At 52.0% G+C, this 68735-nt stretch overlaps 4 protein-coding genes across 6 annotated transcripts; 2 read left to right on the forward strand and 2 right to left on the reverse strand.

Annotated features, from left to right (window-relative positions):
- Positions 1–10506: 10506 nt before the first annotated feature.
- Positions 10507–26249, reverse strand: GUK1 (guanylate kinase 1). Of its 2 annotated transcripts, XM_082330358.1 has the most exons (9): positions 26166–26239; positions 22851–23808; positions 19863–19976; positions 18033–18074; positions 16747–16843; positions 13149–13287; positions 11465–11549; positions 11070–11155; positions 10507–10638 (listed from the first exon to the last, which is right to left on the reverse strand). In XM_082330358.1, exons 3-9 carry the CDS (start codon positions 19972–19974, stop codon positions 10603–10605), a joined length of 597 nt encoding a protein of 198 aa, XP_082186484.1. In that variant the 5' UTR covers positions 19975–19976; positions 22851–23808; positions 26166–26239; the 3' UTR covers positions 10507–10602. The 2 variants fall into 2 exon arrangements, with proteins under 2 accessions (XP_082186484.1, XP_082186483.1); XM_082330357.1 differs by lacking the exon at positions 22851–23808 and having other exon boundaries at positions 26166–26249.
- Positions 26250–26290: 41 nt separating this feature from the next.
- Positions 26291–27722, forward strand: MRPL55 (mitochondrial ribosomal protein L55). 2 transcript variants are annotated; one of them, XM_082310806.1, is made up of 4 exons: positions 26291–26323; positions 27051–27149; positions 27291–27474; positions 27541–27722. In XM_082310806.1, exons 2-4 carry the CDS (start codon positions 27124–27126, stop codon positions 27682–27684), a joined length of 354 nt encoding a protein of 117 aa, XP_082166932.1. In that variant the 5' UTR covers positions 26291–26323; positions 27051–27123; the 3' UTR covers positions 27685–27722. The 2 variants fall into 2 exon arrangements, with proteins under 2 accessions (XP_082166932.1, XP_082166931.1); XM_082310805.1 differs by having other exon boundaries at positions 26304–26369.
- Positions 27723–27877: 155 nt separating this feature from the next.
- On the forward strand, positions 27878–31255 carry LOC309597844 (multiple myeloma tumor-associated protein 2 homolog). The gene is made up of 9 exons (XM_082327805.1): positions 27878–27906; positions 28388–28529; positions 28666–28819; positions 28905–28950; positions 29066–29148; positions 29288–29360; positions 29683–29762; positions 30083–30223; positions 30435–31255. The coding sequence occupies exons 2-9, from the start codon at positions 28436–28438 to the stop codon at positions 30691–30693; spliced, it is 930 nt and encodes a 309-aa protein (XP_082183931.1). The 5' UTR covers positions 27878–27906; positions 28388–28435; the 3' UTR covers positions 30694–31255.
- A 3445-nt stretch (positions 31256–34700) lies between these two features.
- Positions 34701–48743, reverse strand: ARF1 (ARF GTPase 1). Its single transcript, XM_082322905.1, has 5 exons — positions 48616–48743; positions 38589–38768; positions 37786–37896; positions 36985–37109; positions 34701–35934 (listed from the first exon to the last, which is right to left on the reverse strand). The coding sequence occupies exons 2-5, from the start codon at positions 38734–38736 to the stop codon at positions 35773–35775; spliced, it is 546 nt and encodes a 181-aa protein (XP_082179031.1). The 5' UTR covers positions 38737–38768; positions 48616–48743; the 3' UTR covers positions 34701–35772.
- Positions 48744–68735: the final 19992 nt, after the last annotated feature.

Consider the following 68735-nt stretch of genomic DNA (forward strand, 5'->3'; position numbering starts at 1 on the left):
CCAGCTGCAAAACCGCATCTCCTGCTGGGGTGAGCTCCTACGGGCACTGGTCTCTGCCCACGCCTGGTCTTTAAAGACCAGCTCGTGATGCATGAGCGTGTGCCACCTAAGCTGATGCTCCAAAAGCAAGCAGGCTGCAGACCCTAAACTTTGCCGTACGAGCAGAAGTCTCAGAAACGTAACCCAAGGGAGCAAGAGCAGGACTAGCAGGAAAACCAGACCCTGAAGCATCTTCCTCTCCCCACCTCTGGTGAGATGGGGAGGAGGTTCGGGATGGGGACTGGCCAGAAGGTCCCAGTGCACATAGCATTTTCCCCAATGGAAACCCCTAAAACACCGATGGTTTAATCCCAAACTCCCTGAAGATGGATTTGCAGTGCCCCGTGCCACGGGGGACGATTTACGGCGACAAAGCGTGCACAAACTGACGCCAAATAGGGATGTTTTGTCTCTTACCACGGGCGGGAAAGGCAATACACGAACGTTAGGTCGCGGCAAACATGTTCCCCACCCGAGTGATGGGGAAAGGACGGAAAATGAAGAGCAGGGGCGAGCAGGGTGGGAGCAGAGGTGGATGGAAGCAGAAGGAGGGGGTTTGCGAAGTGCTGGGAATCGGCCAAGCTAAAACCATCTGGCAAAATATCAGCATAAAGTGGAAGGGAGGGAAAAAAAAACAAAGCAAAAAGTAACATACGGAGAAGCGCGGGGCTCGGTCCTTTGCAAAAGCGTCCCATCCTTCCCCGCCGTGGCGCGCGGAGCCGCAGGCAGAGCTCCCCAGCCGTTGCTTTTCCTCCCCTCCCACCCCTTCGAACCCAGCTCCCTTCCCGCTGCACCGGCCCGGAGGCGATGACGTGGAGACCTCCACCGGGGAAGCTTCCCGAGACACGAGAGCTCCTCCGCGTCTGAAGCCGCAAACCCATCGCTCCCCGGGATGCCAAGGATTTCTTTCCCTTCCTTTCATATTTTTTTTTTTCATTTCCTTATAAGCACCCAAAAAAAAGTCCAGGAAAAAACGAGAGTGTGGCGATGCTTTCAGGAGCCAAGAGCAATGCTTAGGGAAAAAATCAAATAATTCAAATAGTCTGAGGGTTTAGGGCTAATAATAGCGAAGAGAGAGCTCCTTGGAGCAGGAGAGGGGAGGCAGAAAGCAGAGGTGCTGCCGCGGGATAAGAAACGCTTCCTTCTTGTTTGGGTTTTCTTTTCCTTTCTGTTCAAACAGGGGTAAAGCAGAAAGGAAAGACGGCTGCAAACGCGACCTGTCCTTACAGCTACCGTGATATACTGCAGCAGCAGCAAAAACCTCTTTTTCCCCCCGCTGATTTTTACGTCAAAGCAAACAGCACTCAGTGCTCAAATTTTACATTTTTAGTATTTTACGGTGGCCGGGAGCTCCCTGCCAGCCCCGTCCCAGACCATCTTCATCCCTTTGCTGCCTTCCCAGCCCCGTTTTGCAGGGCAGGGGGGTGGCTGGAAGCATCGCCCTGCTCTGCGGGTAACAGCTGGAAGGGAAAACAGCTGGAAGGGGACAGAGAGGACATTTCCTTCCTCCTCCAGCCCCTCCTGCTCTCAGCCAGAGGGTTTTGCCCCCCGTGCAGGGCTCCGGTCAAGGAGGGGGGTGATGATACCCCGCGCTCAAACACAACAAGAAGGGATTAAATAATTGCTGCCGTCCGGCAGCTGCGACCTTTGGCGCGTTATCATCTGTTCCTTCGCCTTGCCAGCTCGCATGATTTTATGGCTGATCTCACAATAATTGATGTTTTCCTTAAAGGCCCCATGCTGCGAGGCGAGACGGGGCTTTCAGGGGTTCAAACCAGCAAGGTTTTGCTCGCTGCAATTAAAGAACCCCCACCTAAAACGTAGCAGTCCTGGTATGGAGATGGCTCTAAACCTTTAAAATCTGGTGATTCTTCAATCTCTTAATCCTCCAGGGACCCAGTGCGCGTCCCTCAGCATTTCTTAAATAACACCCGCCATGTGAAACTACTCAAAATAACTTGTTTTTCATGGTTTTAAAGAGAAGGGATGTCCTTGCTCCCCAGCACAGCTGGGATGGGGCAGCCAAGTTTTCATCCTCTTATTTCATTTCTCAAGTGTGTTTCTTCTCTCCAGCTGCTTTCGGGGAGGAATGAGCTGGGAAACAGCCTGGCTGACCGCGCAAGGGGGATGCCTTCCCAGAAGGGGTTTTCAAGAAGAAATCCACTTGCAGGATGCTCCGGGGATGGAGAAGGAGGGAGAAGGGAGGCATCGCCACAGCGCTTGCTCCTGCAGCTGCTGCTGCCCTGGACACGGTCGCAAGCTGAACCTTCAGCCCAGATTTGAGCTTTTTGAGCAGATTTGGGGTGAGGAAAACGCCCTCACCAGAAAGTGTTTAGGGAGATCCTTTTGTAGGCACCCGGCTTGAAAAACAACCTTAAATATGCTTCTAAAAAATCTCAGCCTCGCTCTGTTTCAGACCCGGAGCAAAGTCTCATTCAGCCTTGGTTAAAACAGTTTCAAGCAAAACCCTGGATCTAAATTTTAAGGGATTGCCCAGACCCTGAGTGGAGTTGGATTGCTGCAGCTTAGGCACGTATTTAATACAAATTGTCTTACTTCTTTTTATGCCTATAAAATGTTTTGTATGGCTCTCAATGTTGACTTTACATATAATGTGATATATAAAAAATATACTACATATAATATATACAATATAATACATACAAAATATATTACAGGGATCAATGAAAGTCTGACGTGGCCCCCCGGGATGAAGAACAGAGCATCCTTTTGTCCCCAAATCCACGTTTTTCCCCAATCAGCGATACCCCCAGAGTCGCGTATCGGTAAGGAGGCGCTTAGACGAGCCGTACCTTTCACAGCCAGGAAAAAAAGGTGTGTCTGAGCTGCAGGTCCTCACCGCATAACCGGAGACCTTCGGGGGGGAAAAGCCCTGCAGCACGACCGGCCTCAGCCCTGCAACAAAGCCAAGGAGGAGGCGATTATTCCCGAGCATCTCTCTGCCAGGCACAATACGGCAGCGTTGCAGCACCCACGCTCAATGCGGTCATTGTCCCCTCCGGAGCCGCGGCTCCTGCGTGCGGTGGCACAGGGTGAAGCTTCTGCTCCTCTGCAAGCTCCCAAAGGCTTCATCCTACCACTGGAGAGGAGCAGGAGCCTTTTGTTTTCCTCCTAGGACAAGATAACAGACCGAGGATTGGGGAGATCTCAGTTTTGCCTTGCCAACACCGTTACGCTATTGCCTGGTGTGAGCTTCCTATGAGAGAGGAAGGAAATAGGATCTTAGATAAAATACATCAGGGGTACAAAAGCGATGGGAAGACTGGTTTGGGAACGGGTGTTAACAGCTCACTGATAACACAGAAGGATGCTCTGGGTGGTATTTTGTGGGGATCCTTCCAGGGACTTTGCATCTGGAGAGGATGCGGCGGTGGCCACCAGGATGGTCACTGCTGGAGGATGGGACGTGTGAGGAGAGGCTGAGCTGGGTCTGATCAGGCTTGAGAAAAGGAGGGAAAACCTTGTTGATAAATGCAGCTATTAAACAGGAAGGTGGAGAGAAAACAGAGCCAAACTCTTCTCAGAGGCACCCAGGGACCAGAGAGGCAGCAAGCTTGCTGCAGCCAAGATGCTAAGGCATGAAGGAAGACCCTGCCCATCTTTAGAAACACCAGGAGCTGCTGCAAGACCACCGGTGAAACTTCTTCCCTATGACCTCGGTGGATAGGACAAGGGCAATCAGGTTGGATTTCAGCAATAAAACCAGCAAAGCACCCAGAGGTGCTACCACAGCGGTGCCGTCTGCTTTATTTTTGCTCCTGGTGTTTGCAGGTTAGGGGTCGGTCCTAAAGCCGATGGAGCGAAGCTGCGGTGTGATGGCCCCAAGGAGCAGCAGCATCCATGCTTTGGAGGGCAGACGGGGTGAAAAAACTGGTGCATTCAAAAAAATATATATTTATATATACAGAGGCAAATTAAAGGTGGAAAAGCTGCTGTGATGGAGCTGGGCTGCTCGCCGGGGATGCTGGCAGGGCAGGGTGCGCAGGCAGCGCTCGGGAGCCCGGGGCCGGGAGGAGGGCGCAGAAGGGACGTTCAGCCCAGGTTTGAAGCCACGAGGATGCCTGTGCTGGCCGAGATGACGGTAGGCGTTACGGCTCGCTGGCCTCTGCAGGTCAAGCTACCATAATAATTAGCAATCAGACACCGAATCGATGAAACATGTGAGCTCATCCTCCTCGCTCAGGGAAACAGCCTGACAAGCGCTCTCACCCCACGGATGCCGGCCGTGGCTCCCCAGGGAAGGCCATCACCCCACAGGTGTGGCCAGTGACACCAGTGTGCCCTCTCCACCCCAATCTGGGTGTTGTTTTCTCTCTCCGGTCCACGCTGCCGTGTCCGGGAGGCATCCGTGGGACCACCACCACGAGCAGGGATGCAGCTCGAGTATCCTGCGCTTCCAACCAGGAAAAATTATAAAGCTTCCCCTTTTTTCCTCATCCTATACCCAGTATATCCAGGTCAGCACGCTGCCGATGGTAACAGGAGGGACTGGAGCATTGCACTTGGCTTTTTGGAGAGTTTTCCCAGCAGGGCTCAGTCCCCATCACCTCTGTGCTGGCTTTGCATTAGGGAGCCAGGGACACGCACCACGTGGACGCGCACCACGTAGGCGCTTTGCTGTCCGTCAGCGAGACTTGCTTGATAGCGAACAGGAGAAGAAACGCCGGTGCTTCAAGGGAATACCTGCAACTTAATGCTGGACTGAGGACGTGGCCACCACGGGGCTGATGGCAGGGGGACAGCTGCCCTGTCCTTCCCTGCGCCTGTTGGCGCCGGCTCCCAGGGGTCTCCTCCCCGTGTGGGTTCACTAAAATAATCCCCTCTATGGGGCAGTGAAATAAAATATATAAATTCTTTGAGCTCAACCTGGGTACCGGCATTTTGCCTTTTCTGCCTCCCTTCTTTTTATCACCTCCTCGCATCTCTGGCAGCCGGGATGGGGAAAGTAAAAGCCAGGAAAACATCCTGTTCCTCCCTCCTTTTGTGCCTGGGGAGAGAGAAATCAGGCGTCAGGAGGGGGACGTATCCCCGATTTCACAAGCGTCCGGTTGTACCAGTTGCCAGCCGCACGCAATCTGAATTGCAGATGGCTTCTGGCTATTTACGGGGCTGGAGCCACATCCTGGACAAGCGGAGTCACAGCTGCTATTGTTGGAAAAAGCTGAGCCTGTACTGGATTCCCCATTTTTTTTGCCCGTTTTTGGAGCCCGGGAGCCGGGCTGAGCTGGAGAAATGGGGAGCGCACTGTTGATGCCGGTGTTTCGCCCCGGCCGCTGCTCCTCGCGGTGCGTGCCACCCCGTCCGGAGCCGGTCGGGTTTATGGATCGGCATCCCACGCTCTCCAGGGATGACACAGTTGTGCATCCAGTCGATGAGGCTGACCCAAATACAGCACCCAGCAAGGCGGGCACATCCCAGCTCCCGGTCCAGCTCTTATCCTCGTGGAGCCGACGGAGCTGGAGACGGCATGACTCCTGCAAGCACCCTGGAGCATCACAAACCGACAGCATGCTCCCCAAGACGCTATGCTAGAGAGAAAACTCAATCCTCCCCCACGACTTGCTTTCCAGCAGCAGCACAATCAGGAAAAATGAGCCCCGAAGGAGCAATGTCTTGGCCGAGGGGTGCCGGCACGGGTCGGGTGCCACCGGGGTCGATTAGCCCCAGCGAGGGTTATGAGCTGTTGTGGTTTTATGGGACCTACCTGGTGTCGGTGCTGGTGGGCGTCTCAGCGCGAGGCAGCAGCAGCCGGCGTGCGGTGGTCACCTCGCCGTCCTGCGGGAGAGCACAAAAAGGACATCAGCATGGCCAGGCAGGGACCACGCCACCCGGCATAAGACCAATCTCAGCTGCAGCCCCCTAAAAAAAAAAAAAAAAACCAAAGCCCACAATCCGGCACGGCTGGATTCCTCGGCCGGGGAAAGCCATCCCCAGCCCACCGAGCCCACCTCCCTCCTGCTCCCGCGGGCGCGCTCCTCATCCGCTCCAGGGCAAAGCCAGCCGGCTTCGCGTGGCTGCCGAGACGCCGGAGGATTTTGCACGGCGGCGGGTTGGGGAGCGCCGGCAGCTCTCACCCCGTGGCTCCACTGTGGTGGGGTGACCCCAGGGAGAGGGACGACAACCCGAACCCCCTGCGGTAAGGCTCTCGGCTCCTCTTTGAGGCCATGCAGGCTGCCAAAGGATTTCCTAGAAGAGGTTTGGTGCATACCGATGGAAATGCAGGCACTGGATATAGCAGGAAAAAAAAAATAAGTTTTTTTTTTTTTGCCAGAAAAGCTGGTAACTGGTGGCCTCAGAGCCCTCAGCCATGCTGGGGCCAGGCAGCGCTAACCCCACAGCCACCCAGTGCTGCGTGGCCTCTCGGGAAGGTCCTAAATGCGTGCGAGGAGCCCAGGCTGGCTTGCCATAAGGTTTTTCTCCCCTGATAACGACTCCTGACAGCACACAGGTCGCTGCGGCCACAGCCCTCCCCATCACACGCCATCCCCGTGCACCGACGTGAGCACATCCCATCACACCCGGGATGTGAAATCCCAGCACTCGCGATGCGCAGCACGCACACAGACACAGCCGGGCAAGCAAGACGACCACGGTTATTCCTACTTCTTTTTTTTTTTTTCCTTGTTGCTTATTTTATACGCCGGCCGCCCCATTATTTCCCAGGCTGGCTCTGCCCCGCGGTGCCTTTTTGCAGTCACATGGAAGCTGGAAAATCAGGGCTGCTTCCAAAAGCACCGAGATGCCAAGAAAAGCCACGGCAAGGAAAAGTCTCTGGACCATGGGATCATCGGTGGGGTGCGATGCTGGAAGGAGCCACGGGCAGATGGGCTTTGGGCTAATTTTCGTTGTTTGAAGCTATCCTGGAACGTGGCTCCAGCCTCTCTGGGCTTCCCCCAGGATGATTTGGGCACTGGCTTCGGGGGCTGCCTGCCCTCCTGCATGACATCCTTCCCAGGCAGCATGTCGGTGCCGCCGGGTCGGAGCGGAGGTCACCTCTGCCGCTACAGCCACCAACCCCACGTTCGCCCCTTGAAGGGGTTCCTTCTATTGCCAAAACACCTTGAATGAACAGGAGAGTGGGAAAAGCAATCAGCTCCTGCCCCAAAAGCGGCGTGTCAGCCCGGATTCAGCAAAAACCACAAGAGCAAGACTGCAAAGCTCTTGCTCTGAAGCAAAAGTGCTACAGGGATTTATTATTTTTTGGGCATTGGCTCCAAAATATCCTCAGCCCCAGCCAGGGAGAGCCCCCGAGGCAAGTTTTGCCCCAGCTCTTCCCCAGCGTGGCTCCTCGCATCGCCCCACGCACCCTTCTCATGGGGATTAGCCTTCCTCCCTCCCCCAGCATCCTCCTCCTGCAGGGATGCAGGATGAGGAGCTGCCGCACTTCCCAAAGCATCTCACAGAGCTGAAAAAAGCTGAAATCCATTCAATGTTATCCCAGTCTGATGGATCAGTGAAGAAAAAAAAAAATATATATATATAAACCCCCTTTTTGCGATATTTCTGCCCATTCTTTCACTTGGGGGTACCCCAAGATGGAGCAGCAGGAGTCACAGCCACCCTTGGGGGGAGAAATTCATCCCCGTGGTCCCCCACAGCCAGGTGACGAGGTTAACGGCTGTTGGGAGAGCTAAATAAAGCCACAATTGACAGTGTTAGCTTCCTCTTGTCCTTCACCTTGCCCACCTTCACCCCAAAACACCCCAAATCGGTTGGTACGTTCAGCACCTTCCTGCCTGGAAGATCTCCTAGGTGGGAAATCGGGCCCCCGCCAGGACCAGCGTCCTTAATCCCAGAAAAGCCCTGGGCAGGGAGACCGCTGTCCCCTCACTTTGCCACAGTCGGATCCCTCGATCCCATCCCCAGTCCCACATCGAGCGCCGGGAGCCATCGTTCGCAGTTGTGGAGGACCCTGGACCACAGCAGGGTCCTTGCTTGCCCCAGGGATGCTGGGGTGGCTGCGTTCCCAGCGAGCCGGTACCGAAAATACGGATCCGGAAAGGTATTTATGTTTGCAAATGCAATTAATAAAATAGACGTCCCATTTCGAGGAGGCAGAAATTAAACCCATTTCAACAGGTGCCTTTGCCCACCCCATTACAAGATTCGATGTGCAGCATGGCCCCTGCAAAACGCCAAACACTGAGAGGGGCACGGCTGCCAAAAACGACTCGCCAGAGCTGCTCAACAGCCACCTCACCCGCTCGGCGACCAGCCCGGCTCCGGCAACCCGCTCCCGGTCCCTCCGCCACCCATCGCCGTCCCGACGGCCACCCCGTCACCTCGCGTTAGTGCCGGGCATCCAGGCGTTCACCGCTTCGGTCCGTCAGACGCAGCGGCAGCCGCTAAAAGCGGGTCACCCGATAAAGGGCGGGTTATTTAGGACTTCCCTCTCCGTTACCGCCAGGGAAAGGGGACGCAAGTCATCGAAATTACTTCCCCCCCCCCACCCCCATTTTCCAAGCACTGGATGAAGCATCGTCCCTTCCCGCTGCCGGGTGTCACTCACCTCTCCCGGCGGGAGACCCGAAGGCCGGGCTGGGGGCTGGCAGCCGCAGGGCTCTCGGGGCGCTGGCGGGAGGGCTGAGCAGGCAGTGCCCGGGCGTTTCCATCTGGCGACAGCACCGCCAGTCCCACGCGGTGGCCGGCGACCACCGGACTGAGGCCAGCGCCGCGTCCTGCAGCTCGGCGGTCTGCCGCTCCGCAGCGCGGGCCCCGCGCGCTTTCCTGCTGTCATTTCTGCCATCTAGAGGGGATGTTTCCCCATTGCAAACGCGTCCCTCAAAACATAAAACCCCACGATTCAGGAGAAGAAAAAAAAAAATATAACAGTCCATCACTCACCACTGCAGGATGAGCCTGGCCGCAGCGATTCAGACCGTCAGGACGGGGAAAGCCAGGTGCTGTGAAGCAGGTGCACCCCCAGAAAATTTCTGGGGAGCATTTTTTCCTGCTCGTTTAACCAAAGCTAGAACCTTGCAACACGAAGCTCGTGACAACAGAAAGGAGGATTTCACAGTATGATCTATAAGATATATTTAAAACACCCAAACAAAGGCAAATGGTCAAAATAATCATCAAATTTCATCTTTTGAAATGCAAGCGAGGTACTGAAAGGATTGCCCAAGGTCTGGTTCTGCCTATTGGTGTCCACAACGTGGAGGATGGAGCTTGGTAAATTAGGATCATAGAATCATTCAGGCTGGCACGGAGCTGGACTGAGAGGCGTGCTGGAGCAGAGCAGCTGGGTAAACTGGAGAGATGGGATACGAAGAGGATGAAACCCAAGAGTTGAGTTTAAGGTACAACCATCCCCCGGGAAGACGTGGTTTTGGTGAGGAAATATCACAGCGTGGCATCGCACGGTGCAGCCGCTGGCGCTCTGGGTTGGGTTTGGGGGGAGGCGGCTCTGCGGGGCTCACCGTTTCTTGAGGCTCAAACGCAAACCGCCTGCGCCCTCCGGGACAAGAGGCTCTGGGCCGAGCGACCCTGCGAGACGTTAAGGCTGAAGAAAGCTGGGGAGACGAAGCGCAAAGCACCCTCCCAGCCCCAGTCAGGCAAAGCTCTCCACGTCTCAAGCCAGAGACCAGGACGAGGGACAGTGGCTGGATCAAATGGATCCCTCCTAGGAGAAGGGATTTATTGCTGCCCTCAAGCACGTCATTCAAAAAGGCTGCACAGCTCGGAAAAGAAATCTCTTCTCCAACCTGTAGGTATAAGAGCGTCTAAAAATCTACCTGCACCTAACTCAAGCGGAACAACAAGTGGATGTGAATTACGAGATCGCTGCCAGGGTGGCAGAGGGGAGGAGAAGCTCACAGTACTTTTCCTCCAGAAAAAAGGAGCGCGGATAGATCATATCCTGCAGCCGGTCCCTTCTCTTGGCTTATTAAACAAAGCCGCCGGTTCCCAAGGACTGCGGCGAGAGCAGCTGCGCCGTGCTGATGCGCTGCTCTGCCCCAGCGACACAACAAAACAGCGCAGAGGCTGAGGGCGGCAGGCACAGATGGTGGGAAACGCCCGGAGGAGCCGTAGCCGGGTCTGCAAAAGGAAGCAGGAACCAGAGGGAGCAGGAGGATGCCAACACTTGTGGCAATCAGGTGCCAGTAAAGATGGGAGCCCCTCTCTCTGCAGGTGGAAGCGGGCGTCACATCGACGTCGCTCCCTTCTGCGAGCGGCACTAGCTGGGCGCAACGCGTACCTCCGCAAAGACCGCAGCGGGATCGCGAGGCGCGGGCCGGGGCCGCAGCTGCCCAGGCAGCTCCTCTCCAGCCTGGCAGCACGGCTCTGCCCTTCGGCAGCCGATGCCGCACAGTCGCTCCCGAAGCATCCGCCTGCGGTACCAACCTGGGAGAGCCCACGCCGAGCGCGTGGCGAACAGAAACACAAGCGTGACCGGGTTTCGTTTTCTTTCCTTTTAATAGAAACATCCTAGAGTAACTTGGGAGGAGGATCAGCCTAAAGGGAATGTCTCTCGGAATAAAATGGCGTGACGTGCTTCGGGAATGATGTGCAAAGTTAAAACGTCCAAGCAAGCTCAGCTCAGGACTTCCTGGATTCTTGGGTCTTCTTGATTTCCTGCAAGGAGATCAGGAAAACAACTGAGCGTCTGCCGCTCTGTGGGAACACCTCATAGTTTCACAGCTCTGGAGACCATGAGCCATCATCTCCTCAGACCAGCTCCACAGCATCACAGGACCAAGGCCGGGGTTTACGCACGAGCCTTTAGGGACAAGGCGAGGTTTGGAAGGTTTGATCCCCTTCCACACTGTCCAGGGATGTATGTTGATTCTGCCCAGCATCGCGCTGGATCCGTTTCCCGCTCTTAGGCCGCTGATCCATCATTGCTCGTACGTGATCTGTGCTCAACTATGTCACTCAGCAGCTCAAAATAGATCAAGCGTGGGCATGTGGTCACAATTCTGTGGCTGCCTACAGACCCTCCCCTGCTCAGCCCAGACGTCACGCCTGCCCGGGGAGCGAGGCAGAAAAAGCCCCAAACGACTCACCTCCAGGAGTATCTCCTTCAATTCGGAATAGGCTTTTTCTAAATCATCGTTAATAATGACCAAGTCAAACAGGCCAGGCTCTTTACCTAGGGAAGGAGGTGAGGACAGAGTTAGAGGAGAACGTGTTCCCTCCCGGTGGCATCTCTCGTGCACGACCCGAGTTCCTGTGGCATTTTAATATCATCATTTCAGCCACTGATAACACGCTTCTCTGCCAAGCGCCCACAAGGAACGGCGGTGGGAAACGATGCAGTACGGCGCTTAGATGAAACTCAGCTGATGGCCGAGCCCTGCCAGCACTCCCTGGAGGACACACGTCAGGCGTTCGTGCAAAAAAGCAGCTCCTGAATCACCAACGCACCCCCCCGCCCTGCACACAAGGCCCCTGGACTTACTAAGTTCCAAATCTACGCGGGCTGCAGTCAAACGCTTCAGTAAACTTTCTTCTGTCTCAGTCTTTCGATCACGTAGTCTTTTTTCCTAAATCCAATGACAAACATATTAAAGAAACGCGTGTTCCAAACGCTGCCCGCAGAAGCCACTGCCCACCCCGCGCACCAGTGCTGTCGGCCGTTAGCTACTGCCGGTGGCCACGGGCACGCGAGGTAACACTCTGCAAAGGGCGAGGGGCCACATTCAGTTTGGCTCAAGATCTCTCTGGGTTTTCACTCAAGATCTCCTACCCTGAGCTCAGGTTCCCGGTCTCTTTCCCACTCCACATATATTTTTTTTTTTTGCAGGTACTGCTGGGAGATGAAATCTCTCCGCTGGGCTCTGGCAGCTGGTGCTGCTGGCTTCCTCCTCCACAAACTCAATGAGAAGCATAGACTGCCCGATCTACTGAGAGCAAGAGGGGAGAGCCAGAAGTCATGGGCTTCTCTGCCATGGACTCCTTGCATGGCTTCAGCAAGGTGCACATGTTGGTAGACGAAAAGCTGGCCATGAGCCGGCAATGTGCGCTGGCAGCCCAGCAAGCCAAGCGTCTCCTGGGCTGCAGCCCCTGCAGCGTGGGCAGCGGGGCGAGGGAGGGGATTCTGCTCTGCTCTGGGGAGACCCCCCTGGAGCCCTGCGTCCAGCTCGGGGGTCCTCAGCACGGGAAGGACATGGAGCTGTTGGAGCGGGGCCAGAGGAGGCCACAGAAATGGTCAGAGGGCTGGAACATCTCTGCTGTGAGGACAGGCTGAGAGCTGGGGGTGTTCAGCCTGGAGAAGAGAAGGCTGCGGGGAGACCTTAGTGCAGCCTTTCAGTACTTAAAGAGGGCCTACAAGAAAGATGGGGACAGACTTTTTAGCAGGGCCAATACCGATAGAACAAGGGGGAATGGTTTTAAACTAAAAGAAGGTAGATTCAGACTGGATATAAGGAAGGAATTTTTTACCATGGGGGTGGTGAAACACTGGCCCAGGTTGCCCAGAGAGGTGGTAGATGCCCCATCCCTGGAAACACTCAAGGCCAGGCTGGATGGGGCTCTGAGCAACCTGATCTGGTTGGAGATGTCCCTGCCCCTTGCAGGGGGGATGGACTGGATGGGCTTTAAAGGTCCCTTCCATCCCAAAGCATTCTGTGACGCTCTGCGTGTCTGCATCCCTCCCTGAACTGTGCCAGTGATTTCACTTCTCCCAGAGGCACACTACGATATTATATAGGGCCCCATAAGACCAGAGGGGTATAGGATTTCTGGCGCTGCGGAGAACCACCCTCCCTCGGTTTAACTTTAATATCTGGAGGCAAGTCTGAGCTCAAAAATCTCCTTCTCTCCCCAGCATAAGCACAACTAATGACTTTTATGGCTGGCCACACTGCAACAGAGTCTGTAACCCAACGCAGGCAAACACGCCAAGGTGTGGGAACTGTCCAGGAGGGACAGAAAAAACAGGGCACAGGAAGATTTATCCCTGGGAGCCAGAGGCTGGGGAGTTTGACTGGGCAGAGGTAACTGCACTCAGAAACATCCTCCCACCCTATTCTACGGCCCTTAAAAACACACAGATGAATCAACGAGGGGGGAACTCCCATCGCTTCAGAGCAAGACGCTGATTACCTCTAACTGCCTAACGGCAAAGGAAGGCGGTCGCTCACCAAGATGTCTATGGACGGGGGCTGCACGGAGATGTAGATGGGGTTCAGGTCTGTCCTCTTGATGTTCTTCACGCCCTGGATGTCGATGTCAAGGACGCAGATCTGGTTCTGGGCCTGAACAGCCTGCACCGCACCTTTACTGGGGACAGAGCAAAGAGGGAAGGGGTCGGTGTCCAGCCATAGCAGCGGGGGGTTGGTGTGTCCCCCTCCAGGGGCAGCTCTTCACCTCACAGGGCTGCCCTGTGCCCAAACTGCAGCAGGAGAGAAGAGAGAGCCTGCACTGCTCTTGCTAAACAGTTTCTCTTTCCCCAAGCATCCCCTGGGTCCCTGGGGCAGAGCAGGGACCTGCTGTCTCCTGCTAGAGAGGCTGGCAAAACCACGATGGAAGGTGTGGAAACGGATAATGTGCGGAAACGGATGATGTGCAACTATCCCCTGAGCAGCGTGGATCAGGTATGGTCTGTGAAGTTCCTGCCTTCGACAAACACAGGAGCAACCTTCACCACAGAAACACTGAGAACTTCCCTTCTCCACAGATCCACTGATTTCTGTACCGATGCACTCTCCTGAAGGATGCTTGATGAAGATGGATGGTCCTGCCTGGGTCGCAAGATGCACAATTAAGAAAATATTTCTTAAGTGGTGGTTCTCGTATGTCATTAAAGACAGTATCTCTTCCCCAACATGGGGGAATTGCCTCAAGCTTGTTCCCAAACGCCTACAATTCTCCCTTGAAAAGCAGCAACGCCAACTCTCTCCTGGTGCACTGGAGGTACCTGGACTACTTAGGGGGTAGCAGCCCTCTCGGGAGGCTTTTCAGTGCTGGGTACAGATTCTCCTTCAAGCCAGGGCTCCATGGTATGATGGACAGTGTGGAGAGAAGCCCTGCCAGAAGCTCAGAGGTGGCACTGCAGGTTTTGAGGTCGTGCAATGGGAGCAGATATTAAGAGAAAACACTGCCCTACAGCCAGCCTCCAACTTGCTTGATTCCCTGCCCGTACCCAGGGCACCTCTTTGGACCTCACCTTGTCACCCTGCCCCACCAAGGTTTGCTCCCTGATGCCTTCTGCAAAGATCTGCTGAAAACAGACTGCCCTAAACAAATGCTCTTGTGCTGTCCTACACCCCAGGAAAGGGGAGTCACAGCTCCAGCGAAACAGGATTCAGGATGCCCAGCTCTCCTCCCACAGCTCTCACCAGCCCCGCTCCTGGCTGTGCCAGCTGGAGAAGACAGGGTCTTCACCGGCACAGAGGGAAAGCACCCACGGGTGTCACGCAGCAGCTGCTTGCGGCCCCGGCGCTGCTGCTGTTAGGGTGTGAGGAGAGGAAGATGTGACAGCACAGACGGAGAGTCCTGAACCCACGGGTGCCACGGCTGCAAACACAGCCGCAGAGGACAGAGGCAGCACAAGCAGAAGGTGCCTCTTGGAGGAACAGGGAGCAGAGCCGAGATGGGGAAAGCTGTAAAGACTTCTGGGAGCCTGCAAGCCCAGAAAAGCCCCAGCAAACAGAGATGAGCAGTGGAGCAGCCCGACACGGCGGTGCTGTGAGCTCCTCACGCAGGACAGTGACGGAGAGCGGGCAGACAGGCAGCCTCGGGGGCAAATCTACAAAAACTCCCCAAAATGGCTTGGTTTGCCTTGTGAGAGCCGCAGGCTTCATCTGGTATCACCAGGTATCAACTAACGCCCACTACAACCCATCTACAAAGAGCCAGCAGCTCTCAGAGCCCCAAGGAAGAGACCCCATGCCTGCACTCTGATTTCAGCCTCTAATTTAAGGCAGCTTCAAAGAGATTCTGGTTTCTGTGGGCGGGACTCAGTGCTATCCCGCAGACAGAGCCCTTTCAGGGCTCTTAAATTAAGCAATTAATTTTTAGGTATTCGTTATTATTAGCTGACGGGATTTAGGGAGCAGAAAGGATAGGCGAAAACTTCAACTATTCTGATAAGCATGAGGGACTCTCCCCATTTTATCACACATCTGATTAGAAACATCCTTAGGCACTTGTAGAGGAAACACAGGCTTGGAGAGTTTCTGTATTTATTTTGTTTGCAAACTGGTCTTTATTGCTGAGATGGGTTTGGGCTGATTTCAGCCTCTCACCCTGCAATGCCCACCACCAGAGGCAGAGCACAGGCAGTGTGAACAAGCAGAGGGGACCAAAGATGAAAGTGAGGGCCAGGGAGAAAAGCACCTCAGAAATAAACCCAAGCACATCCTTTAATTTGGTTGAAGTATCAAATTCCTGGAAATTTCAAGGAAATTGTCTGAGGAGAGATGTCTTCTCAGCACCCACCCTGGGGAAAAGGCACCAAAATCAACTCTACCTATGTATCAGACATCAGAAAGCAGCCGTCTCCTCCACGCTGCAGCCGGCTGGATTAAGGAGGACACATGTGAAGGGACAAAGCCTGTCCTACACAGGATGAAGCCAGGGATTAAGGAGCTTGAACTTGGCTTCTCCTTGGTGCTGTGTATTTGGAAGATGAGCTGTCAGGCTTCGCTTCTCTTGCCAAACCAGTGACACTGGAAGTAGCAAGGCCAGAGGAGGGGACTGTGCTTCTCCATCAGCCTCAGAGGGAGCACGGCCAGACCCCCGCGAGGCTGCCCTTCGCTGCGGTGACAGCAGCGACGCCTCTGCATGTCACATTAAAACAGCTACGTTACTGAAATGCAAAATCACCGACCGTTCCTTCAGAGCTGTACACCTACAGCACGCTCAGCCTGGGGGCCTTACGTTGGCACCTCCCGTAAGGACACCATCCTCAGAAGCTAACTTTGCCATCTCCAAAAAATCCTCAAAAAAGCACATTCAGCTCCTTAAGAAATGTAAGTCTTCCTGAAAAGCGTTCCAGGCAAATTTCTTTAATGCAACTAATTAAACATCTCAGGGAACATTTAACTCTCCTCCTTAGCAGGTCCTTTACTGTAGTGCCACAATTTTCTCGCAGTAATTACATAAGATATCTGACCTCTAATTAACATTGCAGCTTAATGTTTTATTGATCATTGGCTCCAACGCCCAGGACAACGCTATTTTAAAATCCACCTAACTCTTTAACCCCAGTTAAGGCTGCCATGCGATTTATCTATTCATAAGCAGCCACTTTACCAAGGCAGCATGCATCCTTGCTTCACAACAGCCAACACAGACATCGTCACTTCTGCTCCTGAATTCACCGTATTCAGACCATTAGGTAACGCAGGGATCGTGAGAGTAAGTCTCCATTCTGCCCACTACTCTCTGCAAGCACTTGGAAAATAAGGAGCATAAATAGTCTGTGAAAATCACCCCTGCGCAAGAAAAGTGTTAAGCAAATGAACTATTTCAGCAGCCCTCAAACACTGGAGGCTATAGAGAATCTCATAACGCAACGATGATTAATTATGATGAGCTAACTCTCTGCAAGAGTTAATTTTGCCGTCTTAATAAAGCTGACAAGGACCCTGCTCTCAAATGAAAGGCTTTGCTTATGGCAAGAATCTGTGTGTTTGGGGGAAAACAGTGTCACTAAGGTAAAATATTTTTTCCTTCACCATCATCTCAGCTCCCAGCACCAGCCGGTTCAGCAGCGACAGCGGCTGAACTGCATACCTCGTCCCGTACATATTTCCAGAGAACTCTGCGTGCTCGATGAATTCACCAGCATCGATTTCTTTCTGCATTTCCTCTCTGGTCACAAAGTGGTAATCTGGATAGGGAAAACAGGAAAAAGAACCAGAAATTAACCGCTTTGAAGGTTTCCTGGTCAAAATGACACCCGTGGGTGCTTAGGGGAGAAGCACCTTAAAATCTGCTTTGGAAAATGTTGGCAGACGACAGCTGTCTACTTCCTAATTACTGCATAATTACTGCTGCATACAGCATCCCCTCTCCACACCGATTGCCCAGACACCTGCTCAAAATGGTTTGGAGCTTTCTGTGCGGCCAGACATGCTGCTGGGCTCCCTTTTTCATACCCTTCCCCTTGCTGGTGCAGGGGGAAGCTCCCCCCCTGCTCCCCACAGGTGTGGGACACATTACAGCAGGACTGCCAAGGCCCTCAATTTGAAAGCATTTATGATTAAAGACTAGAACGGGATGAGAGGGAAAGGGAGATAAAAGGGAACATCAAAACCAAGCAAACTAAAAAGGAATGTTTCTCTATCTTTTGTTAAAATTCCTCCCTTTCACTTCAGAGTGAAAACTGCCGTCGGAAATTAAGTGCAAACCTCATTTGATTCTTTCTGAAATATGCAAACAGACCAGAAAACAGAAAAGCGGCTGGCCAGCTGCACACAAGCTATTCGTACAGGCAAAGGCATCTCATTAAGCAGCTGCATTTTCCAAAGCAGCGTGCGTTTGAGGTACCTCACCAGAGCTACCTGACACTTTGAAAACCAAGCCACTCAACGACCAAGGACGGACCATGGCGCTTAAACGGGAGAGCCCCGCTTTGAAAACCCGGGCCAGCGAGTCACAGAGATGGCGCCTAGAAAAGGAAACCGGCAGCACAGGCGCTGCCTCTGTTAACATTTCATCACTTAATTAAATTTGGGGGTTGTTCTGCCAAATCCGTCCCTCTTTGTTATCTTTTCACCAATGCATGGCAAATGCTGTGGAACAGCGGTAAATGGCTACGGTCTCATTGCCACTGAGATAAAGAACAAAAGCGCTTGTATATATGCATGTTTATATACACATATACATGTATATATACACAGTCTCAAATATATCCTTACTGAATGTCTGCCTGAGGAAATGCACCCTATAAACATAAACGTGGGACTAGCTTATCTGCCAGCGGGGATTCATGCGTGCACTTCACATAAAAACTTAAAATTTTTCAGAGGAATTATTTGCCGAGTTTGATGAGACAGGCCCAACTGTAACACACTCACCTTTGCCATTCACTTCTCCGGGTCTTGGCTGCCTTGTGGTATCTGTAAGCAAAAAACAGCTTTGTAAATTTTGTAGATCACCCAAGGAAGTAATAGCATCAAAGAAATAAAAGCGCGTACGCAGCCGATTAACCAAATCACGTAGTAAGCTGATCCTCTATCTAAAATGATCAAAGCTTCTGGAATCAGCTGGCGTAACACACAACGACACGCAGGATTGGCCTTTAATCGAGGAATCCCAGATAATCTGAAAACAATCAATTAAGATGGTTAGGGGCCGAGCGGTCAGTGCGGGACTTAGCAGGCTGGGCTTAGTTTTAAGCTCTGCTACAGCCTTCCTGTGGAATCCTACGCACATTATTTGGACCTCAGTTCAGGGGAATTAGTGGTGCCCTACTTCGCAGAGTTATCTTCACTTTAAAAGATTGTGCGGCACCTACGTAGGTGCTTAAAATAGCCAGATTTAATGAGTAAGGGCAAACTCCTGCATAAGGTAGGTGAATAAACCGGACAGCCTTTGAACCCTGTTGGAAGTTGTTCAAACTAGTATTATTTTAAGCACGTGCTCTGCAAACCAAAAAGGAGCTGATGGTCATCATGGAGGGCAACACTGATTATTTTATTTAGGACTGGCAGGAGTTAACCTAACGCGGGAGGGCTCTGATCACCTGTTAAGTTTTTATAAAGCACCAGTTGCCAAGGTCTGAGTGGCCTATGGAGATTTAGGAAAAAAAACCCTTGGGGAAAGGGGTAAGATTTAGTTTGGAGTGAGATGAGAGATTCAGTTGATTCAAGAGCATAGGATGAAACAAAAGGAAAGATAATTTTAAGGTTTTTTTCATCTCCAGTAACATTCAATTTTCAAACATCCAGTATCCACTCTTTCATGGTGGAACGAATCCACATCTCACAGATCTCAAAGCAAGGATTTCACTTGAAGCATCCAAAGCGTTAGGACAGTAAAAAAAATTTTGGTAACGTACTTGCAAAGGTAACACCTTGCAGAGCTCCAGGGAAAAACCAGGCAAACGAGCTGCCGACACAGCCCAGGCTCTGTGGGTAACCTTTAAGGTGCCGCTCAAGAAAAAGGAAACTAAATTAGTATTGCAAAAGGCAAGCTGCCTGAAGAAAACTCCCTGCGCTTACTCTGTTGTGGACGCAGGAGGAGTTGAGCACTGCCTGCAGGCGGGCGTGAGTGGACCGAGCTGGCCGGCCAGGGGTTATTTTCACATTACAGGGAGCCATCCCAGGTAGAACAAAAGGACCCTTGGCCAGCGCTTAGTGACCGACGTAAAAAAAGTCAACAAACCACCAGAGCGAGGGCGGGAGGACGAACGCGCACAGGTGATGGGGCGAACAGTTTCACTGACTGAGCCGGTAACGAGATGGGCTTCACAAAACTCTTTAATTTTAAATCTGAGACTCTGGTGTGCGGCCCCTGGGCTGTGAAAAGCCCCTGAGCTGTTAAAATCCCCATCAGCTCGTGCAGGTGGATGGAAAGAACTGGCTTTTGAAGCAGGGGGCGGGAGGGGCGGATTTTGCTATTTTCAGAGTCAAGAATCACTCAGAAAAATCTCATCACCTCTCTGAGCTGTGTTTAGAGGTGTGGGGAGTCACCAGACCTGGAAAGGGTGCTATTTCCAGACAATACCAGTAGTAAAAGGCATCCTGGCTTATTTAAACATCCCAAAGAGCCCACAGACAGACTAGGACACAGGCAAGCCATGGAAGCCCGTTATTTGGGGCATGAATACAGGTACAGAAGCAGGCTCTGGGCTAGCGGCCCTGAACTCCTCCGCTGCCCTTCCCCAGAGACACACAGATACTCACGGGAGACGCTGAAGCCAAAGATGTTCTCATAATCTTTAAGCAGTTTCTTTAACAAAGTGCTCTTGCCTGCACCCGATGGGCCACTCAGAACCACCGGTCTCGGTCCCTGCATGGCTAGAGAGACAGAAAAATACACGTCTGGTTAGAAACACCCATGAAAAAACACAGCTATGGATTGCCAGGCGTGCTCGGCCCCACAAAAGAGCAGCTATCCTTTACCCTTGGATACAAGTTTCTGCAGGCAAATCTGAAACGATGAGAAATCACAAGCCTGGAGCTGACAGGAGGTAACAGAGTGCAGGAAATACCAGGGAAGTTCAAAGAACTATTAAATTAGCAAACTGGCTGCAGACAGCGGGAGCTGCCACCTCTGTACTGCTGCAAAAGATCCGGGCTGGGAGCCCTAAGGACTCGGATATTGTTTTGGAAAGCAGACAACGGAGGCCACCAGCAATGCAGCAGGACGGCTTCACCTTGCTTTGCTGCTGGCGCCAATTCTTACCTGGGGAACAAATACCTCAGAGACATAAAGGACGTGTATCACCGCAGCGTGAACACTCATTCTCGAGGGACTGAGGTTAAATTCATAGGACATAACCCAAAGGAGGAGGAAACTGGGCTCCAGCTGCCACTATACTGGGATAATTCAAGCCAGCTCTGTCCTAGCTCTGTTCTCTGGGACCCAAATCCTAGGGAAAACTTTCTCCAACAAGAGGAAAATGCTGTCTGTGCCTGGTGGCATCTGGAAACATCCTGGGACATCCAGACACACTGGGCAATGCCAGCTTAATACTTGTCCTTACTGACAGAGGAACAGTCACAGACACTCCCCTCTCGTGGCGAGAGGCCTCAAGGAGTGTTTGCAGGAGATGCTGGCAAGAAAAAAGGGCAGAAATCAGCCAGCGTTACACACAGGCAGCTCCGAGCGAGGGATGGGATGCCCACGAGATCACTGCACCTCTTATGTTGCCCATTTACATCCTAACAAGTACAAACTCCGAGCCTATGACGGACAGTTAAATATTTCCAATCAGCTTGGGGATAAATATCCACACGCAAAGCCTTTATCGTAAGCAGACAACGTGCTGAAGTCTAGACCCAGAAGCCCAGCACGTCCTCCACCACTAAACCCCACAGCCTTGCAACAGCAACACAGGTGTGATCCGGGACACGGGCACGCTTCGGGGTTTATTTCCATATTTCCTGGAGCGCTAACTCCAGCTGAAGGTGTCTCGTGGTGAGAAAGAAGGGTTTGGTTCCTGGTACAGGAAAAAAAAAAGGCAGCCTGGGGCCACACAGACCTTTCTGCAGTTGTTTCTTCAGCCAGAAAGAAAAAATTGGGTGTTTTCATGTGCTTGCCCCTCTGGGGAGGGAGGAAGGTTAATTATCAACCTGTGAATAAAGAAAATCCTGTACGACAGCGCAGCGGGTACCGCTGGGGACCCTCATCCATCAACAGCAATTCAGCAGCTTCTAAACCAGAGGTGATGACAAGAGTGGGACAAACCAAACAAGCCTACTTTTTTCCTATCTAATTTCCTATCCTAATTGTTTTTACAATTACTTTCTCCAAGCAGCAAAGCCCCTGGAAATGCATTTTTTAACCTCATCGCTGGGTGCGGCCTCAGGAACAATCAGCTGACAGTATAATGCCTTTCCATTTTGAATTAGATCATAGCAATGTCACCCTGACCTTACAAATCACTTTTTAAACAGCCTTAAGCCAAATGCCGTCTCTTACAAAATCAGCCGCGGATCGTGCAGCTGGCTAATCTAGCCGTGCTGCCTCCCTGACCCCAGCCTGCGCGAGCCGGATACCTCCTCATCCCTAAATCCCTCCTGCACGGCTCTGCGATCGCGCAGACGCCTATCAGGCAGCGCCACAGCTAGCAAATCATGCGAGTTTTCCCTCCGTTCCCTGAGGATGCTTTGTACTTGTCCGAGTTTATCCAAACCTGTACGAAAGGACGGGGTATTAATACACAAAGCCTAAGCAGATGCCAGCAGCAGCTAACGTGGGTGTAAAAACACCCATGTTCAATCACCACCCAAAAGAAAACTGTCTTTTTTTATTTATGTTTTTTTTGCTGTTAGCATCCTCCAGGTGCGCAGCCCCAGAGATCCACCAGATCAGACCTCCTCTGGGGACCTCGGAGGAGCAGTCCTAGCGTACGTGCACGGCCGCGTTGCTGAATTAGGCTCCATCATCCAAAAAACACGACGAGGCCAAACAAACTCTAGGAAGTCCTTTTGGGGACCTGTCCTTTAGCACTCGAGGTTTGATAATTTCCAAATATCACAGGTTTTGGCTAAATGCTCAATACTGAAAGAGGAAAGCACGCCCTCCTGCACCTCCTCACCGGCAAAATGCTTTTCAGCGCTTGCAGCAAGGATGCAGAGGGGCCCTTGCCGAGCTGTCCAAAGCATCTCTCCCTCTCTTCTGCCGCTGCCAGCTCCTCTCACCCATATAAATAAAACGGGTGAGCCCCTAACCATGGCTTGCAAAACACTCCAGAAGAGGAGCTACACAGAATTTGTTGCGCTGCAGTCATCCCAGCGCACTTCGCAACACGTCTGCTCCCAAACGATGCTCCTTCGTGGCCAGCCGCTTTCCTCGGCCACCGCCAAAAGCCCCCCGCACGTGACATTCGGATGGCAGCACCGACCCCGTCCCGGCATTTCACAGCTTCCCCTCCACCGTGATCCGGCTGTGCCCACAAGAACTGCTCCGGACGCACAAGTCCCGGTCCCTGCCTGCAGATCCCAGCCAGGATGCTCACATCCCAGCTAGAGGGGAAAAAAAAAAAAAGCTTTCCTTTCTCCCTCCTCAAAAATTTCATCCACACTTTAGCAGGCACCGATAGCAAAAGGGGAACTTAAAGCTGCCTGAATCACGTACACTCATGTCATTCAACCCCGGACAAACCGGGAAGGGGTAAGAGGAACGGGCAGAGCGATGGCTGGGAGCAGGCTCCAACACATCCTTACCTTTTGCTTTTACTCCCTTTCAGCCAAGGTACGAAGCCCAGCTCCTCGCAGCGCCGACAGGCTCGCAACAAGAGCGAGCCGGCAGAAAGCTGGGCTATTTGTAATCTGCCTAAAGCCTTAATTACCGAGCCGCAATTTTAAGATGGCCAATGAAAACCGCTGGCTGGTCTTTAATCTCCTCTCGTGGTTTCTTCTCCGCTCCCTGCTCTCCCAGCTGGTAAAGCTGCTGACGGGTGCCGGCACGTGCCGGCCCGGCGCTTCGGCAAACAGCAAAACCGTCCCTGTCTCCGCACGTAACCTCACGGATGACACGTGCCTGCTGTCACCGACGTAAACGCGTGCCCCCAGACGCCAGGAATGGATGGGGTCTTAGACAGCATGGATGCACATCGGGCATAAAACGCAGGCTATAACACTGCTACGCTCCCGTTACACAGCCAGCGGTTGTGAGCTTGAGGCAACTCTTCCAGGAAATCCCTCAGTCTTGGTTTTAGCCAGGATTTCACCTTCTGCAGACAACGCTCCTCTTCTTTCAGACTGAAGTCTGCACAGCTGTTGCCTCCAGCCACTGCTCCGCCTCAGGCCAACGACGAGGCTACTTATCCACCACGAAGGCGACAGGGAAACTCCTTCTCTTGCCCACGCAGATCCGAACCCACGCCTCCAAACCGCGCCGGCAGCTCCGCGGTGGGACCCTGCAGGGTCTGTGCCATCCCCATGCTGGTGGTGCTTTTCGTAAGAGAGGGCATTGGAGGGGCGTCAGGGGAAGATGGAGATGTTCTCCTTTACCTTACTCCCTTTTTTCCCCAAAAATACTCAGAACTAGAGTGAGAAAAGACACAGGGGTTGCAATCACAGGTCTCCCTTCTTTGGGAAATGGGCTAAAAATAAACAAAGGGACTTGCAGGTGCTTCCTCTTCCCTCCCTCCAAACGCATCCCTTCTCTTTTGCTGGAGATCTGCAGAGGAAAACAAGACGTAATTTAGAGGGGAAAAAAAAAAAGCCCTTTCCACTGCCAGATGAAGGGGCTGGGCCCCCACGGGCGGCAGACGGCAAACACCCAGCTGGCAAACTGGGAATCTGTGCCAGCCCAGAACAAAAACACCTCCCACGGAGTGTTTTCGGAAGGCGCCCACCACCCGGCACAGTGCGGGATTTTGAGGGCAGCTGCTCAGGGACGGAGAGGTGAAGGGCGAAGACATCCTGGGAGGGTGAAGAGAAGAGACGATCTCTGCTCGGAGACGCGAGCAGCGCAGGGGTGGGAGCGGGTGCCCTCTCCTCCGCCGTCAGATTTGGTTAAACACGCGCCCTGACCCCGGGAAGCCGCTGAGGACGATGAGCCGGTCTGCACACCACCGCCGCTGCCCTCGCCGGGCTCCTCTGCTTCCCCGGCCCCCTCAAACACAGCTCCTCTCCCTCCGGCAGCCTGAAGCCCTCAAAAACCACAAGTAAAGCGCCAAAAAAGCCTGAGAAACCAGATCCGGTGGATACAGGGCTTTTTAAACCTCCTGTTGGGTTTCCCAGACCAGGAAGGCATCTGCACATTACATTTTCAAGCTGTTTGCAGCAGTAACATTACAGGTATATATTTATTTTGAGCAGAAGCTCAATTTTTTTCCCCTTTGCTCCGATTTTGGCATTTTCAGAGCAGCCAATCGGCAAATATCTAGCACAGAGCGTCTCTCACCTCCACTGGGTTACTCCTAAAATAGTTTTGGATCCAGCCTAACCACCACACATCACCGAACCCACAGCAGGCTGGAGTCGATCGGCAAGAGAGCAGCACGGCTAATTAACAAAGCTCCTCATATTTGGGGAGGTGCCACACCTGGCACTGAGGACAAACGGCCACGCAGACCCCGCCGGGCTGCAAAAAGACGAGGTGGTCACCAAAGGAGGATGCAGGAGGTTGTCACGAGGGCGAGGAACATTTCTCGGTCTGCTCCCGCCTGCTAAACTCGCCCTGGATTTCAACTGGGAGGTGGCGACGCAACCAGTAAAGCAAAGGACAGACATCACAAGAGTTAAACTTAATGCTGATTAGCAGGGAGGCTTTAAAGAGAAGGTAAAGCCCCCTTACAAAGCAGAAAAGAAGATTATAGGACAGTTTCCCTGGAGCCCCAGGAAAGGTCTCCTGGATTAGGATTATAATCCCGTTCCCTATTTTTAGCAGGTTCGGTATAAAGCTGTAACTCCCACATTTCTAAGTTTTGAGACACGTTCTGAAAACCCAGCCCAGCTACGGTAACACAACAAAGTTTAACGTTATCTGAAAGGAGGCAAACGCGCCTCGGACCCACGTTCAGTCGGGGAACGGGTGGGCGAAAGCTCCGGGGCTCCATTTGCAGTTTCCCAACACGCAGAGATCGTGCGGGACAGCCAGCGAGTTGCTTAAAATAAAGGCAATTATTTGCAGTACTGACACAGGAGCAGAGCATCCCCACCGCGGTGCCCAGAGCTGGCGGGACCGCTCAGCCACCTTTTTCCTGGAAACAATTATCTACAAAGTGCTAATTAGTCCCTCGACTGATTGGCATTGCTGGCTTTGCAGGGAGCGGTGATGCAGCAGGAGGAACGAGGCTCGCTTAAGGTCACTGCAGAACTCGGCTGGGTCCTGGCCACAGGCGAGGCCAGGAGTCGCTCCAAGACCTCGTCCTACCCCAAAACTGGACCAGTTTAACCAACCAACTGGTTTGAGCCAGTTTGCCCAGCTGGGTAGATGTCTACAGAGGCAAAGCTCAGACAGGAGTGGTTTTGCCATCCGCTTCTCCTCATCTTCGTTGTGTTTCACCGCGCAGAGCCTTGGTTTTGGATACCTGAGGGGTGCTTGCCCCCAAACCCCTGTCTTAGCTCACCGTCTCCCACGGCACCCACGAAACCCAACCGATGCAGCGTGCGAATCCCCGTTTGGCTCATCAAACTGTGGAGGGGGGACGGGGACACCTCAGAGCCCCCCCCCCCCAAGCAGCGCAGCGATGGGGACCCGGCGTGTCCGCAGGGACGGGGACAACGCCAGCCCGGCGGGCTTCCAGCCTGTCCCACCGCCGCCCTGCGTGGACAGAGCAGCACACGCAGGCACCGGACGGAGCTCAGCATCCCCATGCCGGCTAAGGGCCAGCCCCCCCCCTCAGCCTGGAGCCTCTACGGCGGGACCAGCCCCCCGGGGCCGGCCGGGCCCCCTCAGCCGAGGACGCTTGTGAGGGGCCCAGCGCGCCGCAGCCGGCCGGGCCTCACCCCCCGCGCCCCCCTCCCCAAGCCAGGACGGGGCCCTCGGGGGGTCGGGGCCCTCGGGGGGCCGGGCCCCGCCGCGCTCACCCGCCGCCCGGGCGATGGCGCCGCGCAGCCGCAGCCGCCTCATGGAGGGGGGGGATCGATCCCGGCAGCCCCCGCGCCCCTCCCGCCGCCGCCGCCGCCGCCGCCGCGCCCCCTGACGTCAGGGAGGAGGAGCGCCGCGCGGCGGAGGGCGCGGTCACGTGAGCGGAGGGCGCCGGGGCAGACCACCGGGGCGGGCAGAACCAAGTGCGGGGCGCGGGGGGGGGGGGGGCAAGGGGGGGGGCGCCTGGGGTTGAACCATGATGGAGGCGGGGGGGGGGGGAGGTCAGCGCCGGGCCGGGCTGGGCCGTGATGGGGGGGGGGGCGTTGGGCCGAACCACGGCGCGGTGGGGGAGGTGGGGGGGGCACCTTGGGCTGAACCATTGTGGGGCGGGGGGGGGCTGTGTTGGGCCGAACCACATTGGGGTGGGGGGAGGCGGTATGGAGCTGAACCATTGGCGGGGGCGGAGTGTGGGGGGGGGTGTCCGTGGTGGGGCTAAACCATGGCGGGGCCGGGGGGAGCCATCATGGGGCTGAACCATTGGCAGGGGGAGCCATCATGGGGCTGAACCATTGCAGGGGTGGGGGGAGCGATCATGGGGCTGAACCATTGGCAGAGGCGGGGGGGGCCGTTATGGGGCTGAACCATGGTGGGGATGAGGGAGCCATGATGGGGCTGAACCATGGCAGGGGCAGGGGGAACCATGATGGGGCTGAACCATGGCAGGGGCAGGGGGAGCCATGATGGGGCTGAACCATGGCAGGGGCAGGGGGAGCCGTGATGGGGCTGACAGATGATGGGGAAGGGAGCTGGGAGGCCGTGCTGCGATGGGGGCACGGGGCTGTCGCCCCCCGCCCGCCCCAGGACTGCTCCCTGTGTGTCCGCAGGAGGCTGCCTCGCCTCCCGCTCCGCCTGCCGGGGGTCTACGCGGAGGATCCGGCCTCGCTCGCCTGCACCGAGATGGCGGCTGCCGGCCGGGCGCTGAGGTGAGCATGGCGGCGGTGATGCCTGGGGAGCGGCTGGGTCCTTCGGCGACGGGGGCTGGGCCTCGTGAGGCGACGGGAGCTTCGCCTCCTCCGTCGTTTCACCCGCCGCGGCGTCCTCTCACGACCCTGCCTTCCCTGCAGCGCCCTGCCCCTCGCCGCCGTCCCCAGGCCGCCGCTCGCCGCCTCCGTCCGCGCCAACTCCAACCGCGCCTCCGTCTCCCACCTCCGCCGGCAGCTCTACGGCCGCCTCTACCCCGTCCTCCTGGTCAAAACCGACGGCTCCACCGTCCGCCTGCGCTACGGGGAGCCGAAGAGGATCCTGATGGTAAGGCGGGAGGCGGGCGGGCCGGGGACGCGGGGAGGCCCCGGGGGCTTCACGCCGTCCCCTCAGCTGCCCCTGGACAGCAGCGCGCTGCCCGAGGCGGAGCGCAAGGCCCGGCTGCGGCGGCAGTTCCCCAGCAAGCCGAAAACCGGGACGGAGGAGACCTTTGAGGGCATCGATTTGGACACCTACAAGAAGTTCTGGAAGAAATGAGCCTCGGAAATAAAATTTTTATAAAAAAAAAAAATAAAGCTGTGAAACAGTCGTCGTCGTGGTGCAGTTTTGTGGGGCTCTCCCCCCCCCCCCGGCCGCGGTGGTATCGCCCGTTTCGCACACGCGTACACGGAGACCGCCCCCCCCCCCCCCCCCGCGGAGCGCGGTGGTAGCGGCCGGGGCGGGGCGGGAGGGCGCGCGGGGCCCGGAGCGGCGCGCGAGGTGGGTGCTGGGGCGGGGGGGGGGGGGGGGGCCGCGCTTTGCAGCCGCCTTCGCCCCCCGCCCCGGGCCGCGCAATCCCCCCTTCCAGCTGTGCAATCCCCCCCTTCCAGCTGTGCAATCCCCCCCCGCCCCCCCCGGGTCGTGCAACATCCCCCGGGCCGTGAATTCCACCACCCCCCCCCCCCCCCGGCCGTGCAACCCCTCACCGGGGCTGTACGACCTCCCCCCCCCAGGCCGTGCAATTGCAATTCCCCCCTTTCCAGGCCGTGCAACCCCCCCCAACCCGTGCAACTCCCCCCCCCCCCCAGGCCGTGCAATTGCAATTTCCCCCCCCCCCGCCTCTGGGTCGTGCAACCCCCCCCGGGGCTTTGGTTACCCCACCAGACTCCGGGGGGCCCACATTTGCTCCAGGAGACCCCCCCCCAAGGTCGCACGCTGAGGGGGGGGGACACGCACCAACCCGGGGCTGATCCCCTTGCAGGTCAGCACCCCCCACCCACGCCTCGACGCCCCCGTGGGGTCCGGCGCCATGTTCGGCTCCTCCCGAGGGGGGGTCCGGGGGGGCCAGGACCAGTTCAGCTGGGAGGACGTCAAGACGGACAAACAGCGTGAAAACTACCTGGGTAAGGGCTGACCTTGGCCAAACCCCCCCCGTCCCCATCCTCCTTGTCCCCCCCCCATATGGTTTTGGGGTGCAGATGGAGGGTTTTGGGTGCAAGGACATTTTTTGGGGTGGGGGGGGGTCCTTGCTCCCCACAGGGAACTCCCTGATGGCGCCGGTGGGCCGGTGGCAGAAGGGGAAAGACCTGACCTGGTACACCAAGGGCAAGAAGGAGACGGCCACCCCGTTATCCCGCGAGGAAGAGCTGGCCGCCGTCCGCCTGGCCGAGCAGGAGGCCATGATGGCAGCCCTGTGAGCCTACAACCCCCCACCCCCCCAAAAAAAAAGGGGTGCAAGCCACCCCCACCCCCCCCATCACCTGCTTTTGTTTTTATAGGGGCTACAAAAACGTGAAGAGGCAGCCCACCGGCCTCAGCAAGGAGGTAAGGGGGGCACCACGCGTCCCCCCAGCGTCCCCCCGGCCGGATGGGTTGTCCCCCCCCTCTATTTTTTGGGGGGACACGCACACACACACAGGGTGCTCCCCCCCCCCCGCAGGACCTGGCCGAGGTGTGCAAGCGGGACGGCGCCGAGCGGGACGAGAAGGACGTGGACCGGGTGGTGGGCTTGGGCAGCTCCAGGTATCGAGGTGGGGGGGGGGGCAGTCCCGCACCCCATTTCAGGGCAATTAGATATTTTATTTTACCGTTTTTATCCTTTTTTTTTTGGGGGGTGTTTTTTCTTCATTTCGTGCCCTGCTGCGGCGACGTCTCTCCCCAGCGGCAGCGCCGGCCGGCTGATGCTCTCCAAGGAGGACAAGGAGGCGGCCAAGATGGGGCTCTCCGTCTTCACGGTACGGCGCGGGCCACGTCTTCCTCCTGAGGTTGATTAAAAAAAAGATGGAAAAAGGCAAAAAGCCCCCCCCGCGCTCGGGATGTTTTGTATAAAAGCAAAGCTGGTGGTTGGAGCGCAGAGACCTGCAGGAGCTCCCCGCGCCCTGTTCGCACGGCGTTCGTTTGTGGGGTTTTAATTTCAATTTTTCCCAATTTTAATTCTATTTTTTTTTTCCCCCAAACAAAATTTAATTTTTAAAGGGAGGAAATCCCTTTTTCTTGTAATTCAAAGCTACGAGCTCACCGACTCGCTCCGTCTTTCCCCCCCTCTCCAAACCCTAGCACCAGAAAGTCTCCAGCAGCCCCGAGACATCTGGCTCCAAGAAGAAGCAGGAAAAGGAGGAGAAGGTGGAGGAGAAACGGTGAGGATGAGGAGCACCGCTTTGGTGGGAAACCACCAGAAATGGCCTTTTTTTGGGGGGAGGAATACTTTGCCAAACGCTTCTCTGGCTCCATTTGGCATCGGGCTTGTTCTGCATCTGCTTGAGTCATCCCCAAAATCTCTGGTTTGCCCCCCCCAAACTTCTTTTTTTTTTTTTTCTTTTTTTGTTGCTGGGGGCTTCTCCTTGGCCAAGGAGGGACGCGGCGGGATCCACGTGGAGGGAGGGATGGGGATGAGCTTTCGGAGGAGCCGGAGGGATGCGCAGGGCAGGATCCTCACTGCTTGGTCTCTTCCTCGCAGACCGGAGGGTGGCAAGAAATCCAAAAAGGAGAAAAAGAAAAAGAAAAAGAAGAAACACAAGAAGGAGAAGAAGAAGGACAAGCATCACAAGAAGGATGCTGCTCCGTCGTCCTCTGATTCTTCTCCGGATCGGGATGAGAGGTAGCTGAGTTGGGATGAAGGCTGAGCCCTGCTTCTGGGGCATCGTCGCTGGGAAACGGGATGAAGGATTTAGGAGAGCCGCAAGGTTGTAGCTGGCATCAGGATGCCCCATCGGCATCTCCTGGCTTTTCAAAATCCCTTTTTCATCCCCAAATTCGGCTTGTCGGTGTCCCCGCTGTCCCTGCTCTCACTTTCCCCTCCATCCCCGTAGGCACCACCGAAGGAAAACCCAGCAGCGCCCCGAGACCTCGCGGCACGGCGGCCGGCGTCGGCACGGTACGGATTCCTCCGCCAGCAGTCGGGATTCGGGCAGGAGCCCCTCGCGCCGTCCCGCCCGTCGGCGCAGCCGGAGCAGGGACGGCCGCGGTCGGCACCCGTCCCCGCGGCGCAAGGGGAGGAAGAGGAGCAGGAGCAGGTCTCCCCCATCCCGTGGGGTCAGGCAACGCCACAACACCGATTCGGATGACTGAGAGGGAGCCTGGGGTTTTTCCCGAGAGATCTCGCATAGGTTCTATATTTTTTAAGGTTATTAAATTAAAAAAGCCGTAGCTCTGCGGTTGCTGGGGCCGAGTCCGGCAAAAAGGGCGTTATATTTTGCGATGCCAGCTGCTCCTTCCCTGCCCACGGCTCCTGCCTTCGACCTGGGGCAGCACCGGCAGCTCCCTCCGCCGTTGATCCCGGCCCCGGAGCCCTTCTCGCTCCCCGGATCCGTCCATCCAGGCGGGATTTAGCACGGAGGACGCTGCGGGGTGGGCGCCGGCGCTGGGACGGATCCGGCTGCGATGCTGGAAACGTCGCGGATGTTTGGTGTTTATGTAAAGAGACTTTAGATACAGTTGTTATATTTTTTAATCTCTTCTTTCGACGCTCTCGACTAACTGCCAGTGAAGCGGCTGGAGGAGAGTTTCTTTCCTTAAACCCTCCTTTAAGTTCACGTCCACGCCGCAGCGGGGCAGGGAGCAGAGACCTCCGTTCCCATCCAGGATTTTAAACCTCAAAACATGAGTATTTATGTGCTTGGCGCAGCAAGAAAGGGGAATTTTACATCAATAAATAGAAATATTGATCTAAATGGAAAGGGGTTGTCCCGAGCAGCTCCGCGCCGGAGCATCACCGGCTGCCGGAGTGGCCGCGCCAAGCACAAGGGCCTCGTTTGTGTAATTAATGATGCAATTTCTCCCGCTTAAGACAGGGCAGTTTTGTGTGTCTTGGCGGACAAAAGCCCCGGGCTGGCGACCGGCCTCGGTTTGCACTTTGGCAACGTTGGGGTGCTCTGCTGTCATCTCGGCGGCCGTGCCATCGCCCTGCCCGCGGCCGGGCCGCGCCAGCGGTGCGGGAGCAGGCGTGCCCGCAGTCGCACAAGGGCAGCATTCATCCCTGGGGGACACACACACACACGCGCAGCGGGATCGGGGCGATGAGCTGAAATAAAGCCCCTTCTGTCCCGCTCCCCTCCCCGGCTGCGAGCACGTGCTTAACCCCGCCGACGCGGGCAGCGGTTGCAAGCTTCGGTGATGCCCACCCCAAGGTGCTTTTTTTTGGGGAGGTTGGCACCCTCTCGGCAGCATCGCGGGGTTTTTCCTCTCGGTCCGAGGAGCTGCAGCCCCAGATCCAGCCCGGGGACCCACCACCGCGTGGCTGCCCACGTGTGGTAGCCCCGAGCCCACGCGCTGCCTGGCCGGCGCTCCCCAGACTGAGCCGGCCAAGCTCGGGGTCACCCTCCCGGGGATTTTTGGGGTCCAGGCTGCGACTGGGAGCATCCCAGTGCAGGGCAGCAGTGGGGATGGTGCAGCAGGGCTGTGCTTAACGGGAACTCAGCGCCGGGAGCTCCAGGTTGAAAAGGGAACCATGGGAGAGCTGAAACACCATGGTGAGAGGAGAAAAAAAAACCCCCAAGCCCACACAAATCCCAGCTCTGAGTCACGCTCCTTCCACAGGCTCCCGCTTCCCCCTGCTTCCATCTCCCAAGCGGGTGGGATGGATGCTCCCGGCAGCACTGGGCTCTCCGGCGGTGATTCACACCCGCAGCTCCAAGCGCGCGTCCCAGCTGGTGCCGACGGGTGTTGATCTACCCGAGGCCGCTGCCGGAGGGGCTGTGGCACGGCTGCCGCGGCGCAGTTCAGCCTGGCCTGGAGGTTTCCCCTCTCCTCGGCTTTCTCCTGCCTCCCGGGGCGGTCGCACCTCTCGCTCTCTGCTCCAGCGGAGAGCTGGCACCCGTTTACCGCCGGCTGCTGCAGGTCGTGCCCCGCAGCCAGGTGTTTCACAGCTCAGCATCTCCCGCCCTCGCCGCCGAGGTTTTGCCCCCCGCCTGTTGCTTTTCACAACTTAAACCATTCCCGCGACTGCAGTTTTACCTGACCCGAGGCAATGGGATGGGGGAGACCGGGAGGGCCGTTGGTCTGTCCCCCCCCAGGTCGCGACTGAGCACACGGCGGGTCAGAGAGAAGCCCCCACAGTGGCTCGTGGTACCCAGGGCTGCATCCCCTCCTCCAGTCCCCGCTTTGGACCCCACGCGGGGGGAATGAGGCAGCAGTTCTTACCCCTTGCACCGCCTGTGCCTATTTTGCACTCAAAACTGAGATCTGAGCAAAACAGCTTGAGAAATAGGGACAAGATAAAAATGAGGGGAGTGGGGGTGAAGGAGCCCCAGCCCCACCCCATCTCCCTCCCGGCCGAGCTGGGGCACCAGTTCCTGGGCGGACTGGGGAGGAACTGCACCAGCTGCAGCGTCCAGCCCCGCGGAAGGGAGCCAGCGCTTGGTGCTCGCCCGTTCCCCGGGGCGGGAGCTGCCTCCCGCCTGGCTGGGACACAGGGCGAAAATCCCCAGGGGCCCGGCCGAGCCCAGAACAGAGCCGAGCCTGTGCTGGCCTGAGCAGACTCCCACAGCTCCGATAACATCAGCACATTCCCCCTCTCTTCCTCCTTCCAGCCCTGACCAGCAGCAAATTCCTCGTGTAGAGGAGCAGGATCTGTCTGGACACCGTACACCGACACGCCCCGGCTGAAAACCATCGCTTCAGAGGAGCCTCTCGGCTGGCGACGGGGTCGGGGTGCTGTCGCAGCAGGTCACCCCCCCTTTTTAGGGACGGGGGACCAGAGAGGAGCGGGGGGCTGTGCTTATTTCAGCAGCGCCAAGTGACACCAGCAGAAGAGCTGGCCCTTCAAGTTCAATTCCCTCCCAGAAGAGGAATAAATAGATGTCCTGCCCTATTAGGCATGCAAAGATCCTGATTCAGAGCTTGAAATTCAAGGCGAGATGAACAGCTTCAAAAGAATAACCTGACTTACAGGAGTTTTGTAATCCCTTGTCATTGTTTGCCTAATACTATTTACCCTTTGCTACCGAGACAAGCGCGAGGAGCAGACGCAGGGCTCGGGCAGCTGGGAAACCTGAATAAACCTGACCTCCTGCGGCTCCCCCGGCCGAAGGCAGGGCAGAGAAGACAGCGATTTCACCCGACAAACCTCTGCCCAGGAGACGACAGCCCTAGAAGAAACCCCAGCTTTCCCCACCGGTGAGGTTGCTCTCTAACCTGCGTAACAGAGCTTTCATCTTACAGTTTTCCAGCCTGTGTAAGGGGGAATCTGCTGCAACTCCGGCCAGGAAAACAGCCAGCAGCTGGCCAGCAGCCCGAGCGCGACAGCAAGCGATGAGAAGCTGTAGCTGACGGGGGAAGGCGGGCTGATCAGCTGGGAGGAGCTCCGTCCCAGGTCCGGAGGGGACTGCAGAATGGAAAAATGCAAAACAAAGCGTTTAGGAAGGCAGACTTCATACTTTTTCCCCCCAAAAACCTGCTAATTCACCGATCCTCTTATTAAGTGGGATCAGCAGGAAGAACAATGTTGCAGGAAGCGATGGGGCTACTCAAGAAGCTCAACATTGCCCTTGAGGCGACGAAGGGACTCCCGCAGAAGCCAAGTCACCAGCCAGCAGGACCACAGCACTGCCGCCCGCCTCTTCACCCTCAAGAGTCCAACCGGGAATGACACGTTATTGGGAAAAGACGGGAGATGAGCTGAAATTTTCATGCAAATTGCGATGTGGCAAAATGCTGGCTGGATTTGCATTCATCTAGCACACGGTACCGTACAAAGATGATACAAAACAACGTGATACCAGTGCAAGTTTCATGAAACTTTTTATTCAACAAGTATTTCATTATGATTCTGCCAAGATGATCAAATGAACAGCAAGGCATAAAAAACATGAAATAGTTAAGAGATTTTATTCTAATAGCTTTAATTACAGTGCTTGTTTGTCGAAATGAAAACTGAAAACAAGTATACAAAACAGTTGATTACTAATTGTGTATTGAAAGCAATAAAGGTTTCCACAACACTAAATAAACCAGTTCTGATAGTTCCTCGAGTTAAAGTTTAACAGCTCCAGCTTCTTCAGTGTTTATCAAAATACAAAAGAAAAAGTAAAGAGGTCATTTTTTTTTTCTGATGGCAAATCTGAACCTTGCAGTATGAGGGATGCCAAGGGTTTTCACACATATACAGATATGGGATTGTTCCAAAATGGGATTGAATACTTCTAGAGTGGAATGACTCTCCAAACTCTCATGCTTTTTTTTTTTTTCCCTAGGTACTATACATAGATGTCTGGTGTTTTTCATGGCAATTCTTATGTTAAGTACAGTACTTTCTGCCTATAGAGCTTAGGACTAGTACAGGCTGTGCTTTCTGTGGAAAGGTTTGCCTTCTGGAGTGGTTTACACACAAGAAAAGTACAAAACACTTTTGACAAGTACGACAGGCTTAAAAATGTGACTTCTGGAAATTATTCAAGTTCAATGGAAGCAATAAATCTCACCTGAACCAAGAGTCAGAAGTTTAGCATGAGTCTGCAAGCTCATCTAAACCAGGTCCGACAAATCTTTTAACGAATATGAACAAATATGAGTACATACTATGAGCTACAGAAAGAGCCAGAGATCTATTAGTTATGATCTTTCTTTAACCGGATGAAGCTAATTGGGTGTCGATCTTTGCTTCACCGTTTCAAATGAACCGAAAGCCACCACATTAGAGCTAGAACAGCAGAAGCTATGTCAAAGGTTTGTATGCTGAAGTGTTTTTACTTTTCCTTGACTATTTAAAAAAATACAGAATTCAGGTTAAAAACCAACCACCAAAATGGATCTCACAGATCTCACAACCCAGCCGAGATAGTATTCAGCTCTACTGCACAAGGACCACTGGCAACCCTTATGTTAACCCACTGAAATCCCTTCCACGTACTAAACAGTGAGTTGATTCTTTACAATAAAAAAGCTGAGTAATATTGCATAGGAGTACCAGAAACTGCCTCATTGGAAAACAAAAACTATTTACATTAAATAAGAAATCTAACTGTTTTCAGGCTTGTATTTGCCACATTTACAGCATGATGCAATATATACTGTGACAAAAGAAATGAAAACAGCTTCCGGCACTCAATACCACAAAGTAGCACAGTTTGCCACATTAGAGTAAAGCGAAGGGCGAATAGGAGGAAATAAGAGGGAGGGGTGGAAAAAGAGGGAAGAGGAAGGTTTACGGTTTCATTTCTGGTTTCGGAGCTGATTGGACAACCAGTCCAGTCCTTCATAGAGACCGTCTCCACTAGTGGCACAGGTTGCCTGGATATACCAGTTCCTGTGACGAAGAGAATGCAGTCCGAGTTTGTCTGTGATTTCTGCTGCATTCATCGCGTTCGGCAGGTCCTGAGGGAAGGAAGAAGAGTCATTTTCTCGCCCGCTCGCCGAGAAGAAATGCCCGCCTCCCTCAACCGTTTCTGATCATCAGCTTTAAAGCCATTAAAAGAAAGTTAAGAGCTCTTAGAGCTTCTCTTTCTGAAAAACTCAGTGGATTACTTCTATATTCAAGCTACGTCCCCTATACTGACACAAGTCTCAAAGGTTTAACACCACGATCAAAAGCACATGTTATGGAATATTTCTCTTCAGAAAACAGAAGCCAGACAGCTGATGTTTGGACCAAGTCATCAAGCCCCTCAATGTTGACCCCAAACTGCTTACAATTCAAGGTCCGTTTCATTCACTCTCCACTCTGGAGAGGTTTTCTGCGACTGCAGTTATGATTTAAGATTAGCTTTTATCATAAAGTAGTACTCGGCGTAGTACTGCTTCTGTTTATAGTTCACTTTTCCTGCTCCTAGACAAGACTTATGGCTTCTTTACCCCTCACAACTGAGCCTGTGCAATCGATGAACCAGGATGCTATTCCTTCTGTAGGTTTCCCAGTCATATTTAATACCCTCAACATTCGTGTTTAAGCTACCAAGGCCTTCACAAGCAATAAAAGGCAGAACTCTCAGCTCATTTTGTGGCCTGGAAGAGTACAGCTCACAGGTCAACACAAGTACTTTACAAGTCAGCCCAGTGCTTCCACCAACACCCTAACTGAGGAATTCAGGGAGGTTCTGGCCTTCCTCTCTGTTTGGAAGAAGCCTGGGCACGTGCTGTACTTGAGCCAAGCCAACCTTAAGAATCAAACTGGCAGAATTCTTCCCTAAAACCGAGAGCACAAGCATTTCTATTCGCCAGGACTGTTTAGAAGGAGGCTCCTTTCAGATGAGAACAGGGTAATTTGAGCTATGGGTTTGCTGTCTTCAACAAAACTGAATGGGCATTTACTGAGAGCTTATTGATTACTACACTGAAAACATGAATGTCAAGTTCAAGATCTAGCACTCACAAGTCCGCCGTACATTTTCAAGAGTTCTTACAGAAAGACGCCTTTCTTGGGCATACCTGTTTGTTAGCAAACACTAATAAAACAGCATCTCTAAGCTCATCTTCTGCCAACATTCTCATAAGCTCTTCTCTGGCCTCGTTCACTCGTTCTCTGTCATTACTGTCAACCACAAAAATCAGACCTAGAAATAAGCAAACAATTAGAATAAGCATACACCAGAAGTTATTTACAAATGATAAATACTTCTGGAGGTCAGAACTAAGCTTTGAAGAGAAAATAATGCAAAGCAATTCAGTATATATCAGAAAAATACAGTTGTCTTACTACTGTAATCTCATGTCTGAGAGAAAGTCTGTTCTTGCTGAGAGCGAGTGTTAGTTTGCATTTGCGTTTTTGGAATTGTGCACTTCATCTACATAACCACTCGGTATTTTCCAGTGAGTACCAACTCTTGAAATCCTGTGACAGGACTCAAATGCATGCACATTATAAAGGCACAGCAGTGGAAGGAGTGACAAACTCTCAGTTCATGGGGCTGTTATAGCTTGTAGTAAAAACTCTGCTTTGAAGTGAAGGCAGAGAGCTGCGACGCTTACAGAAGAAAAGCAAAATTCTGAACTCGCTCCGAGTCCGATGGACAAGGAAGACTGGTTTCTAGATTTCTTCCCGTCCCTCTTTGAACCTGCACTAGCGTAACAGAAGAGCCAGAGCAGCACACAAACACACCCTTTTGTAATAATAAATATCCACCACCACCCCCCCATCCCTCCAAGAAACTCACAAAATTACCTTAGCAAGGACATTAAAAAAAACCTTTTTAGGTTCTGGAAACCTGCGATGTAAGTGTTCAGACTCACCTTGTGTGTTCTGGAAATAATGGCGCCAGAGTGGTCTGATCTTATCCTGACCGCCTACATCCCAGACTGTGAAGCTAATGTTCTTGTATTCTACTGTTTCCACATTGAAACCTGAAATAGAAGTTGTGGCAAAAATCTCAGTTAAACATAGTTGGCTTTGGACTTATTGTATTCACCAAGTCACATTCAGAATGTCATCACTAAAAAAGTTATCTTAAAATTTAAACCTACTTTAAATAAGCAGAATCCTACACTGAAACCTTCAAAGCAGACAAACATGGGTTCTCTGGAACTCCTGCTCCCACCACCACCCCCACTGCAATCAAACTAATGAACAACAGCTCTAATTGCTACCTGAGCAGCCGCAAAATGCAGAGCAAACAATGTTGCATCAAAAAACCCTGGGCTTTAAGGACTGCAAATAAGGCACATCTCTGATCACACAGTTCTGGCAGTCACCCTCCCGAAAAAGGTGTCACCCTCTGCTTCTCAGTCTAATGTACTCGATGCCACAACAGCTTAGGAGGGCAGACTGCCCTTCTGCGGCCCATGAAGGGTTGTTCCACAAATGACTGAAGAGAGGGAACGGAGTGAAAAAAGTCATGTAATCTCCTCCCATGCCGGAAAAATTTGGCTGTGCCATCTTCATACCATGGTTTTAGCAAGTGTTTGTTCTGCCAGTCGGGTCAGGGCACAGCACTAAGTCACTTAAATCAACAGAGTGGCAGCTGAGATAAGATACTGCTGCAAATAACAAGACCCAAATCTCAAAGCAAGCAGTTATATAAATGTAAAAATCTTACCTATAGTAGGAATAGTAGTTACTATTTCACCAAGTTTAAGTTTGTACAAAATAGTAGTCTTTCCTGCAGCATCCAGACCAACCATTAGAATACGCATTTCTTTTTTGCCAAAAAGGCCTTTGAAGAGGTTAGCAAAAATATTTCCCATGCTTGAGAGATGTTCTCACTGGCCAGTGAAGTCTGGAGGAAAAAGATCACAGTATCACCCGTGAGTTATCAACAGCTGTGTTCTGACCAGGGCATAAGCAACCACCAAAGAAATCCACCAGATAATACGAATTCTTTAGATACCCCCAGCCACCACCGTACGTTATTTTTCCCCATACTGAAGCAATACAAAGGTGAACAGATACGCCACAACTTACTCCTTATAAAAAGACATTGCTCCAGTGCTTTCAATTTTTCAAATATTCTTTCAGAGATTTTAGTATTAAATGCTGTTCTCAAACTTTTTTTTTTTTTTTTTTGCAAAATTCACTGTTTGCTTTCAACCCAACTGACCACTTCAGGTACTTTGTCCCCCGTTGTTACGGGATAATTTATCCGCAGCCTAATCTGTCACCATAAACCACAGTTTTTCTAATGGACCTGCAGTTAAAAAAAGTTTTAAATGTGTGCTCATCTCTTCACTGCTTAGCGCACCAATAGCTGGTCCTTCTTTTACAAAGGAAACTCAGAATACAGCTTGGATTCTCTCCTACTCAAAACAGTTTCCTTCCTCTCAAACCCTACGGAAACGGCCTGTGAATACAACGTAAACACAAAGCAGTATTTTACCTTCATTAACACTGGAGACCTTCTCTAGGAAGCAAATCCACATTTACTAAAACTTCACCATTGAAAAGTAATCGCCGCATTAAAAGGGGCAGGCTTAGAAATGAACGCTTCTTCCCTCACCGCGAACACTTCTGCTTGGACGCTCGGAAGCGATGACCGTCACCAGGAGCTTCCTCTTGGGGACCTGGAGACCCTGCCTCTCCCCACGGGACCCATCCCACCACAACTTGTCCACTTCTTCCCCTTTTTCCCACAGATTTCCCCCCCTTTCCAAACTTACTACTACACAGTTTACAGCGAGTTTGAAATCACCAAGAGGACTATTATTTTGCTCGCATAAGACATGAAAAAAGCAGCCCAAAAGCTCTGCAGTGGGGTGTAGATGAGGATGTCACATGGCGATCGTGACGATTCACACCTCTACTGCTGCTTTGTCTAGAAGCTCGCAGATGTCACTTCGAAAAGACTGAGCCCAACTGAAAATAAAAGCTGAAGATAGAGCGCACAAACAGCCAAGCCGTGTAATGTTTAAAGGCTGGGTTTCCTGTAAACCGAGTCACGCAATTTAAAGCTCAATATGAAGTCTGAATCATCTCTTGAAGATATTCTGTACTTCATGATGAAGCTGTGTGCTTGAAGCAAAATTCTCACTGGAAATAAGACTTCACAGACTATCTATTTAAGACAATTAAAACAAGCTTTGAACCGAAAAGCGCACCACAGAACAAAAATCTTGTCCCGCTCGGTTTAGCTCTACGCTAGGGATGTGTGAAGTCTGGCTTCCTCACTCCGCGCTGAGGAAGGTCTGAGCAGTTCTGCCCTTCTCAGGAAGCTTTGCTGGATACCATTTTTAACCCAAAAGTTAAGCGCTGTAACATTAACTAAGTCACATGTCTTAGCAGAAGCAGCTCTGCAGTGAAGTTCAGAGTCCGCTCCAGAGTTCCTGAATGACATCAGTCACCACTTCAACTTGCTGAAGTAACCCGAGTCAAAGATTCATTTGTTTTATATGATTGAAGCTCAACGGGATCAAAACTTTAAAACTAAGCTCATCTATAAGCCAGACAGGGAAGCCTGGGAATTAAAACCAAATGGAAAATTTAGAAGTTCTATTATCCCACCATTTCCTTCACATTTCTGCAGCACGACCATGAATATTCAACTCCCACTTGAATATATGAAAGCTGTATAAACAGGAAAGTTAATTAGGAAGTAGAGAAAACAGTTTTGCTAGTCCCTATTTACCCAAGTCACTCACACAGCAGGAAATCTCACTCCCCAGCCCACAACAGCAGCTCTTACTGGGCTGTAAAGCCTTCCTTTGTCCCCCTGCTCACGCTACCTCTATCTTCTACTTCATCTGAAAAGCAATAGTCAGGGCTGAACTGTAACCTTTTACCAGAGCTCTTGCAACTCTCCCGAATGAGTATAACAACTTTTGTAGCAAGAGAACCTTACAAGCCCTGCAAAAGAATGCATTTCTTTGGTTTCTGCATGTTTAAAAGCATAATAGGTTATTAAATGCTTGGATCAGTAGCAGTAATCAGGCAACACAGCAAAATCTTAGCATTTACATCCAGGACATCTTTCCACACCCTGGAGAAGTGGCAGTCTGCTGAACAAGTTGCTTACACTTGGCACTAACAGCAGTGAATCCCGTTAGATCCTTGTTTTCCTGGCAGCTATTTCCAGGTCAAGTCTGCCCTCCACCACTGCAGCTGCTTTATACCACCTATCCTCCCTATTTTTACTTTTTGTGAAGAAGTTCAGACACACTTAAGCACTTGGTTTCCCATTTCCCTCTTGTTCTCTTCCACATTCCTACTATCCAAACCACTTCGGTAACTTATTTGGTACTTCAGGGTAGGTGACATTGCAGAAAGCCTGGTTTATTTTTATAGGCAGTGTAGTTTACAGCCCACCCCTGCAAGACAACCGTGTTTAGATGTTAACTAGAAAGTAGCAGAACCATTGGTATCTAAAACAAAAATACTAGGAGAAACCCATCTGCAGAAGCCCCACACACACCGCTGTGGGTCCCACCAGTGACTTGCTGGATGCTGCTGGGGCAAAGCAGAGGGTCTGTGTCTTCACCATCAGCAGGACCATCCTCCGACCAGCAGCTAGCATCATGTTCATCGACTGCCACAGAAAAGGAAATCACACTCCCACGGTTTTGTGCATTACACTCCTCTCCCTACGCTGTCCCTGCCAGTATTTCATTACTTTCTACTATCTAAGCAAAAGCACTTCGAGTTCCTTCGTCAGTATAATTAAAATCCTCAACCAAATCATCATCACAACAGTGACCAGCCATCAGGTCTCTGCTTTTCAGACCATTCGCGCCGTCAAAGAGCGTAGACGCTACCACAGCAGAAACTGCCCCGACAGTTCAGAGCTGCTTCCCATTAATACAACTCAGCTGAGGGATCACGCGATTACTTCCACTGTACTTCAGAGCTGAATCTGCTTACTTTAATTCTCATTTCAGTCCGTTAGTTGGACCGTGAGAACTAACATACGCAGTCTGAAAACACGAGGAAATTTAAGACCCTTTTAGGTTAACCAAGCAATCCCGACACTTTTCAGTCATCTTCAACATTTGCAATCTATATCAAGACTTGCCAATATACTGCCTATATTCTACACTGAAGCTTAACTTTCTCTTTTCCTCAACCCAAATGTTGTAATTGCTACACTGATCATTTTAGAAGCACCAGTTCAATAAAATGCCTGAAAACATAAAAGACTACGGCTTGCAAGCTGCTTGTAGTCCTTCAGCACATCTTCAAAAGAGGTATCTATCAGGCTAAGCAGGAAGATTTGTGTACGAAAGGGAACAAATTGAATAAACACCACAGACTATTTTCGCAGAGAGTAGCGTGCGCGTTCCCTCAGCGCGACTTCAGCTTCTAGAAATGGAAGCTCACCACCCCTCGACAAACCCAATCACCCCCCAAAACTGAACCGTCTGCAGGACTCTTGCTTCTCCCCGCCCATCGGGGCCCTGAAGCACACCTATACCTAGCCTACTCCACCTCAAGATCCTCACAGCAGTAAAAACCTGTCAGGCAGGTTCAGGTAAGATATAATGTGCCATTGGTAAACAGTGAGAAAGACATTCACTGGGTAAGACTGCAGTTTTGTTTCAGGAAAGGCGGTATTTTCAGCAGCCTGTTTTCTAGTAAGTGATACATTTAGATAAGCAATTAGGCGAACAGGCAGCCTTTTGCAGAAAGGCTCAGTGTAATGAGCTAAAAATGAATGAGTGTCTGCAATAGCAGGCAGCCTGGTGCCTGTTAAAGCAATACGGCCCATGGGTAAGAACTAGAATTTGCTTTTATTAATTGTAGGTGGTTAGAATAAAAGCTCTGAGGAATATCTCAAGGCCAAAGATCATTCAGCACTTAATCTTCTGCAGCATTTCAGATTTAACCGTACGTTAATGCATTTTAATGTCATTTCATTCAGGCTGCTTATCTTGAGAAGTCAAATACGCTTCTTGACCTCCAAACTTCTTGGATGAGCTGTTAGTTAACAAAGAAAGTAGAGCTACACCTTGAAATCTCTGCATAACCTTAATTTTGCACCTCTGGAAAAGTTCTTTTTGACCACACAGAGATTAAACCACACTGAGACAGGAGTTGTGCCAAATGCCACGGTTTCATTCAGGTTTACACAATTTCTTTAAACATACCATAGCAGACAAAATCAGAGGCTAAGCTACAGGATGCCATATGCAACATTTAGTCAAATTATGCTTGCAGTGTAGAAACATTTATTTCACTCCTATGTACCAGCACTTACCACATAAGGCTCCCACAGTGAAAAAATAATGCTCAAAACTTTTCAAGTGGCATAACCAAACTTGCTGGGCACAACCGTTTTGGCAATCTGGTCTCCAAAGCCAAAAAATACCAGCGGCAATGAAGATCAGTCAAAAAAAAAATCCTAATTCTCTGTCCTTTCTCCACACAGCACACTGAGACAGAGAGGTACAGAGGGCATTTGTTGCCTCTGGAAACTACTACATCTCCCTAGGACATTCGCATCTTGTTTTAAATGCCCGTTTCAAGGAGAGACAAACATGGTGCCGCTACCAGTGACATACTGCATTACACAGCTACAATCAGTCAAAATACTAATGCTGAAGCACAAGCTAAAACCCTAACAGTCGCAGGTTTACCAAAAAGCTTTTTCCTAGCAGCCTTCTGTACTTTGTTCTATTTGCTTAGACACCTATGGCAAGTAAACCTGGGGCGCTTACGAAGACAACTGATTTACTACCAAAAGCACGTCTCCATTTAAAGGAAAGTCTACTTGACATTGGTCTAAGTATGAACTCCACCTCTAATACAATTAGAAAAACCCCAAACCTGTAATTCCTAACCTGGTATTAACACAACTAGTTGTATCAGTCATAGGAGAACAAAAATTGATCAATTTGTTATTTAACAGAAATACCGATTTGAAATCCCGTCAGTTATCACTAGTCAGCTTGTATCATGTTTCTACCTTACAGCATTCTAGAAAGTTTTACATTAAAATGTCAAGAGAAGCAAAATATTCATACAAAAGATCACCAAACCCATGTATAAATAAGAGGTGAGAAAGATTTTTTTTTTTTAAGAAAAAGGCAAGTTCAACAGCTGTTACTGGTGTTACATGCAAGAACAACTGGCAAATAATTTAAAGTGCAAATCTAACTTGGCAGCTTGTTCTTTACAATAAGAAGTGTGATTTAAAAGAGAATGTGAGAAGTGATCCAACAAGAATAGAACACTGCTAAAATTTAGGATTAATCTAGGGCCACAGTATTTCACGTCACCGCTCAGCAGGCACAGTCAGTTAAGTACAGCTGCATTCTTTTGAACTTGAGGTAATTTCTTCACAGATTAAAGTGTTCTGTTACAGCAAAATTTGAAAAATGCTCTTTATCAAAACACTTCTTTATATATAGCCAGGGTGGCCCAATACATGACTATTCCAGTACGGTTATATTCAACTATTTTTAGAAGTTGTTTACTGGCCTTCCACATCCGATAACCTGAGTGAAAGATGACTACTTATCAACTCGAGCCTTTTAAACTTTGGGGCCTTAACACTGGAATTTAGCCTAAAATAATTTTGATTTGCGTTACCCAAGACTTTAGACCATACTAACATCACTAGGCATAGACTACGAGTAGGCCAGGTTCTTTCTTTACCAAGGGACTTGAAATACCATTGTAATAAAGGCCACCTCAAGGACCTCTTCTCAGAGCTCCTCCTTAGTAGTAAGTCCCAACTCCGCTATAGTTGTACCCATTAAAACCAGGGGAGCGTTAACTGTGGAGATCAACACCTACCACTGCAACAATTTTCCCCACTTCACACTGGAGGTGCTTCTACCAAGCATGAGATTGAAAAGCTGTCCTAAACGAGCATAACCTTATTATTTGTCTTTTAGGAGAGGCCAGAGGAAAGGTACTGGCATTGAAGCGTCATGTGAAATAAAAGTTAAAGACACATAACTGTACTTGCATCCAAAGAGGCACAGTTGGATTTGGCCACCAAAGGCTTGCAGTGGCCAACTAAAAAGCGCCCAGACGCACACTGCGTGTTCAAGGCAGATGGAGGACGAGTCAACCGCAAGCAAGAAACTAGGTGAAAGAAAATCCAACGCACAGCTGCTGCTTCTGTAGCACCTTCGTTCAACCTAAGTAGGTTGAACATCTTGTTGTCTATACACATTACCCAGATAACGCATGTTCCACATGCTGTAGCATTCTCTTGAGAGCAGTGGGCTCAGAGCAGCAGGAAAACAAAATATTTCCACTTACAAGATCAAAACAAGGGCAAAAGGGGGAAAATTTCCTTTGGGGTCATCCCTATTTCTCAGATGCAAGAAGAACTCACTTCTAAAATACTGGTGAGAATAAAAGAGTCAGTATCAAGCAAAGAGGGCAGGTCGTTTGACTTGATACTCAAAACCCAAATCAGAGTTATTCCCTTATTCTCACCTTCAAGCAGGGGGAGCAAGCTATTTCTGTTTCACAGCAAAATATCAAACTATTTTGAGCAGTTATACACTACCATGCGTAACTCAACCGCATGCAAACCAACACATAGGAAAAAACACATATATGGTCTGAAAAATATTTTATTTAAAGGATAGGTTGACAGGTGGAGAAGTACAGGAGTCACTGTTCATGCTTTTAGATAAAGCACATCCATCACCTCCCTGCAGACTGCCTGTAGCTGCTCAGGAAATAAAGCGGTGCCGACAATGTAGCTGTGACACCCAAGCTTGGACTGTGACTTCATATTCACCTGTTAAACGGCAGGTATACTGCTGTGAGAACCGGTTATTACAAAGCATTTCTTTTCAGATAAGCGTTGCACAGTTTTTTTGAGGCTGAACTATTCACAAGTTCAAAATCTTAAATTTTAAGCCAAATTATCCTGTTATTCGTTCGCAGTAAGTCAACATTTACACTCATAGTAGAAATGGCAAGAACTCACATGAGAGCTTCAGTAATGAAATTGGCTTTTGGTTTGGGGAAAATGTCAAAGTAGAGCCTACATAGCTAGTTGTTAGGTACAAGATCAGCATATGAATAAGAGCTATATTAGACATGAGAGTTTTATTAGAATTGAAACATCAGCAGAAGTAGTACCATAGTCCTTCAATGTTTGCCTGTGTTAGAAACAAGAAATAAAATTGGATACTCACAAGCAGAAAGAAAAAAATGCTGAATAACACAGAAAAACAGCTGCTGTAGTAGGAAGCTGATTATAAACTTCTTCACTCATCAGTTAAAGAAAGGGAATAATGGCTGAGGACAGTGCTAGCTCTAATACAAGCTCTATAGCATTCCAGCAGCAAAACTCTCAAGAGATTTCTAAAAAAAGAATCAGAACTATTCCTTTTCAGAAAAGTTAACTTATCCACTGTAAGGCAATCTTCTTGTTTGTGAAGGCTGTTGAAATCCATAAAAATTCTTGCTTGAAAGTCCATCCTTACACATCTCAGCAGCTTTTATTTCTAAAGCTATCTTTTATGTTTAAAGAAAGGTGGTTCTTTTGAACTTCACCACTGCAAATTCAGCTGGAACCTTGGGTTGTGAGCTTTTCCTCCTTCCACCAACTAATGTAATCAATGGCTTACCTGACAGCTGTGCCTCAGCGAGATGTATAAATGCTACTGCTTAAAGCAGCTTTTCAAACAACTGTAACTGGAGCACAACACAGTCTGGTGAATTATAAGGACTAGAATCCAGCCCCCTACTTCCACACGCACTTTGTTTGCCTTGAAAAGCTGTGACTAGTCCTGCCCCCTCACTCGGTCAGCATGACTAACACACCCAGGGAACTACATGCACCAAGCAAAAATGCACCGCTCCTGCCCAGTCCCTTTTCAGATTCCGACTCTATTTCACAACCAGGCAATCTTAAAAAGTCAGCAAATGCCTCAGACCATCGGGGACTGATTTACGTTCAGGTGTTTGCCTTTTAACATGATCCAGCAACTATTATGCATATCACAGACCACCACAGCAGCAAAGGCTGTTCTGAGCGGAGACGACATCTGCTCGAGCCATTTTTACTCCTGATGCTCCACCACAGTAGAAGCGTCAATAAACTTGGCAAAGCAATTGAGTTTAAGAGGTTCAAGTGAGGCGAGTTTCCTCACCCTTTCACCCAATGTAATTACCACAACAGGGAAAGCAGTCCAACAGGGTTCTCCAGCACTGCAGACGTGTTTTTAACAGAGGAAGTCTGTGGCATCATACCAGCCCCGTAAACCTTCCTTTCAGAGAATCCCTTTCTCTATCTGTAAGATTGTCAGTACTTATACTAACAATGTGATTATAAAGCCCATGAACAAAAGCCAAGAAGAAATCCTCTAGTTCAGCTACAGCTCCTTTTTCCAACAGAAGTGCTCCACATCAGCAGCAAAAATAGTAATCACGATATTGCCAAATGACCTTGGACAATTTACTTTGACTCAATTTCTTTGCCTGAAAAATAAGGTTAATAGAATATCCTGCAAAGGGATGTTGTTTTGCAAGCGGTGAGGCTTACAAAGTTCAAAGTACTATATAAATAGTTCGCATTTTAGTTTTTGACAAAGCTCCATTTCAAAACAAGACCTCTGGATACAACTCTAATCAACCTGTGGAATTTGGTTTGGCAAGAGCCTAGCGGCAAAGCAACAAGGTCAATGTCAAACACAACATTTAGGCCGTTTTATGACCCAGCAGAGTTTTAGTCGTGCTCTGCTGGGGCAAACAGACTCCTCATGAAAAGGTTCGCCTAGCTGGCCTATCGCTTAATCAGACAGAGGTTATCAGCACAAAGTATCATGTTAACTACTCAGAGAGACAGGATATAGTATTTTCAGACAGAATATAATATCCTCCCACCGGGAGCTGCTATGCCAAGGAAAACTGATCTCCTACACCATCAAACCCAGGCCATGGATGGCAAACAGAATTTGCTCCAGGCTAAAGCTCAACTTCTTACCATCGCCCCAGCAGAAAGCCCTACTCAGCAGCCAAGGGCTTACAGGAAAATAACCTCTCTCCTACGAGTTTCAGCCAAGCCTCATTTCCCCTACCGGGCTACCAGATCTCCGAGGTCCGCTGCGACAAGGGTTTTCGAGGAAGAGGAAAACGAGGAAATACCTCTGTCCTCAGACCCGCTCACGGGCGGAGCGGAGGCCGGAATGAGCGAGTTTGGGGAAGGGAGGAGAAGCCCATCCCGCCGCATCCCGTCCAGTTCCCCCGGTAGGGGGAGCGGCGCCGGGCCTTGAGCAGCTGCCGGGCAGTCGGAGCGGTCCCCCCCTCCCGCCCGTGCCCACGCCTCCCCAGCAGGGAAACGAAAGGGCCGGCACCCCCCCTCCCGGCCCCAAAGGCCTGAGAGGAAGCGGGGGGGGGGGGGGGGGGGGCGGACGGGGCAGCGCCCCAGCCGGGCCCGCCGCTCCCCGGAGCCTGCGCTGCGGCCTGGCTGCGGCCTCCCCCTCCCGCCGGCGTCCGCCGAGCGACGGGCGGTGGTGGGGGAAGAAGGGAGGACGGAAAGAAGCGTTTAAGGCCCGCTCCCCCCAAGCCCCGCCGCCCTCTCCCCTCAGCGCCATTGCCGCGGCGCCTCACACCCGGCCGCGGGCCGCCGCAGGGTGTGGGCGGGGGGGGGGGGGGAGGGAGCGGGGCGGCGGGCAGGAGGGGAAAGGGGCTGAAGGGAGGAAAGGGGAAGGCGTCGGTGAACCCACCGGCGTCGGCTGCTGCCCCGGGCAGTGGGTCTGGCTGTCCTCGGACGGTCCCGCTCGGAGCCGGCTCCCCCCTGCGCCTCTCGGCCGCTCTCCGCCCAAGCACACAAGATGGCGGCGCTCGGCGGCCACGTCAGTGCCAGCCCCGCGCGGGGCACCACGGGTAACCGAGGAGGGCAGCAGGGGGCGGGGCCGAGCGGGGAATGGGCGGGGCTACGGCAGGGGAGCCGCAGGGCTGGAAAGGCGCGGGGGGGCGTGTCCCGGCGCTTGGCCACGCCCAGGCTCAGACCCCGCCCAGCCGGCTCGTGACCGGATGCGGCGCGGGGCGGGGGGCGCGCGGGGGCGGTGTGCACCGTGCAGCGGGCGCGGGGCCGCGCATCCCCCCCCCCCCCCCGGGCGGGCTGGAGCGCACCGTGCACCGTGCACCTGATCCGTGCGTGGGTTGCAACGCGGTTTTGCACGTGCAGCGCTGCAGCGTGCCAGGCTGCCTGGGAACGCGTACACGCGTGGTGGGACGTGGTGCATGCACACCTTTTGTGGGGCCTGCGTGTGGCCTGCGGCGTTGCTCCGTGTGTGGGGCTGTTCGGGGAGGTGGCCGTGCAGCACTGCCCAGCGCTCAGGGGCGTGCTGGTGCCTTACATATATACATTTCCAAACTGCCCGTGCGTCCCGCCGTGGGGTTCACGCACGTCTGATAGTGCTGGCGTGCTCCCCGCCTTCACAGCGTCTGCACCTGCTGCTTATCCACATATTTACGGTGCAGACAGATAGTCAAAATCCTCCAGGCTCTTGTATCCAAAATAAAGCGGGACTGCAGGGAGGGCCCTCTTTGCTGGGCTGCTCTGCTGCCGCGTCAGTTCACCTTTAAGACAAAACAGAGACAATTTGGTAAAATTTTCACTGTTGCTGGTGCTGGAAAAGGCTGAACAGATGGAGACGCCCCACGGGACGGAGCGTGCCGGGTGCTGCTCTGGTCCCTCTGTGCCTTCGGTTTCGCTACGCAGGGAAAAACCCTTTTAATTTTTTCACTTCAATAATAGATGTGGGATGGAATAGGTGAACCCGGAGCAATTTTTTAATTCCACATGGAAAAAAAAAAACCGCATGGTTCGAAAGCTCAAGAGATTGGTGTAGAAACAACTGTTAGCGCGTGCGTGTGATAAATTTAGGATTATTTCCTTTCTGTTTTGGGGTAACTTTAAGATAAATCGAGGTCCTGTGCTGTCCCAGGCTAAATACTAAGTGCTAAATACTAAATACTTCCTTTATTAAAGACAGGAAGAGGAGTTTTGAAAGACGGCAGGAAGCCACGAAAACTGCTTACTTCTAGATTTCCCCCCGATGCTCATGGGAAGTGAATACCTTGGAGACCTCCATCTCCCTGTCAAATGGGGTTGAAATCACCCAGCAGCTGAAAACATGACACACAGGCGAGAGAAAGCGGACGGACAGATGGACGTGAGCCCAAAAGCTTCTTTTCCTAAAAAAACTGGGTCACGCGCAAGAGAAACGGCAGCAACAGGGCTGAGAAATGCCAGGAGGGAGCCGGGGCTGGAGGTGCGATCTGCCCTGTGCTTCTTCCAGGGAGGCACCATCCCCGTGCATGAGCAGGTATGAGTTAATATTATTATTATTTTACTTAAGAAAGCACCTAAATTGCATTAAGATCTCCCCAGGCAGTCAAAAAGCAGCCGGAGCACTGACAGTCTAAGAAAGCGATGGCAAAGACATGCCGAGAAACCACATTAATTATTTTTTCCCGCACTGCAGAAGCCGACCTGTCTCAAACGGGGGATTTCAGGAAAAGAATAACTGTTGTGGTGAACAGATTGCTGCCCACCTCGACGTCCAGGCATGGACAACTACCACTGGGATCGCAGATGTCCCCGTCCCTTCGGCGCAGGCTGTTTGTGCAGCCTTGGGTTTGTGAACTGTTTGGGGCACGGGATCCTTCAGGACCTGGTTTAAGAGATACCGAGTTGAACCTAAAATGCAAAGTGGGGTTTAATGCTGCAGCAATGCCTTTGAGAAAGGAAAGGAGAATTTGCATTTACTTGGGGCTTCTGGGGAATATCTGCCTCTGTCCTTGCTGGTTGGGGACATTTTGGGTGAGCCCTGGGGCAGGAGCGGTGCTGGGAGGCCACGCGCTGTGTGTCTGTGTATAGGCTGACACAGGGAAGCTGCTCTCAAGGCGACAGCAAAACCCCGTTAATGCATTTATCCCCATCCCCAAATCCCCTCCTGGCCATAGCCAAGCCGAGCAACCGCTTGTTTTACAGCCCTGTCTCCATGCTTGGACAGTGAACCAGATCAGGGTGCTGCTCTGGGTTAAAAATAACCCTTCTCTCCTTTTTTTTTTTTTTTTTTTTTTTAATTTTTGCTTTATTTTTAACCCAGAGCAGTTCCTCCTTTAGCTCACGTGGTTCGGGAGAGGAGATGCTCATCCCACCATCCCATCACCTCCTACCTTCCCCAGGGAATGATGGAGGTGCCAGCCAGGGTGCAAAGCGAGTTGAGGGAGGTTTATTTTATTACTATCATCTATGATATATCACCTGTGATATATGATTTCATTATCATCTCGGCGGAGATCTGAGTCGAGGCTGTGCCCGAGGAGCCGGTAGAAATTCGGTCCCGTTGTTCTGAGTCATTGATGACAGCTGCTGTGATGCAAGACGAACACTTTGCCCTGTGACTCATGACATTTATGGGAAGAAAGAGGCCTCGGTTTTTTTGCAGCTGGGAAAGCAGACATGTCGCTTGCTTTCTCTTTTCTGTGAAAAGCCAATGTGGAAGAAGGACAAAATGGGAAGGGGTCCCTCGGGGCAGCTCAGCTCGTTTGCTGGGTGCTCCCGGGGCTGCAGAAAGCCCTTTGGCTATTCCTGGATGGCCCCTTTGGAGCTGGAGAGTTTTCCTCCCCGCCAGGAACCTCGGATGACAAATCTGCCAGCTGAACTACACCCTGTTCTCGCTGCCTGTTGAAAAAAAAAGAATCAAAACCCAAGTGTTTGTGAAAGGCGATTCTCTGAGGTTATAAAAATATCATCCGGAGTCACAAAGCGCTTGCCCCAGTGATGCTTTTCCTTTTGCATCTGCCCCAGGAAAAAATACCGTGGGCTGAATTCACTCCAGGGTCCTCAAAAATAATCTTTTCCCCCAGTGTGGGCAAGTTGTCTTTATCGAGAAGATACTGCTTGATGATAATGTGCTGGTGTCTGGTGTCATGGGGTGGTGGAGACCTCTGAGTTGGCGGCAGTGATGTCCACCCACCGAATCCCTCTTGGAAGTGATGGTGAACTCATTTTGGGGTATTTTGGGGTGATGCTGGGACGGGTGCCCATGTGCAAAGGGCTGAAGGACACCAGGGTCTATCAATGCTCTGCTTTCTGCTGCCCTAAAGCTCCTACTCTGCAAGGCCATGTTGTTGCGTCGGGGATTTCTCACCTTTGAGTCTCTCACATTAGGGTGAGAATTGCAGTTACTCACAGGAACTGAGAAATTACCCCCCAACAGCAATTTGCTACCTTATCTACTGAAAAAAATAGCTATTATTTCTTGGATTTGGCGTCCTGGGGTCACCTATAGGTGGGTCTGGACTGTTGAAAAGCCAACAGATCTAGTCTTGCTCCTTACGTTTTACCATCCTGGCAGCAAAAGGAAGGTGGAAACAGGGAGAAAAGCAAGCTAAACTCTAGATGGCTCCCTTGATAGGCAGCAAAATAAGAATAATTGCAGCAGGAGCTTTCATTTTGCTATGGTTTCTCCACTCAGAGCTGACCTGAGTGGCAGAAGGACCCATGCAGCCAGAGCATTTTTGAGAGCATCTCAGATGTGGGACTGAAGCCCAGAGAGCAAACGGAGCAGATCAGCTCTCCGCTCATGACAGCAGCTCCCATGGGATCTTGGGCAAATTGCTGCAGCTCTCTCAGCCTCACTTTTTTCTCCTTAATTCAGAAATAGCTACACTTCGTGACTCAGTGATGTGCAGTGTAACCTGCTGGTGAGAAGAGCTTTGTATAACATCAGCGTTGCTAATTGCTGACACCTCTGGATAAAGCTCTCAGCTGCAACTGCAGTGGGATGATGCCCTGCTTGAGCAGCCTTGGTGATGACTTTTGGTACCCGGTGAAAACAGGTTAGAAAGGAAAGTTGGTTCCTCCGCTGTCATCTATCCAGCCTTCCTCCCTTCAGCTGCTACAGGGCAGATGTCCCTGCTGAGTGAGTCCCTCAGCTCTTCCTCAAGTCAATGGAGATAAAGAGGAGTAATTCACCCATCCCGCTCCAGACATCACCTCCAGTAGGTCTCCATTGCCTGTTGAGGGAGGACTCCGGGGGAGATGTCCATGTTCAGCCATTGGGATCCCTCTTGGGGCGGCGGGTGAGTATTTTCCATGACCCCCTCATCGTTTTGACCTCGAGTGCTTAATTCACTCAGCGTTCGGGTTGGAAAACGCATGCTGGCAGGTTGCTTTGCCTGGAAACACACTGCAACCTGCTCAGTCTGCCCCTGAAACTCAAACATCTGTTGTCAAGGAGCCCTCACTGGCTGCATCTTCTCTGCAGAGCACTTCAAATGTAGAGGTGTTACCACCAGCACCGATTACATCTGGTGGCATTTTGGGCATCTGCAGCAGCAGCAGAGACGCATTCCTGAGCACGCACCTCAGGTGTCTTCACAAGGTGCTGCTGTCCTCTTCTCCCTTCCTTTTTAAGCAGCCAGACCTCCCCATGAAGGGGATGATGAGCCGAATTCACCAGCACGAATGGGGAGATGCTGTGGCCACCGACTTGCAGCAGCTTCTGAACGCTCAGAGCTGTGAGCTGGGAGGCTGCTTGTGTTTTAGGAGTGAGCAATAGTGTTAATATTTGGACGGTGAGGGCCTCTGGTCTGGGGAGTTGAGCAGCTCAAGACTCGAGACCTGATAATGGCGTTGGGTGGTCTCTCCCTCCACCTTCTCTGATTTTGGGTTTAGTCTGTGGCAGCATTTTAATGTTGGAGGTAAGATGGCAGTGCTGCAATCAGACCTGCGCCAACCGAGCTGCAGCTGGAAGTGCAGCTTCATCGCATGTCCGGATCCATGGTGCTCAGGTCCATGTCAGGTGCAGATAGGGACAAGCACCATTGTCCCCTGTCTTTGGGCATCCCCTAAGGACACCAGCCATTCCTCACGGGTGCTTCCAGGTCTTCATGGCAGGGCCATACGATTACCCACAGCTCAAAGTATTTGACGAGATCAGGTCCTTAGGGATATCTGGTCTTCCTGGGATCCTTGAGGCTCATGCACAAAGATACTTGCTCCTGTGACCTGGATAAATTTGAGCTGCTGTGGGGATTAGAAGTACCATCAACTGGGGAGACATCTAAAGGTCCCACAGCCTCTCCCGTTTGATGGCTGCGTGCTGGAGACAGCTGGTTGCTTGATTTGTGATCTGCTGATCCACTGTGCCCACCACATGGACACTGGGTCCCGCAGCTGAGGACATCCCTCCAGGCACTGCGTGGTCCAGAAAAGCAAGAGACCAAGCTGCAACCTCAGAGTACTTGTTTGGGACAAGGGCTTCCTAAGGCTTTGAAGAAAGGAAGAGTTGCAACCATTTTGGGAGGTCACAGGCCTCATTTTAACAGCACGTTTCTAGACGGGTGTTGGTACAGCCTTGCCCTCAGGCAAGGGGTATCTCATGCATCATGACTTTGCACAAATGGTGCATTGCTGTCCTTTGCAGACAGCTCAGAGCTTGAATTCAACCTGGCCACGGTCCCCACAGAGAGGCCAGGCTCAGGCACAGGAATTAGACGTTAGTCCTTATCCATGGGGGACATGAAGCCCTTCAGGGGATGCTGGGATCCCTTACAGGAGTATGAACTGATCGTCCAACTCTGCTTGGGCTCAGTCTGCTCAGATGAACTTTATGGGCAAGGCTGGGTCAGTGCAACTGAGTTCAATGGGCAGTGCTCCCCTTCGAGCGATGTCTTGTAGGATGTGCTGAGTTGGATCTGGTCTCTGGGACCAGTCTGGTCTCTGGGATGGGCAGTGCAGGAATGCCAGAGCATATTCCCTTGCCTCATCCTACCCCCAGCCCACTGGACACTGCCAGAGCTATCCCAAGTTGTCTCCTGGAGGGTAGATGCTCTCTGAGTATAAAGACAAAAGTTGGGAGCATTAAAATATCCCATTTGGAAAGCTTTGTGCAATTTTACGGAGCTCCATCGGGGAAAGCTGTCTATCCATCACCAGGGTACCACGCTGCCATGTAGGTTTTGATGTGGCACGTATCCTTCTGCTTTTAATGACCATGCACAGAAAACCCGGATTCTAAATGCTGAGCTGAAATATGCCACCTCGAGCAGCACAGCGCTCTGAAATCCCTTGCTTTGCTAGCAAAGCTGTCACCTCTGAACCACTGATATCGTGTCCTGCCACCCCAGGCTTTTTCCAGCCAAGTTTCCCAGTTAATGAGCTGTAAAAGAGGAGAGCTCTTTGGCTTTCCATATGAAGTCGCATGGCTATGGAGATCTAGGAGAAAATGTCACACCAGAGGTATTGAGGTTATTATCACAGTGTTTTCCTGGATGGGAATGAAATTTCGTCTGTTCTCCATCATCAAAACCTCATTAAGTTGCGCAGCCACTAATTGATATGCCCAAACCTGACAACTTGCGTCAAAGAAGAAGACGGCGGTCACCCTGGGACCCGCCAATCAATGTCACAGCCGTCCCAGGCCCACGGTGAACTTTGACCGCCTGCAAGAATGACGGCGATTGTTTCAGTTGCGAGGAGAACGATGGAAACCAGCCTAATTATAACATCAATGTCAGGTCACATACCCCCAGTGGACACCTGCGTGATGGAGAAAAAAAAACCCAGACGGCAGCTATTGGGGTCCAGCTTTTGTGAAACTACTCAAGATGCTGTGGCTGCTCTGTGTTGTCCAGGCTGGAAAAACATCACCTTGAAGAGCTTTGTTCATCCAGCATCATTTTTCTGGAAATCTGAGTATGCACATTGCAGGCAAACTGCAACTGGTGTAATGGCAGTAGTGAGAAATGCCAATGTGCAAGGGAAATACTGGGCTGTTTGCAGCAAGGTTTGCAAGGCAGAAGGAGTTGGAGTTGGAAGGCCGCTGGAGGAAGGACCATAGAGAAGGCTTTGGGGTTAAGAGAAAGGTATGGTACAGAAGGGAGGTAAAAAGGTGACGAATGCCTAAGTCACTGCAGGACGGGATCATTTAATCTCATTTTGCGCCTCTACAAGGTAGCTGTCCCCCGCCAAGTTCATTCCCCACTCCCTTTTATCATAGAACCATAGAATGGTTTGGGTTGGAAGGGACCTTTAAAGGTCATCTAGTCCAACCCCTCTGCAATGAGCAGGGACATCTTCAACTAGATCAGGTTGCTCAGAGCCCTGTCCAACCTGACCTTGAATGTTTCCAGGGCTGGGGCATCTACAACCTCCTTTCACAGTCACTGCAGAGAAACAGGGACCTGAGGGTGATACCTGCGTTGAGCTGGGCCTTCATCTCCACCAGCAAGACTGACTTGATCTCCCCAGGGGTCTGGCTCCAGTGGAGATGTCTTCTTCCTAGGAGATGAGACCCTGAGCAACCTGAGCCAGTGTTGAATTCAGCCCTGTTGTGAGCAGTGCTGGACCAGAGACCTTCAGAGGAGCCTTCAGTGTCAATTGGGTGTTGCTGTCTTCATTTAATCAGATCTGTGTGGCAGGGGAAGAAAGAGCAGGGCTGGAGGGATGAGAGAGGTCCTGGACTGACATTCTCCACTTGACATTATGCAGAGCTCAGGTGAGATTTGAGGGGTCTCAGAGCTATCCCCAGGATCAGAGATCCCTCTCTCTCTCTTTTAAAGTTTCTGCACTGTTCCCCCTTCTTGCCCTGAGCATGGGGCAAAGGATCTGCGAGGATGGCATGAGTGTGATGGCCTCACACAGCAGCCTCCAGAACTTGCTTGAAGCTCAGCAGACCTTGCTTGTGGGCTCCCATGAGATGGATTGTGAGATTTTTCTCTGACCCAAGGCAAATCTGCTGAAGTCAAAGGCAGTTTGACCTCAGTGGTGGGGCTGGGCATGCAATGGAGAGAAGAAAACGAGCAAACAACTGCTCCCAAGCTCCCAGCTGCTGAAATTCAAGTATGAATTGACCTAGGCCCCTGGCTTGTATGGTGCAGTAGTGCCTGAGCATCCTCACGTTTAACTGCAGATGAGGGCAACCTTGCTGCAGGATGCTGTCAGTGCTAAAAGTTCATAGAGGTCCACCAGAGTTCATGGGAGGAAAAACCCCTCAAGGACTCTTAATCCAACCATGGGTCTGAGCATTCCTGGCAGAAATGGGAGAAGATCTGCCATGAAGTGGCTGTAACATTCACTGGTAGCTCTGTGTGGTTCCTACAAACATCACAAATGAGGACCTTGAGAGGCCTTCTTAGCTAGGACATCATCTGGTAGGACATATCCTTGCCCAAGACCACACGGCAGCAGACGAAGGACTTGATCTACCAGCTCCCAAGCAAGGACTGGCCAAGGGACAACCTCATGGTCGAGATTCCGGGGTGTCCTTTTTATTCTCCCCCCCGAGATGCAGGGGAAAACCTGTGCCCACCCCGTGCTACAATCTGTCCTCTGGGTTTCTGCAGTCCCTTGGCCAAACACCCATTTACTTTACGTTACTCCTGTACGTTTGCAGCGCATGCACCACGCTTATCTCTAGGGAAACAGCTGTGATTTATCTTTGAGAAATAGATTGCAATTAACATTTAAGCCCATACGCATGATGCAGTTGCAAAGGCAATACAAAGAATCAGTCTTTTAATAATAAACTCTGTAACCTTTGAAAACTCACCCGGGTGGGAGCTGGGCACCGGGCAGATAATGTTATCGCTGATGCCGGCGCTGTCGAAATTGCTCCACCCTTCCCTGATCTGCTGACTGGGGTCTGAGGGGCACATGCTGGTCACTAATTAGAGCTGATGCTGTGAAAATCAACTTATGTCCCTGCAGCCAAAATAGAGGTTAGTTCCCTATTTTATTCTGCAGGGACAGATGCGAGCTGGCCACGGGGGCTTGTTCCTGGGTTAGGTCCTGGTGATGTGAGATGGAGAGGCTGGAGGGGACTGTCTGCCTCTTCCCGTCACCGTGTGAGAGGCAGGCATGGGAAAATGGGGAAAAAAATGGAGATTTGGGGCCCTCAGTGGGGGAGGCACTGGGTGCGGGGCAGCTTTCCTAACCCACTTGTAGGCAGCATCCAGGATCTGAAGGCACACTTCTCTGGAGGAGTGAAATCTGTAATTATATACCAGCTAATGAACGTACGCTTGCCAGGTGGATGTACAGCTAGGGGCCAGCAGAAGCCCATCATGGGCTTGGCCCTTGGGCATGGCATGAGCGTGGTGGGGACGTAGCTTTGGGATAGGTCACTTGGCTGGTGCATGGAGATAAACATCGGGTGGGGACGGGTCTTCTTGTAGAGATCTTTTTCCCCTCATCCAGGCGGGAAGGTTGGCTGGTGGCTTGAGCAGAGGGGAAGATGTGGGTTTGGGACGTGTCACCTGGAATTTCTTTAGCTATCAGATGTTACCCATCTGAAAGGTCTTTCTCCTTGGGTGTAGACCATGCCTTTTGGTGGGGAAAAGTCCCAGCTGGCCATCACAGGAGCAGCCGTTCATCCATGAAGTCCCGAGCCTGAGTCACGCTGGAAGCTCCTCCACCCCACTGGTTCCTGCCGAGGAGCTCGGGCCAACCATGTCTGACTTCAGCTGCTCCATTCAATACCTCCCAGGAGGAGTCTGGGCCCAAATCCTTTTTTTCCAAGGAACAAACCACAGCAGCGAGTTTCCTTGGCTTGAAATCCCTCTGTCAGCTGCTTCAAGATGTCCTGAAATAAATAGCTTTCCAGAACACTTGTCCTCACGCCATCTCCTAAACCAGAAACCATCGTCCTGATTTCTCCCCTGGTACCCAAGGAAGCCCCTGAATTCAGCTTTGAGCTCCCATAGGGTCTAATCCTGTTTGCAAGGGACTGGAAACCATGCCCAGGGGATGCTGCTGCTCCCCTGGTTTTAATGAGGTCCTTAATGGTTTTTAAGTCCTTGATCCAGCCAGGGCTACTCTTTGCATTAGAGCAGGGCAAGGGCAAGACTCCCTCTTCTGTGAGAGGTTTTCACGGTTTCATTTCTTCTTTTTTGCTTTTTTTCGTGCCCTTTCCAAACTGAAATGAAAGCAAAAGTGAAGCTCCCAAGAAAATTAAAATTTGAAACCAAATAGTAACGACTGGCGGCTCTTTGCAATGCTAGACCAGGTGGCACGTTCTGGCCATGGTGGGCTTGAGATCAAATAGATGACCGTGGAAAATTGGGGCAAAAGAGGGGAAAAAAGAAAAACAAGCAGGCGGTTCGAAAAATACCAAAGCTGAATGTTTTGACCACTCTTCTCCAGGGAGAAACTGCAGCAAACGTGGCCTTTTTCGGCTCATTTTGCTTTCCACGAGTTAACATGCTTGCAGGGAGGGACTGGTCCTGTTGGAAAGTCTCTGTATTTCCTCCCATACGGGGAGGAGACGAGCTGCGCTCTCAGTTTTAGTGCACAGAAAAGAACAAACCTTCGATCACGTAACTGTGCCAGCCATTTCAAAATGCAGCTGATGCTGAAACCAAAAGCTGTGTGAATTCACTCTTTACTCGGGACAGACCCCCCCCGCCAAGGTAAACTGAGGCACGGAGGCCTGCCCAAACCGCAACAGTGGCAAGGTTGGCTTCAAAAAGGGGTTTTTCAGCCCCGTTTTTTTTGCTGTTGGCTCCCAGGGAGGTTTCTTGCAGCAGATGGCAGCAGCGGGTTTGCGAAGGTGCTGGGACCCGCTGGGTGCTCAGCAGCACCCACACTCAGCCCAAGCACCCAGGACGGCAGTGAGATGGGCTTGCACAAAATTCCCCATCGATGAACCAACGTTCGTTGCATTCAGCGGCAAAACATCAAAACCCCATTGCCCAGCTGTGTTAACCTGTATGGATTCTCCAGTGTCTAACAGAGGGGTTGAGCAGCCTTCCCCTCCCCTGCAGCCCCGGTGTGTGCATCTCTGCCCCCCTATATTAAATTTTCAAAGGTTTGTAGGGCTCAAACAACCCCGGAGACCTCCGTGTGTTTAATGCTGAAGCTGAATCACCTCCTGTGGTTTTTCAGAGCTGGGGCGGACAGGCAGACGGGCGGATGGGCGGACAGACACAGCCTGACTGCTTTATACTTATTTCTCTGCAGTGGCGATTCCCCCTGGAATCTCAGGCAGTCTATTAATAGTCTGTGCTTCCTAATGAACATGTTTTTTTCCCATTTTTCTGTTTTTTTCTAGCTTACTTTCTGAAACCAGGGAGAGCTCTCACATGGTTTGTGTGTGTCTCCTCCACGGGATTATCGGTCTATAGGCTCATTTCAGCCCAGTTCAGTGGTGGATGGAAAAATGTCCTTCCCAAATACCACATGAAATCCCCGTGGGAGCAGGCGTCCAGCCCCCGCTTACACCCTCAGGCCACACCTGCACCTGGTGCAAATATGGGACTGCAAGGTGACAGGGACAAGTAATGTGCCCAAGGCCACACAGGTGAGACATCAGTGGCAGAGATGTCCTCTGGACCGCGACACGGGGGAGAAGAAGCTTTTCTCTCCATCGAGGGGGGGATGCTGGCGCGTTCGTGTCAAGCAGCCCTTGGGGACGGGGCGCAAGGCAGCCAGCCAGCTGGGGTGCAGCCCAGCCCTCCTCCGGGATGGTTTTGTTTCTGCCAAATGTAATTTTAGTTTCTGGACAGTTGCTGTTGCGGGGGGTCAGGGACCTGATGTCTGGGCATGACCCACTCTGAGGGACAAGGGGATGGGAGAAGGGGAGGCTCTCCGGTCCCAATCCGCGTGGGTAGAAACCAGATGATGGCTTTAAAAGAAAGCGTTGATTTTTTTTTTTTCTTTTTCCTTAACATACATTTCTGTGTATTTATATGCATAGATTTGCATGCGTTAGCTGGCAAACGCCTCTGTAGCTGGTGACGAGCACAGCAGTCAGGGAAGAGGTGGCAGCGAGGGGGTGGTTGCCTATGTGCAACCCCTAAAAAATGATTCCCTCTGCCCGCAGCGTTCGCACACGCGCTGGCCGCCGAGCCAGCAGAGCCCCCAGGGAGGCCGGCTTCCCCTTCTCCATGTCCCTCGTCCTCGTGCGATGCACGGGGCATGCACATTGCCGGGCTGGGGCTCCCAGCTGCATCCCTGCCCCAAGATGGGGGGGACCATTGCAGGACCATCCCTCCCCACCGACCTGGGTCCGCTCTGCCCCTCACAGCGGGCTCGAGGGTGGCTTTGTCCTCCCGGCGCCTGGGTGGTCCCCCCCGGCATCGGCGAGTGAAAAGGTTTCTCTGAATCGCTGCGTTGCTTTATAGCAATAACTGCGGGGAGTTATTCTCCCCAGAATTAAGTCCATGACTGGTGGAAGGGCGTTAAGGTAGCGCTTCGCAGCTCCAATTATCTTGGCCCCTCGGAACAAAAAAGCAGATTGTGTTGCCGGACAAAAGGCATTTTCTATGTAACTTCTTGTCTCGAAGCATTCATAGTGTGTAATGCCGATATAAATACCCGAGGGCTAGGCTATCTTGCGTTGTAGGCAAACCTCCCATTCAAAATAACCATTTACTGGGGAATTGTATTTGGGGGGGAAGCCAAAAGCACATTCAGCGTTACAGGCCTGGCTGGATGCACCATCTTTAAGGTATGATCTGGATAAAATCCTTGGCGGCACCAGGGCAGATATGAGAGGAGGTGTGCAAGGCTGGGCCAGGGAGATGGGATGCGCAGAGGGGCTTGTGCAATGGTCGGGGACCCTGCCAGCCCCTGTCCCCGCAGCTTTTCCTCCCTTTCTCCCCATTTCTAGAGGAAGAAACGATGATGCATCATGTGCTGCTAAACACCCAGACTCCAAAATTTCCTGCCCCACTCCTGACCCTGGGACACCGGTGGCCGAGGACCGCGTGCCACGTGAGAACGATGCCTCCATCCCCCTGGTTACCCCATCATCTCTTTTGCATGGTGATGCCGTCCCCAAAGGAGGTCGCAAAGCAGGAGGTGACCCGGGGGACAGCTCAGTGGCAGTCAGAAGCTAAACAGACCCCAGGAAGTCATCGCGCTGCTCCGTGCCTCAATTTCCCCCTGTGAGCTCTGGACTGTGTTTTGGGGCTTGGAGTTGCTCTATGGGAAGCCAAACCCCGCTGCCTGTACAACATCCTCCACCACCACCCCACCACTAGCTGGGACAAACTGGGAGGATGAATTTTTTGGGCAGCAGTGGAGCTCTGCTGGGGGAAATCATAGTTTGGCAAACACTTGTGGGATTATTAACCTTCACGCTTCCAAATTTCTCGGGGTGCTCCGCTTATAAAATGGCGTAAATGAAGGAAACAAATCTGCTCTTCTTCATTTGGGCTTTTTGCTTTGCCTGCATGCAGAAATCAGGCAGATTCATGTCTGAAGTGGGTGCGTTGGCATCCCCTTGGGTTACCCTATTAATCGGTTTGGCGTTATCCCTGTATTCCCCCGGGGATGCAGACCTCAGCCAGGACCATGGCCCTGCGGGTGAGGGTACAGCTATACGTCCGTCTGTATGTGCCTCTGGCAAGAGAAGCAGCAGAGGAGCAGTCAGCAGCATTTTAAGGGAGCTGATGCCAGGCATCATCTGCGTCCCTAACCCAGCACTGGTGTCATCAGCCATCACTGTTTGGGGACAGGGGTGGCCCTGCTGGGCTGTCTTCTCACTTCATCCCCACCATAAGTCCATGCCAAAGAGATGTGCCAGAGCACAGCCGAGGATGGGTGGGAGGATGGGGACAGGTGGCACCCAGCTTCCCATGGGGAGCAGCTCTGGGGAGGTGACAGCAGCAACCATTCTGTCATCCATGTGAGGCCATCAGGGCATCAAAGGCTGGGGGGACAGTTGGGCTAGCAAAGACTGGAGTTCCCCAAAACTGGGGTGGTTGGTTTCACCTTGAGCCATCTCTCCATGCTGAGGGACATGGCCAAGGTATCTTCTGCACCCAGTCAAAGCCAAGCCCAGACTTCTCATCTCCGTCTTTTTGCCCCAAAATCTCTTATTTTGTCTCAGCCATCACTGAAAACCCAACTTGGTTGGCCAAAGGGGGCACCAACATTTTTGTTAGTCTGGTTTCTTAAAATAAATGAAATGTGCGTGACCACATCACCTTCTCTATTGGTCCCTGTCAAAGCCCATGAACCTGGTGGCCAATGTCCACCAGCTTGCCAGGAGGTAGTCCATGTAGTTTCTTCAGGAGACCTGATGCTCATATGACACCCAGGAAAAAAGGAAGAGGGGACATTAGGATAGTCAAGATATTGTCACAGCGGAGGCTATAGGGACAAGGGGAGGGGGCGAGACATGTTTCACCCATGGGATACAGGTCTAACTCAAAAAAAACTAGCTGACCCCAAATCTGTAGCTGGCTGTGTTTCTTTAGGCCCATTTGCAGGCAATTCATTTTTTACCTGCAACGCCAACATAGGGTTTGGGCTGCCTTGACCACAGCTGTCCCATCCCATGAGGTCTCCTGCCTGCTCCGGAGCCCTCCCATAACACATCCACCGTGTTATCCCACTTCCCGCCGGCCTCCAGGGAAACGAGATCTGCAGCTGAATCTTATGGCTATTTAGGCTGCTTTCCCAGGGAAATAAAACCCACGTGTTTATTGCTGTCTGTCTGGTGTCTTCCACCCCGTTTCTCCCCAAGTAGCTGTTTTTCATGCTTGAAAAGTTTCATCGGTATTTGACAGTAGAGAAAAAGTCTCAAAGACCATGTGTTAGCTAATACTGCATCCAAAGTGGGCTGTCGCTGCTCCGTGGTGTCCATCATTGGGTTTAACATCAGGAAAACTCTTTCCTAACAGCATCAAGAGAGAAAAACACCTTGGGAAAAAGAAGCTGGAAATGCATGAGTAGAAAAAGGCAGGGACAGGCAGAAAGAGGAGAACTGGGGTGGGATGTCTCAGAATGAACTTCCTGGAGGGGCTGGAGGCCAAAGCCCATCAAGAAGAGGGGACAGAAGCTTGGGCAAACTGGTTGTCCAAGTTCAGCAGTCAGGTAGGGAACATGATGTTGCTTGGATCCCCCCGCTTTGGGGACCATGCCCTGGGGCATCCCAGCAATGCCACAGGAGAGTGGCAGTAAATGCACGAGGTTTGGCAGATTTGGGGAAGTTGGCTGATTTTTGGTGGCTACCTCTCTTTTCATGTTTAAGTCTCCCTTCGAACAAAAGGCAAGTTAGCTAGCAATGGTTTCCACCAGGCACAAAGGAGTTTTGCTGCAGACTGTGCCACCTGGACTGGTCCTGTATCAACCACTCCTGTGGGGTTTTGGGCTATTTTCCTTGTCCATTGCTCACCACCGTTGGCTTTGCAGGGCTGAGCCAAGTTTCTGTCCAAGGGACTCTGTGTCTGGTGTTGCCATCTCCCTAATGCAATGGGATTAGGGACACGGCATAGGGAACAACCCATGCATCATTCAGGATCTGGTCAGGACAGGGCAACATGACCAAGAAACGTCCTTCTAGATGTGACTTTGCTCCTCAAACCGTGCAAAATGTGCTGGTTTCAGCCTAATGCTCGTGGGTCCCCGTGGGTTTGGCTTTACCTGTGCATCACCCAGAGATGGAGAGGCAGATGCTCTGCTGAAACCACTGCGTTTCATTGTGTTGTGACCCTGTTTGTCCTGAGGGTGGAGGGGTCTAGAGTTCAATGGGCTTGGATTTGCCTCTGCTGAGGGGGAGATTTTGGAGGCCCACACTCACTTCATTCACGTTGGGAATATAGTAAAGGGCAGAGTGAGTCTTCAGGGCACGTTGGTGTGTGTCTCAGCTGGGAGGAGGGCTCAGCTCCAGAGGCTGAGAGCTCCTGGGACCAGTGCCTCCAGCTTGGACATTTGAACGGCGGCCATTTGTTCTGAAGATGCCCCTCAGTAGTTTTCGAGCTAGTGCAGCATGTGGGGAACGTGAAACCCAGGCTAAATCGGAGAGGGGAAGGGGAAATGCCTTGATACGTCATCTCAGCAGATGATGGAGATTGCTGCTGCTGGAGGGCCATTGAGGCCATGGGTGAAAGGGAGACTCAAAGGTGGGGACGGCTGTGGTTAGCAGCAAAATCAATTAACACCAGTAGTTTTAGTAGGGATTAAGCCGTGTGCTTCATTAGTAGCAATCAGGGCTACTGTTTGGGAGAAGGTTACCTCCAACGTTCTTACATCGTTGTCCCAAGCACCAGGCATGAAGCACTGCCTGGTCCAGCATTGGAGTCAGTTGCCCAGAGGGCTGTGACATCTCCATCCTTGAAGGATTTCAAGTCCCATCCAGGTAAAGTCCTGCACAACTTGGTCTGACCTGCTGGCTCACCGTGCTTTGGGCAAGAGGTTTCACTAGAGACCTCCTGAGGTCCCTTCCCACCTGAGTTATCCTATAACACTATGACATGAGGGATCTCTGGTCCTGTCCTATCTGTCCCTGGGTTTGGAGGCTCTTCTTGTTTCCATGATAGCTGGAAGGTTTCGTCAAAGCAAAGAGCCATCACCCCTGGCTCTATCCTGACAGCTGCGATACTGCTGCAGGTTTTCTAGGTGGTCCTGGAGGGCCTTTTCTGGCAACAACCCAGACCCATGGCTGGTGCTTCCTAAATAATTAAAATTTCACTCCCACTCCAACATTGTTAAAATTTCTACGAAATGTTAAATTTCCTGTCACAGTCATTTTGTCAAAACAATTTTGAAGCAATTTGGATTATTTTTAAGCTAAAAAAAAAATCCATTTTATTTTGGTAGCATGACTGTTTCAGAGAACTTTTTAAAATTATTTTTTATTTTTATTTTTTACAAATGCTCCGTAGCATCAGGTTTCTCCAGGGGATGCAAACCAGGGCTGTGCCTAGAGTTGCCCCAACACAGCCCATCTCTACCCTGCTGACTGGAGAAGGCACTCTGGTTCCCAACATCAGCTCTGCAATTTGGGTACCCCGTGGTGGGTGGTATGGCCTGCTCCTGTTTCTCCTGGAGCAGCATCAAAATGCTCCAGCTCTCTGAAGGTGCTGGATGGGGGCCCCTTCTCCTCCCTTTCCCATGGCCCCTGGGTTTTTGTGGAGATGGTAACCCAGGAACTGCTAGACCCATAGGCCCAGCTAGCCTAAACATGGTGAGTTTGGGCTAGTTTAGAAAAAGGAGCCCGTTTCCTCTGTTTCACCCCAAAACTTCAGAAAATCTTGATCCCAGGCTGATCTGAGATAGTTGCCACCCAGCCTGGCCCAAGAGTGCAAGCTTTAATGGACACAGGGATGTTTTCCTTATTTTGCAGTAGAAAAGCAAATAATCCTTCCTGCTCAGATACCTCGGAGAGAGGCATGGCTGCCTTCTCACAATGAAAAAGTGTTAACTCTGAATCCTACTGATGGCGTTTCTGCTTGTCACGGGCCCTACAAACTCCTCCACTTTGTTGCAGCAACTTCCCCCCAACGTGCTTTGCTGGAGGGTTTTCCTGATTGCCCCTGAAGCTTCATTTGGAGATCGGGGTGTCACGTGTGAGGTATCATGAGGGTGGGAATTAACTGATTGCCCATGCTCAAGCACTCAGATATGGTCAGACACTTGGGCTCCTTCCACAGCCCCTTCGCAGATCACCAGGCAAAGCTTTGGGGATGTATAAGAGAGAAGAGACAACTCCTCCTGGCAATAAAAAAAAAGAAAACCGAGCAGAATAAATCACCAGGGCTTTGTGTTCCTCCAAAAGGGCTTCAGTGACCTGTTTTCCAGGCTGCTGGCCTGTCCCTGCCCAGCGGTGACACTGCCGGCAGGGAGGCAGCGCCTGCTGAAGGGACATTTCCAACGCTAGATGGAGCAGTGACCCTAGACATGAAGGAAGAAAAATATCTTGCTCTTATTTAATTCACTCCTTTCTTGCCCTGCATCTCGGCCCTGAAGGGAATTTGGGGCAGAACAACTCTTTTTCAGCATTCAGGCAGGTTGCCATCCCTTGGTGGACGCTCAGTGTCCTGCGGTGAGGACCATCCATGGGCTGCCCGGCTGCGGTGGCCAAGGGATTAGGGTCTCGCGGCTGGGGGACATCGCCCGTCCCGGGAGGTGAAGCAGGGATCAGGGGGATCAGACTCCAGTTCATTTCCTTGTTGCCTTAGCACGTGCGTTTTTTCCTCGGCCACACAAAAGGCGGAAGGTCAAAGGGGATTAAAAGGTGACGGATGGACATCTGCGGCCGAAACACTGAGTGTTCGTGCCTGGGTGTCCGGCGGTGGCGGCCGTCCTCCTTCATGGACCAGCTGGCTGCAGGGAGATGGGGGGGTTTCTCCAGGGCGAAGGGAGATCCTTGGATCTCGCATCAGAGGGCACTGGGGTGGCACGGGGCATGGCTGTGCTGGCTTGTCCCTACCTGCTGTAGGTGCTCTGAACATGCAGAGTGAAGGGGAAAGCAAAGTTCCTCCTTCTCTGACGTATTTCCCATCTCTCATCCATGTGGGACATCTGTGTTTGGACCTAATGGGACAGGTTTAGCCAGCAAAATGCTTTTTCCCCAGTGATTCAAGGGGACACATGTCCTGTGGTCCCTCAGCCCTGGTCATGTCTGTAGGAAGCACCTTCTTCAGCAGATGAGCAGGAGCCTCCAGGACGGAGCTCCCTGCGAGTTGGTGCCTCAGTTTACCTCTGAGTATGAAAGCTATAAGCAGACACCCCAGCTTTCTGGAGGTGCTGTGAGATTCAGGACATGCTGAGAAAGTGTTTGGAGCTCCCTGGGGTATTACTACAGGGTTACTTCTGTATTAAGAATGGTTGATGTCTTCCTTGTGTGTCTCTCCTTCTTGTCTCATGGCTGCTGTGCCAGCTGTGGGCTGTATCTCACCTGGTTGGTACCTCCATGGCATGATGTGCTGATGTGAATTAGAGGAGAGCCCTTACATCAGCCTTTTGGGGGGCTGGTGTACCAGGGATGTACTCAGACATGGTTGGTACCCAGAGACTCTGCTCTCCATGGTGCAGCAGGACAGATGACCCTGATGGTAATGATTGTCCTTGTCACCTCCATGAGGAGGCTAATAGATTTTAATGGCCCTGAACAGCTTTACACAGTCCACCCACACCTCCTCCCCATGGGCCCATCATCCTCACCATCTTGAAAAGAGCAGGACCAAGAGCTGAGTGGCCCAATTAAGATATCATCTTCACCAGCTTGGAGACCCCAGGGCCAGGACCTGAGTTGGCCTCAAATCTCCTGCAGGGTGAACAGCAACAGCTCTCTTCATGCCGTTGGCTCAGTTTTGGATCCCCCTTCCTGGATTTTGGGCCCTTGGCAGCTGCACCTATATTCAGCTCCTATTTGTCCTTGACAATCGGTGGAGCTCTGCAGCTCAGCTGGGCTGTTTTGTCCCTGGAGGTGCCTGGACTCAAGAAAGTGTCCGGCTCCCAAATGAGGCAGCTCAACCAAACTCCTGCTCTTTGATGGGTGGATCTGGGCATCAGTATGGCTTTGAGCGGTCTTCACAGGGGGTAATTGTAGGGGCCTGTCAAGGAGCAGTCAAGTGTCCGTGTCCCACACTGTCCCTATGCTGTGGGTCTGTCCTTGCAGACAGACCTAAACTGAGCCCCAAGACCACATGCCTTTGACCCCCAGCCAAGAGGGCATCTACTAGACCCTACAGGAGATGAAGCTTCTCATTCCTCCTCAAGCTGGACCTCCCCATGAAGGCAGATGTGGGTCTGGCTTCTCTGTCCTGGCCCCACCACCCAAAACCTTCCTCTGGGGTCAAGGCACATGCTTGGGCCACCAGACCTTGTAGGCTTCTCCAGCACGCTGGGGTGCAAAGCCCGGGGCAGGGGAAACCATGCCATAGCCCCAGGTGGTGGGAACTTGGACGCTTGCCTTAATTGAGGGCTTCAAAAAGTCACTCCCAGTGCCGGGAAGGTGGCTTAGCTCAGTAATGACCAAAATCTCAAATACCTGAGGCTTGAGTCATGGCTCGAGGAGGAAACATGCATAAACAAGCAGCAAGCCAGGAAACTCCACCGCTGCGCTGGACAAAGGTAAAAGTCAGTGGCTTG

Source organism: Platalea leucorodia (genome assembly GCF_965183815.1).
Source record: "Platalea leucorodia genome assembly, chromosome: 1".
NCBI classification, from domain to species: Eukaryota; Metazoa; Chordata; class Aves; order Pelecaniformes; family Threskiornithidae; genus Platalea; species Platalea leucorodia.

Bases quoted from the DNA above. Each gene is read 5' to 3' on its own strand.
- GUK1 (XM_082330357.1), bottom strand. From the start codon at position 26,208: ATGAGGCGGCTGCGGCTGCGCGGCGCCATCGCCCGGGCGGCGG. The intron at 16,844-18,032 runs GTGAGTGTGTTA...TTCCCTATCCAG, and splicing joins CGGAGAAGTGAATGGCAAAG to ATTACCACTTTGTGACCAGA. The intron at 13,288-16,746 runs GTATGCAGTTCA...CTCTGTCCCCAG, and splicing joins GGAAATATGTACGGGACGAG to TAAAGGTGCGGTGCAGGCTG.
- MRPL55 (XM_082310806.1), top strand. From the start codon at position 27,124: ATGGCGGCTGCCGGCCGGGCGCTGAG. The intron at 27,150-27,290 runs GTGAGCATGGCG...CCTTCCCTGCAG, and splicing joins GCTGCCGGCCGGGCGCTGAG to CGCCCTGCCCCTCGCCGCCG. The intron at 27,475-27,540 runs GTAAGGCGGGAG...CCGTCCCCTCAG, and splicing joins AGCCGAAGAGGATCCTGATG to CTGCCCCTGGACAGCAGCGC.
- LOC309597844 (XM_082327805.1), top strand. From the start codon at position 28,436: ATGTTCGGCTCCTCCCGAGGGGGGGTCCGGGGGGGCCAGGACCAGTTC. The intron at 28,530-28,665 runs GTAAGGGCTGAC...TGCTCCCCACAG, and splicing joins ACAGCGTGAAAACTACCTGG to GGAACTCCCTGATGGCGCCG. The intron at 29,149-29,287 runs GTATCGAGGTGG...GTCTCTCCCCAG, and splicing joins GTGGGCTTGGGCAGCTCCAG to CGGCAGCGCCGGCCGGCTGA.
- ARF1 (XM_082322905.1), bottom strand. From the start codon at position 38,736: ATGGGAAATATTTTTGCTAACCTCTTCAAAGGCCTTTTTGGCAAAAAA. The intron at 37,897-38,588 runs GTAAGATTTTTA...CTTCTATTTCAG, and splicing joins AACTACTATTCCTACTATAG to GTTTCAATGTGGAAACAGTA. The intron at 35,935-36,984 runs GTATGCCCAAGA...TCCTTCCCTCAG, and splicing joins TAGTGTTTGCTAACAAACAG to GACCTGCCGAACGCGATGAA.